The 72089-nt window shown below is 43.5% G+C and overlaps 1 protein-coding gene and 1 long non-coding RNA gene across 7 annotated transcripts; one reads left to right on the top strand and one right to left on the bottom strand.

Annotated features, from left to right (window-relative positions):
* The first annotated feature begins 48958 nt into the window (after positions 1-48958).
* Positions 48959-54403, top strand: LOC117198360 (uncharacterized). Its single transcript, XR_007470232.1, has 5 exons — positions 48959-49072; positions 49206-49394; positions 52438-52543; positions 53074-53357; positions 54024-54403. It is a non-coding gene; the product is annotated as an uncharacterized LOC117198360 (long non-coding RNA).
* Positions 54404-55251: 848 nt separating this feature from the next.
* LOC105748826 (SLAM family member 9-like) lies at positions 55252-71761 on the bottom strand. 6 transcript variants are annotated; one of them, XM_049694567.1, is made up of 6 exons: positions 71482-71754; positions 70188-70301; positions 65913-66293; positions 64460-64756; positions 61530-61958; positions 55252-61247 (listed from the first exon to the last, which is right to left on the bottom strand). In XM_049694567.1, exons 1-5 carry the CDS (start codon positions 71489-71491, stop codon positions 61795-61797), a joined length of 966 nt encoding a protein of 321 aa, XP_049550524.1. In that variant the 5' UTR covers positions 71492-71754; the 3' UTR covers positions 55252-61247; positions 61530-61794. The 6 variants fall into 6 exon arrangements, with proteins under 6 accessions (XP_049550524.1, XP_049550526.1, XP_049550519.1 ...); XM_049694569.1 differs by having other exon boundaries at positions 55252-59339; XM_049694562.1 differs by lacking the exons at positions 55252-61247; positions 61530-61958 and adding an exon at positions 70595-70722 and having other exon boundaries at positions 62524-64756; positions 71482-71758.
* Positions 71762-72089: the final 328 nt, after the last annotated feature.

Genomic DNA, 72089 nt, shown 5'->3' with positions numbered 1-72089 from the left:
CAACTGAAAGCTTTCAGTCTTTCACCATTGAATATGATGTTCACTGTGTGTTTTTCATAAATGCCCTTTGTCATGTTAGGGAAGTTCCCTTCTATTCCTATTTTGCTGAGAGTTTTTGTCATGAAAGAGTGTTAAATTTTATCAAATGCTATTTCTGCATCTATTAAGATGATCATGTATTTTTTTTTCTTCATCCATCAGTATGATGTGTTACACTGGCTGATTTTCTTATGTTAAACCACCATTGCATTCCTGGGATTAATCCCACTTGTAATGGTGTATGTAATCCTTTTAATGTGCTGTTGGATTCTATTTGCTAGTAGTTTGTTGTGGATTTTACATGTATAGCCATCTTCATTGGTCTATATTTTTTGTGGTATCTTTGTCTGGCTTTGGTATCAGGGTACTGCTGGCTTCATAGAATGTGTTGAATGTAATACAACATATAGAATGTAATGTACAACAGGGTAACTATAGTTAACACTATTTTATGGTATATTTAAAAGTTGTTAAGAGAGTAGATCCTAACAGTTCTCATCAAAAGGAAAAACCATTTTTTGTATCTATATGAGATGGTAGATGTTACCTAAACTTATTGTGGTAATCATTTCACAATATATGTAAGTCAAGTCTCTATGTTGTACACCTTAAACTTATACAGTGCTGTATGTCAATTATATCTCAATAAAACTGAAAAAAAAAAAAGAATGCATTGGGAATTTCCTGGCAGTCCAGTGGGACTCCAGGCTTTCACTGCCAAGGGCCTGGGTTCAAACCCTGGTTGGGGAACTAAGAACCCACAAGCCATGTGGCATGGCCAAAAACAAAACCAAAAAGAATGTATTGAGAAGTGTTCCCCCCTCTTTTATCTTTTGAAAGAGTTTAAGTCGGATTGGTTTAATTTTTCTTTAAATGTTTAGTAAAATTCAGCAGTGAAGCCATCCAGTTCTGATCTTGTTGTTTTGGGGAAGTTTTTGATTACTAATTCAATTCCTGTTATATGTCTGTTGAGATTTTCTATTTCTTCTTTAGACAATTTTGATAATTTATGTATTTCTAGGAGTTTGTCCTTTTCACATAGATTATTTAATTGGTTAGCATAAATTCTTCATAAGATTCTCTTATAATCTTTGTAATTTTTAAAAGGTCGTAATACCTCAGCTTTAATATTTGACCTTAGTTAACTGCAATCTTCTCACTTTTTTTCTCAGATTAGGTAGAGGTTTGTCAATTTTGCTGAACTTTTCGAAAAACTAACTTGAGGTTTCACTGATTTCACTGATTCTATTATTTTTCCACTTTCTATTTCATTTATTTCTGCACTAAGCTTTATTATTTCCTTCCTTCTTCTGGTTTTGGGTTTAGTTTGCTCTTCTTTTTATAGTTCCTTAAGGTATAAATTTAGGTTGTTGATTTGAGATCTTTTTTATTTGTTAATGTAGGCATTTATAACCATAAAGTAATCTCTGACCAGTACTTTTAATACTTTTATACATTTTTGTATGTTTTGTTTCAATTTAATTCATCACAAAATATTTTCTAATTTCTTTTGTGATTTCTTCTTTGGTCCATTGATTGTGTAAGAGTATGTTGTTTAATATCCATGTAATTACAGAATTTCCAGCTTTCTTTTGGTTACTGATTTCTACCTTCATTCCTTGTGGTCCAAGAAGATAGTTTCTATAATTCTGAAGTTTTATAATTTGTGGAGAGTTGTTTTATGGCCTAACATGGTTTATCTTAGAGAATGTTCATGTGTAATTGAGAAAAATGTGCATTCTTCTGTTGCTGGGTAGAGTGTTCTGTACATGTATTTTAGATCTAGTTGGTTTATAGTATTGCCCAAGTTCTCTATGACTTACTGATTTTCTGTTTAGATGTTTTATTTGTTATTGAAAATAATGCATTGGAGTCTTCAATTATTATTGTAGGACTGTCTATTTTCCCCTTCAATTCTGTCAATATTTGTTTCAAAATTGCAGACTTTGTTGTTTGACATGTGTATTGCATACTTATTATATCTTCTTGATGAATTGACCCTTTATCAGTATAAAATGTCCCACTTTGTCTCATACCATTTTTCTTAACTTAAAATCTATTTTTCTGATATTAGAATAGTCACCCCAGCTCTCTTTTCTTTTTTTTATAGATATGGTTCCTGTCTTTATGGAATTTATTAATTAATTAATTTATTTTTGCTGCATTGCGTCTTCGTTTCTGTGCAAGGGCTTTCTCTATTTGTGGCAAGCGGGGGCCACTCTTCATCGCGGTGCGTGGGCCTCTCACTATAGCGGCCTCTCTTGTTGCGGAGCACAGGCTCCAGACACGCAGGCTCAGTAGTTGTGGCTCACGGGCCTAGTTGCTCCACGGCATGTGGGATCTTCCCAGACCAGGGCTCAAACCCATGTCCCCTGCATTAGCAGGCAGATTCTCAACCACTGCACCACCAGGGAAGCCCTGCGCCACCAGGGAAACCCCCAGCTCTCTTTTCAATATGACTTATGCGGATCTTTTTCTACTCTTTCCCTTTCAACATATTTGTGTCTTTAGGTCTATAGTGAGTCAGGGCAGTTTATTTTTTTTAACTTTATTAAGCTTTTGAATAGCCAGTAAAGTCACAAGGCTCAAAATTTAAAAGGTATAGAATGATAAACTGTGAAAAGACTCTCATGCTTTTTTCCTTTTCCCTGTACCTTTTCAGAGATATTCTACCCATATGCATCCATATGCATAGAAAACACATACATAATTCCCCTTCTTTTTTACGCAAATGATAACGTACGACGTAATCTTCTCTGAACAGTGCTTGTTTTCTTCCTTGATGATGTAGGTTAGTAATTATTTCATAACAGCACATAAAGAACTGACTTAACCTTTTGCATAGTCACATAGAATTCTCCTGAATCATTATTGATCCTCTTTTTTTTTTCCTAACTGATGAGCATTTAAGTACCTTCCTCTTTTTTTGGCTTTTAATATATGAGTTATACTATTTTTCCTAATTTGTGACATTTTTTCTAATCATGGGTAGTCATTTCTGCCATGAGGAAATGTCAATTTTCATAAGGTTAAATCTATCAACATTTTCTGCTTACAGAGGTTTTTGATTTTGCCCTTGTCTTTGTCATACTTAAACCTTTCTTACTCTTGGTTATTAAATACATCATCCCATGATTTTTTTCATTTTTTATTTAAATCTTTTATGTGATGTATTTTTTATTGTGGTAAAAATATACATAACATAAAATTTACTATTTTAACCATTTTAAGTGTACAGTTCAGTGACTTAAGTATATTCACAATATCACATCTATTTCCAGAGGAAATTTCCAGATGCATTTAAATCTTTGGTCCCTGTGGAATTTATTTTGATATGAGGTATGTGGTATGAATACAACCTTTTCTTTCTCTGATGGCTAGCCAGTTGTCTCAAAATAATTTATTGTGTCTTTTCTGGACTTATCATGTCTATTCATGTGCTGATATTCTGCTGTTTTATGATGAGTTTTAATGTCTGGTAGACCTATTCCCTCGATTATGCTTATTTTTTAGAATGTTTCTGAATGTTCTTGCCTCATAATTTTCCATATAAACAATCTGGATTAAAAAAAAACTTTGTTGGTAATTTTTTCACTAGGATCACATTTAATTTATAAATTAATTTCAGGATAACTGATTTTTTTACAATTTAATTTTCCTATTGGATAATATGCTACATTTTTCTATTTGTTCAGGAATTATTTTGTGTTCTTCAATAGCATTTTATATTTTTGTCACATATCTTTGACACATTTCTTGTTATGTTTATACATAGACGTTTTATTTTTCTGATGTCATGTCTTTCTGGTTACTATGTAACATGTTCATTTATTTCTTTGTATTAATTTTGTTTACAACTCTTTTCCTGAGTTCTCCTATTATTTGTAATAATTTTTCTCTGGATTCTTTTGGATTTTTCAAGTAAAAAAATAAATCATCTCTAAGTAATGATAATAGAACCCTCCTCTTTGAAATTTTATACCTCATTTCTTTCTCTGGTCTGTTGAAATAAATTTCTAGGCCCAAGACTGAGTCACTCCTGTCTGGATTGCCATGTCAGCAAACACAAACTTAGATGACTTTTGTGTTCTTGTAAATGTTCCACTTGACCAGAAACTGCAATATCCAGTCAGCCAATCCCCAAACACTAGGCCAATTCTGGGCTCTGTACCTATTTTCTTATTCCTTATTCGTTTTCTATTTTCCTCTTCCTTATTCCTTATTCTATATCCTATAAAAGCTTCCTGCCATCCACCCCATTTTACAGTCCTCTGGACCCTTGGAAATGGAGGATGCCCACTTCATGAAGTGTTAAATAAAGTTGGTTTGTGTCACCTAAGTTTCCTTTGTTAATCATATTTAACACAGGTGTAACTGTATTAACCAGGATGTCTAACACTGTTAAATTGTAGTGGTGAAGGTAAAATCATCTGTACTATAAACATTCGTTATAAGTAATCTATGAAACTACCTGTGCCAGTTTCTTTTTAAAGAATAGGTCTTAGACAATTTAACCTATTTTTAAAATCAGGTAATGTGTTATTATTATTTATTTTATATATATATATATATATATATATATATATATATATATATATATATATATATATATTTGGTCTTTGTCCACTACTCCTGGGACAGAGCTCCTAAAGCCTTTGCAATTTCCTACATAAGCTCTCCAGGGGCATTACAATATTTAATATTTTTCCCAGGTCCTGAAATAGCTCCAGAGCAATAAATATGAAATGGGTATCTTTTGTTATTCATAACAAGCCCCTTTGTACCACAGATGAAATTTATGTTCATAAGATGACTTTGGAAACCTCCTTAGGATGGGAGCTGGTTGTCAGGGGAACCAACCCTGTTAGCAGGTTGGAACTTTCAGTCCCACACTCTGTCATCCTGACAGTGGAGAAGGGCTAGCAACTGAGTTTAATCACCAGTGGCCAATGATTTAATCAATTCTGCCTGTGTAATGAAGTCTCCATAAAAACCCAAAAGGACGGGGTTAGGAGAGCTTCTGGGTTGGTGGACACAAGTAGGTGCTCGGAGGGTGGCACACCTGGAGAAGGCATGCAAACTCTGCCCCCCTTCCTACATACCTGGCCCTACGCATCTTGCCCATCTGGCTGTTCATGAGTTACATTTTTAAAATAAAAAACCAGTGATCTACTATAAACTGATCTCCCGTTGTTCTGTGAACTGCTCTAGCAAATTAACCAAACCTGACAAGAAGGTCACGGGAACCTCTGATTTATAGCACAGCTAACAACCTGGACTTTTAACTAGTGTCTGAAGTTGGGGGAGAATAAGGGACTGAACCCTTAACCTGTGGGATCTGACATAAGCTGCAGGTAGACAGTGTTATAATTGAGTTAAATTGTAGGACACCCAGCTGGTATCTGGAAAATGACCAAATTGCTTGGCGTGGGGAAAAGAACTCATACATCTAGTGTCAGAAGCAGTGTGGTAGTAGTGGGAGAGTAGGGGAGAAACACCAGAGTCTGTTTCCATAGCAGGTAATTTATCTGTTTAGATTTTCTTTCTCTTTTGGACTCAGTATTGGTAAATTATATTTTTCTAGAAAATGATCCATTGCATCTCAGTTTTCAATATATTTGTATAAAGTTAAGCAAAATAGTTTTTTGTTTAACTTCCTTTGTAGGTGTGGTTATTTCCTGCTTTTAATTTCTTCTTTTGTGTATTTAGATTTTCAAGGGACGGTTTTGAAAGATTGGAGACACTAGATCATGCTTGTGTGCTGGTGGCAGTGATTCAAGTATTTTACTCTCTTTCAGACAAAACACTCTAGAGTAGGAGACAGTTTGTGATCACAAAGCAATGTTTGGTTTTTTGAACAGGGAATTACATTATTAAAGGGAAAGCAACTGGTCAGAGTTCCGGAAAAGGTAGGAATGAGGGAATTTCCAAAGATGAACAATCTAATGAAGAGAGCTGCAAGAGCTCCATACAGCTGTGACTTAGATCTGTGTGTGGTTGCAAGCTTCCTGATTCCTGGGTTTTGGGTTTTGTTTTTTTTTCTTGTTTGTTCTCTCTCTCTTTCATTTTTAAAGAAATTTATTAAGCTATTTCTCTTGGACTACAGAAAAGATTCTTTACTATGAACAGGGAGATAAAGTTTCAATTTACAAGAAAACTGAGAAAAATCGCTAGAGAGAAACTGGTGCCACAATTTTTACAAGATCCCAGTTCCTGATTTCCAATTCTCTTCCTAGTGCACTTCTGGAACCCATTAGAACATACAGAAAAGGGACCAAATCCAAAAATGACTGAAAGGCTGGGTAAGCGCAGTGTAAATAAGGTCATTTCCATTTCTCCTATACCAACACATCCTGTGTGCCCTGCCTTGAGGGCACATGCAAATATACGTCCATAAAATTTTTCCCTTGCAAATTTTTAAGGAACTGAAATTAAATATGATGATATGATACCATCTCCTTTAAATGTTTTAAAATGATTATTTTAAATAAAGGACAAAGCTCACCAGTTCAATCAACTTCAATTCTTAATAGAAATGAGTTAATCATAAACCCAGCACTGCCTGAATCTGCTTTAATCCAAGATGCACTTAGAGGAAAGAGTTCTTGTTTTGTCACTGTTTAAGGAATGAAAAGGACATTGTGGCTAGAGCCACTGGCACCCATCCAGCTCCCTGCTCTCCCCTGTCATGTGGGACTCCATGCAGCCTGGTTATGACTGCTCTCGATCTGCTTATAATTCGGCATGGCTCATGCCTGCTTGGGCAAGGCAGGAACAGCTACATCTTCTATGGGGGACTTCCGGCCCTCAGTGGTTGTTAGGCAACTACAAGTGCACAAACAGAGAGCAGATGGGCAGATAGCTTCCTGTGTACCCCTTGCCACCCTGTCACCTACACAGCTCTCTGAATGTTGACAAGTGCTGTAATGGCAGAAGAGTAGAAGTGCTCTGGGAGCACAGAGGAGCCAACCTAGATGTAACTACATCTCAAGAAAACCCCCAGCAGATCTCCCTGAATTGCTCCCAGTAGACTCTATGATCCTAACCAGGAAATGATAGCACTGTTGCGTAGGAAAAGGAAAAGGAATTCAGATGGGGGAAGGCACCATGGGAGCAGCTGTTTCCTTACGGAGAAATGTAAATGGGACAATTTTCTTAGAGGCTGGGGTACGAAGGGAGGGTCTGAAGTAGCGAGAGAAGAGTGATTTCTTTTAAATAGCAGAGGTTCCCCTATCCCTTAATTAAGAGGTCAGAGTTCTGTGTGTGGGAGTGGTCGGGGGAGGGTTAGGACAGTGAGGGTAGTGCAGCCTGTGTCCACCTCTCTGCAGTCTGAGGCACAAAAAGGTCCTGGAGCTGTTAGATGCCTGGTGATGCTTCTTAGTTCTGAGACCTCGGGCAAGTTAATTAGCCCCTGTGAGCCTTAGTTTCCTCAAATGCAAAACGAAGGTAGTGTCATTTACTTAATGGGGCCAGATTATAAAGCCAGATTCCCGACATATGTCACAGTGCCTGGTGTTTAGCAGGGGGTCTTCCATCATGTTGACCCTTCCTGCCTCATTAGGAAACCCCACAGGAAGCATGTAGTGTGTGAGGCTGAAATGAGGTAATGTATGTAATATTCCTAGTATGGTAAGAATCCTATGGTAGCTGCTCAACACATATTTATTCTTGTCTTTCCTTCTAACCAAGTCCTTTTCATCTTCTCACTGACCCACACAGCTCTGCCTACCTATAGCGGTCATCGTCACCACCTTCGTGTTGTAACTTGCCCATGTTGTAATTTACCCTCTTGTTTGGTTCCAATTTCCTCATTATTATAAGTAAGCCAAAAGGAATGTCTTTGTGCATAAGATTCTTCTGCATGAAGGTGTTTTTCTTTGGGGTAAATCCCAGAAGTGAAATTACCAAGGAAAAGGTATGAACATTTTAAATGTTTAAATGTTTCTGACACATAAGATGGACTACAGAGAAGCTTTATACTTATTTAAAAAGCTGATAATATATGAGAGTGCCTGTCACACTGTTCCATTGTCATCAGAGTAGTCTCATTAAAGAAAAACACCTGTGCTAATTTGATAGGCAAAATATGATACCCAGTCTTCTTAATTTGCATTTGTTTGATTACCTGTGAAGACCGTTATCTTTCATGTTTATTTATCTTATCTATTTTTTCTTTATGCTTCATCTATTCATACTCTCTGCTCACTCATCAACAACGGTGGTAGTATTTCTCTTATTGATTGGTAAGGGGAAACTGACTTTTTTTGCGGTACGCGGCCCTCTCACTGTTGTGGCCTCTCCCGTTGCGGAGCACAGGCTCCAGACGCGCAGGCTCAGCGGCCATGGCTCACGGGCCCAGCCGCTACGCGGCATGTGGGATCTTTCCGGACCGGGGCACGAACCCATGTCCCCTGCATTGGCAGGTGGACTCTCAACCACTGTGCCACCAGGGAGGCCCGAAACTGACTTCTTTTAAAGGTTCTCACAATATTCACCATGTGTAGGAGGTGGAGGTGGATGGGGAGTTTAGGAGAGTGTGCAATCTCTGTGTTGCTGCAATCCCCTTGATTCCCAGAGGAAAACCTTTTCTCTTTTATAAACTGTTGGATCATGATAAAACTGTCAACTATAAAACAAGGAAACAATAATTTTTTGTGTCTTTTACAGTGTCTATTTGCAAATCTTTCATCAAGATAGAGAAGTACCACATTAGGTACATGAGTACTCTGCGTCCCTAGGTCAGATATTGCTCTGACATAGGGATGCATGTGCTCTGTTTCATTTAATCTCCCAAATGACACCTCAAGTTAAGTGTTATTCTATCCATTTTACACGTGAGGAAGTTGAAGCTCAGAAAGGTAAAGACACTTCTCCCAGGGTATATACGTTTGTCCAAGATTTTATGGCCAATATGAGGCAGGACCAGAATTTGTGACCCAGTGGGTCTGACTGCAGAGCTCAGCCCTTCTTTGCAAAGGCAGGGGGCAGCTCACAATCACACACAAGGCAGCACCTGCAGCATTACCCCCGCCCCCCATGAGGAGCTGGAAACAACCGTAACCACACATAAAGGTCACCGGCAGATGAGAGGCCGGGGTCCCACTTCCCCTGCCTCCCCACCTCTGCGAATGGTGCCACAGCTCAGCTGTCCCTGAATGATGGGGCAATGGCAAGCTCTGCCAGCCCCCTCACCCCACATGCCCTCCCCAGCCTGGGAGGAGAGGAAGGAAGCAGGCTGGGGGATGGGTAGGGGCTGGAGAGAAGGGCCTCAGATCGTGGAGGTTTTTCTGCCAAACAGGAAACTGGAAAGTGAGACACCGCTCTATCCATTTCAGCAGCGGCAGCCCAGTAAATCTGGGCAAATATCTGCCTTCTGAGGTAAGGGTTTGACGGTGATTTTCCTGTCCTGAGGAACTTGCAGTCACCTCAGAAAGGCCCTAGTCCCTCTTTCCTCCCCCCTCAACTCTCAAAGAAGCTTGAGGAACAGGATGTTGATAGCATGTGAGCCCCAGCTGCCCACCTGTCTCCCCAGCCTCCTACCACAGCTGTGTCGTTCCAGGAGCAGCCCCGCCTGTCCTGTTACTCACCGAGAACGAGGCTGGTTTGGAGCATTGGGGTCTGGCTGGGGAACCAGCGTCCGCATAAGCAGTCCGTGACTGCCTGGTGACTGCGTTAGACATGGGCTCATCCTCTGCCCTGCTCCCCGCCCCTCCCAGCACCCACTGTCCTCTCAAATCCTCTCAGCACAGCTAGAGTCTCTCCTTGCCCGATGAGTCAAAGGACAAAGTTTTAAAAACAAGAGGTTTTCTTTCTGATGAGAATAATCCATGTTAACTCTATAAAACTGGGAAAACATAGAAAATGGTACAGAAGAATAAAAAATCACTTATCACACCTCACAAATCTAACCACCATAAACATTCTATTTTTCCAGGTTATTGAGATATTATTGACACATAACATATGTAAATTTAAAGTGCATGACATGATGATTTGATACATGTATGTATTGCAAAATGATTACCACAATGAGGATAGTTAACAGCTCCCTCCCCTCACATAGTGACTCTGTGTGTGTGTGTTGGTAGCATTTAGGATCTATTCTCTTGACAAGTTTCGAGTATATAATACAGTATTGTTAATTATAGTCACACTGCTGTGTAACAGGTCCCCAGAATTTATTCATCCTATCACCCAAAGTTTGTACTTTTTGACCAACGTCTCCCCAACTCCCAGCCCTGGAAATGACCATTCTACTCTCTATTTCTATGAGTTCAGCTTTTTCAGATGCTATGTTTAAGTGAGATGATGCAGTACTTGCCTTTCTCTGTCTGACTTATTTCCCCTAATGTGTGGCCCTCACGTTCCATCCGTGTTGTCACAAAAGGCAAAACTTCCTTCTTTTTATGGCAGAATATTTTCTTTATCCATTCATCCACTGATGGACACTTAGGCGTTTCCTTGTCTTGACTGAAATGAACATGGAGTGGGGTGGGGTGCGGGGTCAGATATGTCTTTGAGATCCTGATTTCATTTCCTTCAGATGTATACCCAGAAGTGGAATTGCTGGATCATATAGTAGTTCTATTTTAAATATGTTGAGGAACCGCTATACTTCCATAGCGGCTGTACCAATTTACATCCTCACTAGTGGTGGACAAGGGTTTCCTTTCCCCCACGGCCTCACCAATACATGTCTCTTGTCTTTTTGACAACAGCCATTCTAACAGGTGTGAGATGATATCTCATTGTAATTTTGATTACATTGCCCTGATGATTAAGGATGTTGAGCATCTTTCATGTACCTGTTGGCCATTTGTATGTCTTCTTTAGAAAATGTGTATTCAGTTCCTCTGCCCATTTTTTAATTGATCATAAGCACTTTTTTTTTTTTTTTTTTTTTTTTTGCGGTACGCGGGCCTCTCACTGTTGTGGCCTCTCCCGTTGCGGAGCACAGGCTCTGGACGCGCAGGCTCAGCAGCCATGGCTCATGGGCCCAGCCGCTCCACGGCATGTGGGATCCTCCTGGACAAGGGCACGAACCCGTGTCTCCTGCGTCGGCAGGCGGACTCTCAACCACTGCGCCATGAGGGAAGCCCCAATCATAAGCACTTTTGTATAGTTCCTCTGGGTATGTTTTTCTGTGCATTTTAAAATAAAATGAAAAAAAGGTTAACTTTTTAGATAAAGTAGTGGTCTTCAAAGTGTGCTACATGAGATGATCCACTGAAGTATAAGAAGAATGTCTATTTTTTTTTTAAGATAAGAAAAAATGTCCCACGCATAACGTGTAATAAAATTTCCCTGGCACCCCGTCTTGGTCTGTTTGTCAGTTCCGTGTGAATGAATCACCCCAAGAGAAAGTGTGAAGTCCCAAGGCCAAGGTTGAGAGTGGCACTCTCATTTGTTGGGTCAGTTTCAGATGATCGCTCTCTAGGCAGCATAGGCATCACTGAATTAACCAGCACAGAGTGGTCAAGTTGTTTAAAAAGTTCTCCGGAGAGAACACATATAAGGCAAAGAACAAGGAAAAGACAGAACTGACCCTCTCCTACACCTGATTAAGTTCTTTGTCAGCACATTTATGAGGCAAAACTGATGACCCAATTAAACCGGACAAGAGACTCACCCGAAATTCAAAGTTGTTTAGGTCACCATGATTAGATCTCTCTTACTAGCTGCCCAGTGTATTTCTAACAGACACAAATGTTTGTTGTCACATTGCTTTAAACTAGAAGAATAATGTAAGTAGTCTAAATGTCCCTAGCTTTAATTAAAAATTCAAACTCACAAAAAAATCAAGAATACCCTATGAAATATGGATTTGCCTCCACTACTGTTAATGATAAACCTTACTCTAAATGCGTATTGAGCCTTGAGGTATCAGCTAATGTTGTCTGAACCATCATGAGCAGCCAGTATTAAAATACTGTTTACTTCATGGATATGGATATCTCATATTTTTATAGATTTTAATTTTTCGTGTCTGATTTTAAAAATGCAATTCACAATTAATAAATATACAGGGCTTCCCTGGTGGTGCAGTGGTTGAGAGTCCGCCTGCCGATGCAGGGGACATGGGTTCGTGCCCCGGTCCGGGAAGATCCCACATGCGGTGGAGCGGCTGGGCCTGTGAGCCATGGCCTCTGAGCCTGCGCGTCCGGAGCCTGTGCTCTGCAACGGTGAGAGGCCCACATACTGAAAAAAAAAAAAAAAAAAAATATATATATATATATACACACATATGGTGGGATTGCCTGTTTACAAGCTTTTAACTTATTTTTCACAACCCTACCATAAAGTTTGTAGACCACAATATAGACTCTATTTCTTTTTTCTTTTTTTTGGCCACACCGTGTGGCATGCAGAACTTCCCTGCCCAGGGATTGAACTGTGCTCCCTGCGTGGAAGTGCAGAGTCCTAACCACTGGACCACCAGGGAAGTCCCTAGACTCTATTTCTTTACCTTCTCTGCTTTCTAATGATTTTGATGATAAACATCTTGTTTTCAATTTTGCTAGTGGTTTTCTATAAATGGATAAAAATGAGTTTGAACCTAGTTTTCCTCTTATCATCAATGATATGCATAGAATGTTATTTCCTTTCCCATTTTCAATGAAAATTGAGTATGTTTCCTCTCTTTCTCCCAATTCTTAGTTTTTCTGATATAATTTGGGGTTTTATATACAGTTTATATAGCTATTGAATCTTGTTTACTTTATGTCTTCTTTTCCACAAATTTAAAAATATTTGCATTACAAGTTTCGTTCTCTAGCAGCTTGAAGTGCAGCCAAGCTCAAGTTGCTTTAAGAATAAAAGAGGTTCAGTGTCAGTATTCTCATATACTGAGACTGGAATTCGATCTAGAAAACCAGGAAAGTGGAAGCGAGGGGCATTTCTACTGCTTACATTATTCCCTCTGTTTTAAAACAGTGTTACAGCAAACTTATGTGTTAGAAATACATTTAGCTGCTAGTGAGAGAGATCTAATCATGGTGAATAGTAATGGTAAATAATGGTAAATAAATTGTGGGCTTGTTTTTCTCCTGTGTTCAGGAAAAGTCTGTAGGAAGCAGTGCAGAGCAGCAGTGGTAATTCTATGAAGCATCAAATTCCCAGGCTTCTTATATTTTTCTGTTCCTTGGTGTGTGGCTTCCATCCTTAAGGTCACAGAATGTCTGCTCAACTCTAACCATTATGTCCAAGTTCCAGACACTAGAAAGAAGAAAAGAGGAGAAATCTGAGAAGGTTTTTCCTCAAGTCCCATCCAATTACTTCTGCTTACATTTCATTGCCTTTCTCTGTCTTACAAAGGAGTCTCTGAAGTGTCAATTTTTAGTTAGCACATCACTACCACCGAGTATATAGTTAGAAAGGATAGCGAATAGGTAGGCAGCTAGCTGTTTCATCTGTAACACCCTTAAACATGATGCTTTGAGCACTTATATGGCTTTGCTCCTGTTAAGATTTTCCCCTAGAAGTAGAATTTCGAGATCAAAGTGCACTGTGCATTTACAGTACTCATATACTGTCAAATTTCTTCCCCAAAAGGCTGTGCTTGTTTACATTCCCACAAACAGTGTGTGAGAGTTCCCATTTTCCCATAGCCTTGCCAATACTGGCTATGACTGTCTTGATTGTCAATTTGATATATGAAAAATGGTATCTTGCTTCACTCTTTATTTCCCTGATAACTGGTGAATTTGAGCATCTTTTTACAAGTTAACTTATTGGCTTTTACAAATAGGGGTTTGTCCACAGAAAATACTCTTCCATCCATGCCATCTTTCACCCCCTCCTCGTAACTACCCAAAACAAGACTAGGCTTATAAAGAGTGTTCAGAACTAGGGATGTGTAGAAAGTTAATTGAGCCAGTACAGATAAGTTCTGCCACATGGCATCTGAAGGAGAAATTGAGTTTTCTTTCTGGACACAGTAAAATTCTAACGAGGAAGAAAAGGCCAAGGGAGATGCTTGCTAATCAGAGTCATGAGGTCTGGGTGAGGAGAGAGACAGAGAAGTGGTTGTTTGGGATGTTCTGGGAAGCTGTTGATTCAATTCCCATACTTGGCTCATAATGAGAGTCTCTGTCCGGGGTTACTCCCGTGGCGGGAGGAGTGGCAATGTCTGAGAGGAGGAAGAACATCAGCTCAGTCCATACCAAAGGCTTGGTTGACTCATGGTGTTACAGACTCATCCAGCCTGAATAGGGAGACACTTTTGATCTCCTTTTGATCTTCTACCCAACATAGAAACCCCACATGCACCACTGATTAATGACACCCTTGTCACTGAATAACCCAACGATACAAAGTTCATCTGGTCCAGCATCTCTTGGAATGAACATTTACATAACTCAGATGTCAACTTGATTAAACATGGCCTGAAATTCACTTTTATACCCTTGAACTATCAAAAGCCCTCCTTGGTCTTCAGTAATGTTTGACCTCTACATCCTCATAACCCCCTTCCCAGGGCCTTCTCCATTACTAAATCCCTCCTGAGGTTTCAGATCTGCCCTGTTTGCATTCCGCTGAAACTATCCACTTGAGCTAGTCATCTTATTGGCCTAATAACTTCACTGAACATCTGGAGGTTGTCAACAAGGAGCTACACTCTTGTTGGCACTCCCCTCACTGTCTGTCTCCTTTCAAAGTCAGGTTCTCCTGACAAGTGGCTCTTCCCTCGGAGGGGGTTCCAGCCTCTTCACTCGAATTGCTTGTCTCAAGTCTTCCTCATGCTGCCTTCCTCAACCCCTGGAATTGTGGTGAATAAAATTTTCTCCATCTCATTACAGTTTTTCAGAAAAAACATTCATAGCTCCTTGCAAATTTTCTCCTACAAGGTGGGAAGGAGAAAACAAATCACAACAGGTACTTGTGGGACTGAGCTCTTCCAACCTGTGTAATATCACACTCCTTACTTTTTATAATGGTTGTGGAAGAACTCTTCTGTGGGTGCTTTTAACGATTTGGAAATTTATGGTCTTTTATGGATCTGGCCCTTTCCTTGGGTACATGAGATCATCAAATCTGGCTTTCTCTATCCAACCCAGGCACGGGTCCCACTGCATCATTAGGATGTTTTAGGGGGTTCATACTGGCAAATATGCAACTGTTGTTTGATCAAGTCTGACAACATTCAGGTTTAGAGATGATCTGCCACGTATCCTGCCTGTTCAGAGTCAGGGACCAGCCTGGTATCTACTCACTGGAAGACAGCGTCCTTTGGTGGATGCCCTCCTTCTTACAAGAGGAGCAGAATACTTTATCTACCAAGATGTTTCAGCTGTAGATCTAAAACTACACATCACTCTGATTCCTTTCATTTCTGGATCTTAATTTCTGGACCCCCAGGGTAGGGTTTGCTTCTGGTGCAGTCTGCAACAAAATACCACTTCCTGCCTTAGCTGAAACAAGTGGGCAGGATTTTCTGCCTCCCAGGATCCAGGCAGTGCTTCCATTTACCTGATCTGCACCACATACACTAGGGCTGCTAGGTACTAAGGGCAGGTGGTCATACGTATGATAGTTCCTTGCCACCATACCACACACATGAAAATTAATTAGTGGACACTATATATGACAATGCTTCTTACACATTTGGTCTGAGGTCTCTTGTGTGGCTAGAGGTGGGAGCCTCTTTATTCCCCTACCCAGAAGGTTGCTTTGTAGAAATCTAACTTTAGGGACTCAAGATACTTTCCACCGGTCTCTGGATCCCCTAAAGCTGAACCGATGTCTCCCATCCAACCCAGTCTTTTGGTATATTTGACAATATTGCCACTATCTCTTCTCCCTCCTCAAATTGCTTCTCCCAGAACAATAATTTGGAGGCCCATCTGGTGAAGTCCAGGCCTCATGTGTAAGATTTCATTATAGGTTCTCCGGCAATGCCATGGTCTAGCAATCAACGCCCTCCTCACTTGTGTTGTCTCACTGAATAAATCTCTAACCTCAACACATGTGTAGAGGCCTCTTCTTCCTTTTGAGGGATGTGTGGTCAGAAACCTAACATGCAAGTCTCTCTGACTGCCAGCATTACCAAACACCTGGTGAAAATCCTGTCAGGTATTGATTTCACAGAGAAAGAGACCTTTGCAGCTTTAACCCAGATATGGTATATAATACTAGATATTGCAAACTTTCTCTAATCTCTGTCAGTTCTCTGCCTCCAAAGCCACACTGTGGCATGCCTTCAGTTATAGGCACTGCACTTCTTGCTAATGTTTCTTATTTCTGGTAACAGCCTACCTGATGGCTGTTCCCTTAGCTGCAAGAGTCAGTCTTCAGGAAACTCTGTTCCATCAACTGAAACAGGTAGGAAGCCCATGTTAGCCCAGTGTTGGCCACAAACCTCCTTTCCCTTCCAGGAAAGTTTCTAGTTTCTTAAGGAACTGTGGTTCCATTGGGTTAACATTAACTTCCAGCTTCCAGCTTCCAGAGTAATTTGTTAGAATTTACTCATTCATTTATGCTCACAGGACAATATTTCAAGGTGGGAGAATCAAACATTTCTTATTTAACATTAACCATATGTAGACATATGCTGTGTGCATGTTCACTTATCCTCTTGTCCCAGGTTCCACAAATGCTAGAGATGGTCTTGGCAGCAGGAAGAGGTGCGCTGGGATTGTAAGGGAACTGCTGATGCAATGTAATTTTGTCTTCAGGTTCTGCTTGAGCCTACTCTTGTATATAACTTCCACTTGGTAATGAAATGCTAGTGGACATGCCTGATTGTATGATTACACGGACTGAAAATCCATCCATCCAGTTAGGGATGGTCAGCTCAGGTTGCATGGTCATTTGTGGTGTCCCATGGTCTGGTATTAAGACTATGAGAGTCTTAATATCAAGTCTAAAGCTGTATGAGAGGAGAGTTACTTTCCAAAGAAGATGTGGTTCTGCTTAATATCAGAGGACCCTCCCTTAGCTTTCTGCTGTCATGGTCTTCCACAGGCCCCAAAGAATAATTAGATGACTCAAGATCACTTCATACAGTGGTCAATGGCAGAGTTGCTTACATTGTGGCTTGTACCAGCTAGAGAATCCTCTCTTTCTCTGGGCCCATTCAAAGGTGGTTGCCTTATGGATTACTTGGTCAATGTACTAACATAGCACACCCAGTTGTAATGCATTTGCCTCCAAATACAAAAAGGCCTAGAAAGCATGGTGTCTCTTTCCTCATGACAGGGCATTAAGGTAAAACAAATTTGCTTTTAACTTTGAGGGGATATGCTGATATTCATAAAATTAACCACACACCATGCAAATACTAATCCAGAGAAAGCTATAATGGCTTTCCAAGCAATTATATCAGAGAAAGTGGACTTCAGAGCAAAGCAAATTATCAGGGATGTTACGTAATGATGGAGGGTCAATTCACCAAGAAGAGATAAGAATCTTAAATGTGTATGCACCTAACAACAGAGCACCAAAATAAATGAAGCAGAAACTGACAGAACTGAAAGGAGAAATAGACAAATCCACTATTACAATAAGAGACTGTTAAATTCCTCTCCCAGTAGTGGAACTGGTAGCTAGAAAATCAGCAAGAATGTAGAGGAAATGAATATGATCTTGAAAAAACTTGACCTAATTGATACTTATAGAGCATTCAACCCCAAAATTTAAAAAATTTATTTATTTAATTAATTTATTTTTGGCTGCGTTGGGTCTTCGTTGCCGTGCATGGGCTTTGTCTAGTTGAGGGGAGCAGGGGCTACTCTTCGTTGCGGCGTGCAGGCTTCTCATTGCAGTGGCTTCTCTTGTTGTGGAGCACGGGTTCTAGGCACACGGGCTTCAGTAGATGTGGTGCGTGGACTCAGTAGTTGTGGCACTCGGGCTCTAGATTGCAGGCTCAGTAGTTGTGGCGCAATGGGCTTAGTTACTCTGTGGCACGTGGGATCTTCCTAGACCAGGGCTCAAACCCATGTCCCCTGCATTGGCAGGTGGATTCTTAACCACTGCACCACCAGGGAAGCTCCAGACTACACAGTTTTGAAGTGTACATGGAAAATTTATCAAAATATATCCTATCCTGGGTCATAAAACAAATCTCAACAAATTTAAAAGATTTGAAATAATATAAAGTATATTCTCTGACTATAACAGAATTAGAGTAGAATTTAATAACATAAAGATAACAGAAAAATCTCCTAACAGTTAGAAATTAAACAAAACACTTAATAATTCACAGGTCAAAGAGGAAGTCTTAAGAGAAATTAGAAAATACACAAATCAAATGAAAATGAAAATACAGATATCAACATTTGTTAGAGGAAGCTAAGGCAGCAATATAAAGGCATATATTACAGAAAAATAAATGTTTCAAATTAATAATTTAAGATTTTACCTTATGAATCTAGTAAACCAAGAGCAAAGCAAACCTGGAGCAAGCAGAAGGAAGGAAGGAAGGAAGAAAAATATAGGAGCAGTGATCTGTGAAAGTAAAAGATCTAATAAAGCATATATACAAAAAAACCCAAAACAATGATGCAGTTAATATTCATGTGTAATGGTGGAAAACTGAATATTTTTCCCCTAATACTGGGAATAAGACAAGGATGGCCATTCTCACCACTCCTGTTCAACATTCTATTGTAAGTTCTAGTCAGTGCAATGACAAGAAAAAGAAATAGAATGGTATATACATTCGAAAGTGGGAAAAAGACCTGTCTTTATTATAGACATTGTCTGTAAGTTTTTCTAAATAGAAAATCCCAGGGAATTTACACACACACACACACACACACACACACACACACAGAGAGATTCCTAGAGCTACTGAGCTTACCAAGGTTGCAGATATAAGAGCAATAGGGAGGAACACTTCCTAAAGCCTGATTAATAAATTTGTATACCAGGTTGTGGGAAGTGCATCGAGGTTCTTGAAGGGGATTTTCAGAGATGGAGATTAATCTAGTCAAGCTCTACAAAATGAATTAGAGGGTGGGGCAGGGCACTAGTGCATAGAGCCCCGTTAGGCTTTGTAGGTATTATCATGGCCTGTGTACTCACCTGCAGTACCTGATTCATCCCGCTTAGCATTTGGTCTAAATTGAAAATACGAATCATACTTAATTCAACTTGAGGCATTTCTCCCACAGATTTTGTGTAGTGTAGTTAATAATAATATCACCACCTGCTATAGTTAATACATCTCAGTGTCCCCTGGAATGGTTCTTACCTGCTCCCTGCCTGCCAGCAAGGTTGAGTTTCTAGGACCCTGTAGGGAAAGGATCTTAGCTCAGTACAGTTACTGCACAATTCGGAGAGACAACACTGTTCCCCTTCCCATCTGGAAGATAATGATGTTCTCAAATAAATTAAATTGCAATCTGCATGTTTTTGGAGTAGCCTTTGTTATAATTTACACACAACTGCCTGACTGTATACTGGTGTGTGTGTGTGTGTGTGCATGTGTGCGTGTGTTTCTTTTCAGAAGCTGAGGTTTTAGTAATGATAAGCCTTGCGAGTTTCCTCTGATCTCTGGGAGTCTAACTGCTGCAGGTGGAGCTTGCCAGCCAAGCTGGGCAAATTTAAAGGGAGTGACATATGAGACACAGTTTTGTCCTGCTTGAATTAATGATTTGGGCAAATAGGAGGCTGCTTCGTTTCTATGAGGCTAAAGATGGTAATAGGAAAAAGAAGGAGAGAGAATATGTTGTATGAGAAAAGATAACCTTACAATATTTTTCATAGGCCCAGGTAAACCAGCTGAAATTACTCTAGCTTTTCCCATGAAACAAAACACACATTTATTGCCAGATTACAGAGGTAATGATTGCTTCTGCTTTCATTTCCTGTGGGAGAAGAACAATCCATCCTCTTTCTCACTAAGTTTCATGTTATAAAAAAGGAACTTGGCACACTGCAATATAGAGTGATGAGAGAGCTCTGGAGGACATACAAGGAGCATGTCCTCTGGTCTGAAACCAGAGAGAGGGGTGAGGATGGGGGGGGGATGGGGGGGTGCGGGCACTGTTCCAGATATTCAAAAAATGAGGGGGTGGGGTAGGAAGCTGAGAAAAAGTGTGATGGCTTGGGGAATTCTTCCTTGATTTCCTTAGCAATAAGGACAAGAAACAGTTAATATTTAACGATTGTTTTCTTACCTCTGAAGGTTATAACAGTAAAATAAAATCATTGCATGTGAGGTCCTTAGCATAGGACCTGACATATGGTAGGCACGTGATCAACTACACTAGGGAATGGGAGAGGAAGAAGCCAAGGAAAAGGCCCAGGTTTCTGGAATGGGTCATTGGCTGAGAGTGGGAACCCAGCAATAGGTTGGAAGTTGAAGACAATGAATGGTGCATTGGGCGTGTTGAACATGAGCCCCAGTGGAGATACCTAGTAGAGAGTTGGATGCAGGGTCCGATAGTTGGAAGCAAAGGGTGTGGGGTGGAGATATAGACTTGGGCATTAGCAGCATATGAATGCTATTTGGAGCCCACAGGGTAGCTGTCCTAGAAAGAGAATGAAAATGAGTTGAAGGGAGGCTATGACAAAACCACTGGAAGCACCAACATTTGAGGAAAGCATTAGAGATAGAGGAAGAGCAGCAGGAAAGGAGCCTGAGGAGGATGGCAGAGGGGAATGAGGAGATCTAGGGTGCATAATATCAAGGACACCAAGGGAAAAGAGACTTTAGGAAGTCAACAGTGTCAAACGCTGGAGCAGCCGCTGGTCCCCTCATGACGCTCTAAGGAGTCAGGATGAAGGGAGGCCGAGCGCTGAGTGTCTTGGAGCAAGTGTAGTAGTGGCTGTGATGTGGGAGAGGGAGAAATAGGACAACAGTTGGAGATCTGAGTTTAAGGGGATGTTAAGAAGGGAGAGTACCAAGAATGATTAAGGGCTACAGGAAAGGAGGGAGCAGGTTCAGCGAAATATGCCAGAGAAAGAGAAAGTACATTAGACAGTAAAGTTCCTGAAAAGGGGGGAGAAGGAGGGGTTAAAGCACAGGTGAAAGCACCAACTTTAGACTCTAGGAGCTCAGTGTCTTTTGTGGGGACAGAAGAGAAAGTTAGAACAGATGTAAATAAATGCAGGTCAGTTAAAAGTTAAGCGACAGGAACTTGAAGGCATCGCTTTTTTTCTTTCTTTCTGTTTTTCTTTTTGAAAAGAAATTTGGGGGAAATGTTATTTACAAGAGTATAAAACATTAATTGAAACTTCTGAGTGGAGGTTTTGGGAAGTGGCACCTTATCCGGCCCTTCTATCATTCAATGGAGAGATCAAGCATATATCTTTCACATCCTAAGCCAACAGAACAAAGTTTCATCCTTTGTTGCTTCAAATACATGGTTGCAGAAGGCATCACTTTCTGACTTCTCTTTTTGTTTCCTGAGAAAGAGGAGGCTCTTTTATTTCCCAAGGGTGATAAGGTGGAACGGAGGTTTGGAAGGCTCGGAGAGAAAGTCCGCAGTGTGACAAAAAGGTGGGTTCTGGAGCTCAAATACCTGGGTTTGAATCCTGGCTCTGATGCTTCCCAGCTATGCGACTTGATCACATGATTTAGTCTTTCTGTGTCTCCTTTTACTAATCTGTGAAATGAGGATAATGATGTCTAGCTCACAGAGTGTTTATGAGGATTAAGCGAATTTAAAGCGTGGAGAACTGTAATAGAGCGGGCGCTCGGGAGGCCCTGAGGCACCCCGCCCCCGCCACGGGGAGACCGGAGCCCCTGAGCCTGCCTGGGATCCTGGGGTGGAGCTGGGCAGTGCGCAACCCTTTGCACGTGGCCCGTTGCTGTGAGCCATTACCAGGCAACCATTATCAGCAGATGAGAGCCAGAAGGTTAGAGCGGTGGTGGGAGGGCCCCCTCGGCTAAGGGCGGGGTGGTGGTCCTCCAGCGGAGAGTGAGGTAAGAGGCAGATGTGGCCTTCTCCCGGGGGCCCTCCAGGGACAGGAGGGCTGGCAGGTGAGCTGGGCGCCCAGTGACAGGCTTAAGGCTGTGTCCTGCAGAGCTCACACCCTCTCCATGGCCGCCCACTGGCTGGGCCCAGGCCTTGAGGCAACAGTGAACCTCTCTCCCAACCCCGCCTCTTTGAACCTAATGGCAATGGCAGTCTGCATGGGTCGTTGTCTTCGAGACCCGGCCCCGCCGTTGGGGTGGCCTGAGGAGCTTGAAGTCCAGTTGGGTCCTGGGCCCCTGGTTCCCTCAGTGATGACGGCTGGGCAGGGTCTGGGGACCTGGCCCTGAGGGTGCTGCCAGCTGAGATCTGCCCCTTCAGCCGGGCCTGGGCACTGGCGGTAAGACCCAGACTGGGTGCTTCACCAACACTCCCGGCAGGGTAACCGACCCCCGCAGGGACCCCCTCCTCTTAGCCAGGACCTGGACTTTGGAGGGTGAAAGTTGTGCCTTTGGGACCTTGCCCTTTCTTGTCAGAACGGAGAATAACATTTGTCTGGTGGAGATTTATAGGAACATCGTGACCTGACCTCAGGAACAAAGGATCTTTGGTCAGTTGCTTCATTCCAAAATTTACAAGCAGCTCATGAAGCTCAAAATCAAAAAAAACCCCAACCCAATCCAAAAATGAGAAGAAGACCTAAATAGACATTTCTCCAAAGAAGATATACAGATTGCCAACAAACACATGAAAGGATGCTCAGCATCACTAATCATTAGAGAAAAGCAAATCAAAACTACAATGAGGTATCCCCTCACACCAGTCAGAATGGCCATAATCAAAAATCTACAAACAATAAATGCTGGAGAGGGTGTGGAGAAAAGGGAACACTCTTGTACTGTTGGTGGGAATATAAACTGATACAGCCACTATGGAGAACAGTATGGAGGTTCCTTAAAATATTAAAAATAGAACTACCATACGACCCAGCAATCCCATCACTGGGCATATACCCTGAGAAAACCATAATTCAAAAAGAGTCATGGGGCTTCCCTGGTGGTGCAGTGGTTGAGAGTCCACCTGCCGATGCAGGGGACATGGGTTCGTGCCCGGGTCTGGGAAGAACCCACATGCCGTGGAGCGGCTAGGCCTGTGAGCCATGGCCACTGAGCCTGCGCGTCCGGAATCTGTGCTCCACAACGGGAGAGGCCACAACAGTGAGAGGCCTGCGTACCGCAAAAAAAAAAAAAAAAGAGTCATGGACCACAATGTTCATTGCAGCTCTATTTATAAGAGCCAGGACATGAAAGCAACCTAAATGTCCATCGACAGATGAATGGATAAAGATGTGGCACATATATACAATGGAATATTACTCAGCCATAAAAGGAAACGAAATTGAACTATTTGTAGTGAGGTGGATGGACCTAGAGTCTGTCATACAGAGTGAAGTCAGAAAGAGAAAAACAAATACCATTTGCTAACACATATATATGGAATCTAAAAAAAAAAGAAAAAAAAGGTTCTGAAGAACTTTGGGACAGGACAGGAATAATGACGCAGACATAGAGAATGGACTTGAGGACACAGGGAGGGGGAAGGGTAAGCCGGGACGAAGTGAGAGAGTGGCATGTACATATATACACTATCAAATGTAAAATAGATAGCTAGTGGGAAGCAGCCACACAGCACTGGGAGATCAGCTCCGTGCTTCGTGTCCACCTAGAGGGGTGAGATAGGGAGGGTGGGAGGGAGACGCAAGAGGGAGGAGATATGGGGATATATGTATATGTATAGCTGATTCACTTTGTTATATAGCAGAAACTAACACACCATTGTAAAGCAATTATACTCCAATAAAGATGTTAAAAAAAAACTTGGACTTCTGGCCGGCTGAGAGGGTTAGACAGCAGCCTAACCAGACTCCCCACTTGCTGGAAAGGAGGGAACCAGGGAGAGAAGAGGCTCAGCCCTCAGGCTGCAGGGAGGACCCACCCAGAAGGAGCTGGTGAGCCCAGCTGTGAGAAAGTTAAAAGAAGACAGGGAAAGAGAAGGAAAGCAAAGTGCTCAGATCTACAAAAGATGCTAATCTTCAAAGAGAAAAAAAATGTACTAGGGGTGGATGTGGTAGTAAACAAGATTGAGTTTAAAATGTATCTAAATAACATAAAACTAAAAACTTTCATACATGTTAACACAAAATTTTGTTCATTTTTCTTAACCTATCACCACATTGTGCAATCAGCAGTAGTTCCCTCTGAACTTGTCCTGGGTCACACAGGACATCAGAGGGCATCAAATCCAGCCTCCATTTCTTTTTGCTGTTTCCACTGTCTGGAGCCCATAATAGCAGGGACCCTTCCCCCACTCCTTGCCAACAGACACAGGGACACTGCAGATTCTAGTGGTTTCTCTGCTAATGCAACAGAAATAGCCTCGCCTCCCTGGTAAATGATTCCCTCAATGCAGCCCACCATGCCTGAGCTCAGGGTTCTCAGGCTTGTCACCACCGAAAGGCCATTTTGTTTTTTCTGTTCATCCCAGAGCTCTAAACAAAATACACAATTACCGCATTTACAGATTACAAGACTGTGTTTTTCTCCTTTTGTTCACCAAGGATACCAGAACCTGAACCTAAGGAGCCCTGCTAGTGGTCAACTACTCCCCTCCTTGCCTCACCGCAGCTCCACACAATTCCCTCCCTTCCCAGGAGCCCGGCCACTCACTGAGGAGGAGGCTGTTATATCCCAGAGCCAAGGAGGCCCAGCAGAGGTGGGGGTCTTCTGAGTAGGGCCCCACTCCCTTGCAGCCTGTTCTGCTGCAGAGGAAACATCAGAATGGGCAGAGGCAAGGGAAAAGTAAAAGCTTGAGTTCTAGGGGCATTTTATACAATTCTTCCAGGGTGGAGCTGTAAGGCCAGTTCTTAGCTGATCTCTGGCCATCAAGTTAGTTCTAAGGAGACAGCCCCACCATGCTAGAGAAACGTCTTTCATCTCATCTCCAGCACCTGTAGTATGGACTGAGTAAATAATTGTAGAATAAATGCGTAAAGAGCCCTGGTCTATGATTTGCCTGGCACTATGTTGGACAGGCCCCATTCCTTACGGTTATGACTGCCTTGGTGTTTTCACACTCCCCAACCTCATATCCACCTCTTACTCTTAGCGGCTTCCTCGGGTTAACAGCTCTGCTCGAGGCAGCCCTGACCACAAGTGGCAACCTGTGGTCAGGCACAGAAGTCATGCTTTACAGAAAGGCTGAATTAGGCTCCTCCTGGATTCTGTCTCTACCCCATTTAATGAGTCAAGTTTCCTTTCTGACTTTCCACAAACTTCAACTGGTTGATTGCCTACATAAGAAGCTGTGAGCAAAGAATAAATTTCTTGTTCAAAGTGTAAACTCCCCACATCCTCAGTGCAAATATTGGCATTTACCTTAGGCTGGGAACCAGTATTCATGGCCCTATGGCCTCCAGGTTTGACAATATTTACTATTCTCTATGGGTTTACATGCATTATTTTAATTAATCCGTAATATACATTGAACTGAAGCCTCAGACTAACCATATTATCTAAGAATTACACACACTTTACTGATAAGCATCTCAGAGGTCCATAGGATTAAGTAACTTGTCCAAGTTTACACCTTGCCCAGGAAGGGAAGGAGAGTGTTGATTCTGAGAAACTCAAGTCAGGACTGTGAGAGGCCTGGGGAGAAAGAGGATGGCTGTTTCCTGATGTGTGTGTGTGTGGGCAGGGGGGGAATTGCAACCCAGGAGGATAAGGGGTAGAATAAGGGAAAGACTTGGAGTAGATGCTCTGAGTTACTGTCTTTTTCATGACCCGTGTGCCCTCAGCAGCCCCGGTCTGGGTTAGAAGAACAAACAGCTATAGGAGCAGGCTGACAGTAGGCTGATCTCTGAATGTCAGTTCCTCTTTCCCTCAACCTCTAGACCCAACTATTTGCTGTTAAAAACATTTTTAACTTAAAAACTTAGAACAAAATTTCATAAAATAATAATAGTATGATGGGTGGTTTCAATGGGTCATTAAGGGGGGAATATATAAACACTGAACAACTTTAGCTTTAATAAGAAAAAAGAAGATAGTTCGACATGTATGCTAAAATGTAAAGTGTAGAAAGTGGTGGGGTAAAAGCCTTCAGAAATTCTCTCCTCCATAAAAGCAATGAGAAAATCTGTTAACTTTAGAGTACTTTTTCAGAACTCTGAAAATTAACCTTGCAGCAACCCAAGGAGAATTTATTCAAGAGAAACAGCTTAATCTCAATAAGAACAGAGAACTTTGTGGTGTTTTAACTTGCCTCAGTCTCACCCCCTACTCTTTACCTCATTGTAGTTTTGAAGAATAGTCTGAATTCATGGTGAAGCTAGCAGTCTAGCAGCCACTTGCAAGAGCAGAACAGGGCTGGACTTCTTTTTAAAGGTTCATGTGCAAAGAACTGTCATTGTTTGCCTCTCTGGTGGCTTCCTGGAAGACCCCATTTGCAACGATGCCTGTATTTTACCTAACTCAGTGCTCTCCCTTTACTTAAAGGGAGGTATTTGTTGAAAGCAACTGCAAGCAAGTGTTTAACTTTGTGGCTATATGCAGTAGTGGATAATAGTTGAAGAAAACAATAGGCTCATCAAAAAGCTTTAAAGGAAAAACTGGGGAATGAGATGTCCATAGGGGCTTTTGAAAGCTCTGACGTATTCCCTGGAATCTAGAAGGCCCTTGCATTCATAGGGCTGTGTGTATCCCCAGTACCATATTGATGTTTGTGAAAGGTCTGAGAAAACCCTAAGCGCTCATCTCTTGCTGACGCTGAGGATCTGCACAGGCAAGCCTTCCTGGCTGACGTACTGTGCGTATTTACACATCGATGCCAGGAAGGTAAGGCTATCCTGACTCCATGGTGAGGTGGTACATTTTCTGAACTTTGCCCTGTGTATTTTTCCTTTGGCTAATTTTACTCTGTATCTTTCCCTGTAATAAACTGTAACCTTGAATATAAGAGATTTCAGTGAGTCTGTAAGTCCTGCTGATGAAAAAAATTTAATCAAAGAGAGAAATAGAATTTTTTTTATTTTATTAAAGTATAATTGATTTACAATGCTATGTTAATTTCTGCTGTACAGCAAAATGATTCAGTTATACATAGGTATACATTCTTTTTCATATTCTTTTCCATTAAGGTTTGTCACAAGATACTGAAAATAGTTCCCTGTGTAGAAAATTTTATTCAAGCCAAATTGAGGATTATAACCTGGGAACAGCTTCTCATAAAGCTCTGAGAACAGTTCTGCCCATTAGAGCTCAAAACACAGTTACACAGGTTTTTGAGACAGAGAGCTGTACATTAAATGATGTCAATAATTTGCAAAATCCAGATATGTAAGTACAAAGTGATGGGTCATCATGACCTCTTACAATATCAAGAAGGAATGTCATCTTTTAAGGAGTTGTCTTGGTGTTAGGAGAATGTTGCTCCTTATGGCTGAGCAGGTATTTCTGCCAATGGGGAGGTTTGGTCAATGCATAATGCAGATACACAACGCATAGTAGAGGGAAAAGAGGAAGCCAAAGGGCAGATAAAATTTTTTATGTTTAAATTTTTCTTATCTTGCCATAAAATATGGATTTTATTTCACAGTCCTTATAACAAAGGAGTTCTGTGATTACCACAATTTAAAATAAAAAAAAAAATTTAAGGAAAAAAACAGTTCTGTGAGTCCTTCTAACAAAGTTATCAAAACTTGAGGGGGGCTGGACTTGCAGTTAGTGTCAGAAGTGTGAGTGTGTAACAGGGAAGAGCAAAATCTGACTCCATGTTGGATCGTTTCTTTGACTTCAACCTTTGCTTTTCATTGCTTTTCTTACTATAATCATACAAAATTGTCTGCCTCAGGGAACCCTGCCCCTCTGCCTGAACGTTAAACTAAAGTGCCTTTGTTCAGCTCACAGGGAGACAATCTGACCCTGTCCACAGGTGAATGGCTGTAGAAAAGAAGAAATTACCACATCTTCTCCCCGAAGCTGGCCAAGCCAGGCAAAGCTAATGGCCTTTTTTTTTTTTTTTTTTTTTTTTTTTTGCGGTATGCGAGCCTCTCACCGTTGTGGCCTCTCCCGTTGTGGAGCACAGGCTCCGGACGCGCAGGCCCAGCGGCCACGGCTCACGGGCCCAGCCGCTCCACGGCATGTGGGATCCTCCCGGACCGGGGCATGAACCCGTGTCCCCTGCATCGGCAGACGGACTCTCAACCACTGCACCACCAGGGAAGCCCGATAATGGCCTTTTTACTTTACTTCCTCACCTCCTCCCCCTCTCTGCTCTATAAAAGAAACTGGCATCCAGACCCCAATAAGATGTTTTTGGGGGGACACTAGTCCATCATCTTCTTGGTCTGCTGGCTTTCTGAATAAAGTTGCTATTCCTTGCCTCAGCCCCTCATGTCCTGATTTATTTGCCTGTCATGTAGCGAGCAGAGCAAGCTTGCACTCGGTAACAAGTGGTCTTGTGTGCACAGTGTCTCCTAACTTTATAGTGAGCCCAGCTCTTACATTTTGTATCAGAAGAGGGATTCCCTGCAACAATCCCTGCTCACTGAAACATGTGGTTTGAGAAAAATAAGAACAAGAGGCAGAGGATGAGAAATCTTTGATTCCTGTATGTATTCAAGGTCACCCATAGTATGGAATTACAGCTGTGTTGCAGTCAGTTATTAGAGGTTGAAGTTATCAATTAAATTTAGAAATGATGGATCCAATTCCTGAAGAGTTGGTTTGTTACATGCATAAGAAAATTCAGAGTAACAAGAAAGAAGCTAGATACGCAATCCATTGGTAATTGTTATCTGTAATGCCTAAAATAAAAGTTATAGAGAATGTTAGGGTGGATACTGATGCTGGGCCAAGCTTGAATTCCAACAACTTCAAACCACAGCTGCTAGCCTCAGGATTGCTACCTAAGAGAAAAGAACAGATAATGAACAGAATTAGACTGATTTACAAGAGATTGGGGAATGGGAAAGGGGAGAATCAAGGGAGTCATCCTAGGAGGTAGAAATCTATAAATGGTTTATAAGAAGTGAGATAAATAAAGCAGACATTAATAGTGTCAAAAATGTCTTAATGCAGCTCTCTTGGAAGTTAGGTGGACCAATGGGAACCCCTGCTGGTCCCACAACAATCAGGGGTCTCCAAAAATCTGCTTTACTCACTCTAGTTTGGAGAAATTTAAAAATCTAGAGGGCAAAGTTGAGAATGAGAATTTTTTTTTTTTTTTTTTGGTACGCGGGCCTCTCACTGTTGTGGCCTCTCCCGTTGCAGAGCACAGGCTCTGGATGCGCAGGCTCAGCGGCCATGGCTCACGGGCCCAGCCACTCCGCGGCATGTGGGATTTTCCCAGACCGGGGCACAAACCCGTGTCCCCTGCATTGGCAGGCGGACTCTCAACCACTGCGCCACCAGGGAAGCCCGAGAATGAGAAATTTAACCTCAAATCACCTGGGGCAATAATCCTACAGTCTAGTTAAGAGAAGAACTGACCAAAGGAGACCCATGGGCATGTGCACAGGCATTGGTAAAATGGTCAGGAAGCAGAGGAGAGCTGTTTCTGGGACTCTGACTGGAATTCTCATGAACTGTCTTCCAAAACCTGTTGATAAAGTCCTAACAGGGGCTACAGTTAGATTGGGAGGATATAGGGATGTAACAGGTGATGAGATGAAGGTGAAAGTTTGGATGAAAATTGAAATATTTGAACAGATTTAATGAAAAGAGGTTTTATCTCCTTTACTTGAATGTATTATGGGGATGAATATTGTGTCTGAGCTGGGAATGATTCCCCTATTAATATTGTAAAATAGAAGACGTGTAAATATACCATTCAGTCAATATTGATAGAACATGCTAACTGAGAAGCAATAAGATTGCCTGAGCCCACAAGTCATTAATTTGAAACAGTATAGAATATCTGGTTGGCAAAAAGAGATTAGCACTTTAATTAACACTATATCGGTATCTAGCTGGGGTGATAGTACAGACGTATTTTATGTACAATAGCCCTATATTGAGGTAAGACTGGGGGCTTATGGAAAAAGTCAGTGGGTACTACCTAGCAGTGACTGCTGATTGCTGGCATTTTGGACCAGAAGTTTGAGAGGAAACTATTTGGGAGACAACAAACTTGCTATTGGACGCTAATTAAGATTAGTCTTATGACTGGAGGATGTAAAATTATACTGAAATACTCAAAATGTCTTGAGTGATGTCAGAGAAATGTTCTAATGTTGGAGGACAGTGCCAAGAAGAGTTCCATAATAAAATGGAAATGATTTATATAGGAATATGCTACTGGGGCAGTGCAAGGAGAATTCAGGAGCAGGGGTGCTCTTTTCCCCAGGAGTCAACTTTGGAAATACCTTAGGCGTTGCTAAATCCTACAGCCACTTGGGCCACTTGGGAAGTGGCTTATGAACAACTCTCTATTGACCAATAAAGATTTCTTCACTTTATGGAAGGCAGCTGCACAATGAATAAATGACATCTTGCTTGAAAAGGCTACAGCTTGATTAAGGAAAGTAAAAATAAAATGGTTCATGCTGATTAATGTGAATTGCATGCTGTTTGCCCCATGTTTGAATTTTTATTGACTCATGGGCAGTGGCCATTGGTCTAGCCATATAATCAAGCAGAAGTGTAACGGAAACGGTCCTAATGTGACATCTTTACGGAACGTGACCCCAAGGAAATGACTATGGGAATATAAGGAGTGAATTAAGGAAGGATATTTTTTTTCATGTACATCAAAAGAACCCCTTTCCAGCAAGGGTGATTGGAACCAGCAAGTATATATCTTGGTGCAACTTACTTGAGGTGGCCACCTGGGTCCATGAAACTAGTGGATATGGAGTTACTACAGCAATGCAGAGATGAGCTGAATCTAAGCATGTTCTCTTATACCCTCTGAGGCACAGAATGCCAACAAGAACTTTTCCATCTACAAACAAGAAGGATATTCCCCAGGGAGTAGGCCCTTATTTTTCAGGTTGTATATACCACTATACTGAGATATGGTGTAACACTGGTTATTAGTCTGCTAGGACAGTCATAAAAAGATACCACAGGGCTTCCCTGGTGGCGCAGTGGTTGAGAGTCCGCCTGCCGATGCAGGAGACACGGGTTCGTGCCCCAGTCCGGGAAGATCCCGCGGAGCGGCTGGGCCCGTGAGCCATGGCCGCTGAGCCTGCGCGTCCAGAACCTGTGCTCCGCAGCAGGAGAGGCCACAGCGGTGAGAGGCCTGCGTACCGCAAAAACAACAACAACAACAACAACAAAAAAGATACCACAGAATGGGTCACTTAAACAACAGAAATTTTATTTCTCACAGTATTGGAGGCTGAAAGTCCAAGATCAAAGTGTTGGCAGGTTTTGTTTCTCCTGAGACCTCTATTCTTGGCTTTCAGAAGACCACCTTCATGCTGTGTCCTCACATGGTCCTTCTCCTGTACATGCATACATCACTAGTGTCCCTTCCTCTTCTTATAAGGATGCCAGTCATATTGGATTAGGGCCCCATCTTTATCACCTCATTTAACCTTAATTACCTCTTTAAAGGCTCTGTCTCCAAATACAGTCACATTGGAGTGGCTTCAACATATGAATTTTGGGAAGACACAGTTAAATCCATAACAGCTGACATTGTTGGTAAGATTATAATACTGATATTGATGGTCAAGTATATTGTCAATATGAGTTAAAGCCTCCTCAGAATAATACTAATGGAAAGTGACCATTATGAGGAAGAACTGGATTTATCTAACTATCAGCTAATTTCTGTGCTAAAACATTCTGCACAAATTTATCATAAGACACAAATAGTGGTAGGCCAAGGGGGAAATGAGTAAGTAAATTAGAACACAAATATGTTCCAGTACTATTTAGTCTCACCTACTTGGCAACCCTATATTGGTCCAACTCGCCCCCACCTTTGTACCACACTCAAACTGCCTGGCAGAATCATCAACCTTCCTTGACAAAGCCATTATAAATTCACAATATCTAGCCTCAGCCAATCTTTAACACCACCCAGCAATCAGCTGTTGTGCATGATAGCTATTTAAAGATAATAACATAAATTAATAATAGCTAACACTTATTGAGTGCTTGCCATGTGCCATGTACTGTCTTAATCATTCTGTTACCAAAGGCAAGTCCGTGTGCCCAATGCACAGTGAGGCCAAACAATACCAAAATGGAGTTTGGAACAGAGAAAGGTTTATTGCAGGGCCATGCAAGGAGACAGGTGGCTCATGCCTTAAAAACCCCAAACATCCTGAAAACTTTCAGCAAAGGAAAATTTTATAGGAAAGGTGAGGGAGGGGAGTGGTTAGTTGTTGCAAATTCTTGGTGTCAGATCCTTTGTTCTTTTTTTTTTTAACATCTTGTCCTGCTAAACCTCTCTAAGTACTTGCTTCCCCTTTCCTAGGAGAGGAAAGTTGGAGGATGAGCCTCCAGGAACTGCTCTGATCCTGGTGATGAGAGAGCAGTGCTGGCAGGGGAGCTCCTGGGGAGGACAGGGACAGGGTGGGGGAGGTGATGGGCGGCTCCTGCAGTGGAGAAGCACTGGGCTGGGAGACAGGAGCCCTGGCTCCAGGTGTGGCTCTGCCCTGTGTGACCCAGGACAAGTTCACCCCCTGGGGAGGCTCCTCCTCTGTGGAAGGAGGGGTCTGGGCAGGTCTCCTCAAAGGCCCCTCCCAGTTGTGACATTCTGGGATTCGGTGCCTCGACACAGACTGGACTCTCCTGTGGGGACTTCAAGGCCTCTGCTCTGTCTCTTCATCCTGTTCTGTCCTATTCCTGTGTCCTGACAGGGACTGACAGCTTTTGAGCCTGTTTAGGGAACCTTCAAAGAGAAGACCCCTGGCAGTTCTTGTGGTCACTTCTCAGCCCTTCAAGGAGGGAGGAGATGTTCCTCTTCAAGCCTCCCCTTGGGAATCCAACCTGGACCTCTGTTTTCTCTGCCTCTGCTCTGGGGAGGGGTCTTGGGACTCAGTGTTCTCAGACCACCTGCTGAAGGACATCATCTCCTTCCCCACAGTGTGTGGAAATTTGGTCTGCAAACCACACTCTGGAAAGCATGTTATGGCTGTGCCATGTAGAAGCAGCTAATAATTCCAGCCAAAGTGTTTCAGTTTCTGTTTGTTTAGCAGAAAATTTAGCTTCCTCCTTGCTGATCCCAAGTGGCGAGCTCTCATACCAATGCTTAAGGGGAGTGACACAAACATTGTTTTGCCCAGAATTACCTGTGAAAATCTCTTAGGAAGGTACCACGTTGGAGACTGAAATACTGTTCCTCAGTAAGACCAACTGCCACATTTCCCTTATTGGAACAAGGGCTGTTTCTTGAGCCCAGATTAAATGGAGCACTTATGGCTAGTGTCCATTATTATACTAAGAATTTTTTATTTAAACATGAGATCAAAAATTTTAACATTAGATTCTCTTTGGTTATTTATAATCTTTTTAATACATTATTAGATTCAGTTTGCTGGTATTTTGTTGATGAGTTTTTGTCTGTATTCATATGATATATTGGTCTATAATTTTCTTTTCTTGTGGTTTCCTTGTCTGGTTTTGGTATCAGTGTAATATTATACTCATAGAATGAGTTAGGAAGTGTTCTCTTACCTACTTTTAATTCTAATTTTAGAAGAATTAAAAATGATTGATACTAACGCTTTAAATGTTTGATAGAATTAATCAGTGAAACGACCTGGTCCTGGACTTTTCTTTGTTGGAATGTTTTTTTTGGTTAGTAACTCAATCTTTTTATTTGCTGTAGGTTTGTTGTGATTTTCTGTTGTTTCTTGAGACAGTTTTGTTAATTTGTATTTCTAGGAATTTGTCCATTTCACCTATGTTACATAATTTGTTGATGTATAATTGTTCATGATATTCTCTTCCAATCCTGTTATTTCTGTGAGGTTGGTATTAATGTTCCCAATTTCATTTCTGTGATTAATGATTTGTGTCGTCTATCTAATTTTCCTTTTTCAGTCTCACTAATGGTTTGTCAATTTTGTTGAGTTTTTTTCAAAAAACCAATTTTGGTTATGTTGATTCTTCCCATTGTTTTTCTATTATCTATTTCATTTATCTCAGCTCTAATCTGTATTATTTCCTTCTATCTGTTAATTTTGGGTTTTGTTTGCACTTCTTTTTAGTTCTTTAAGGTGTAAAGTTAGGTCATTAACTGGAAATGACCAGTTTTTCTTTTTAAATATAGGTATTTACTACCATAAATTTCCCTCTGGGTACTACCTTTGTTGCATCCCATGTTTTGGCAGTTCTGTTTCCATTTTCCTACATCTCAAAGTGTTTTCTTTTCTCTTTTTTTTTTTTAATATATATTTTTATTTTTGGCTGCGTTGGGTCTTTGTTGCTCCGCGCGAGCTTTCTTTAGTTGCCGCGAGTGGGGGCTACTCTCCGTTGCAGAACACGGGCTCTAGGCGTGCAGACGCAGGCTCAGTACTTGTGGCACACGGGTTTAGCTGCTCTGTGACATGTGGGATCTTCCCCGACGAGGGCTTGAACCCATATCCCCTGCATTGACAGGCGGATTCTTAACCACTGTGCCACCAGGGAAGTCCCTCTTTTCTCTTTTTAATTTAAGTATAATTGACTTAAAATATCATATTAGTTGCAGGTGTACAACATAGTGATTTGATACATTATATTATAGTAATTTTATATATTATGAACTGATCACCACAATAACCCTAGTTATCATCTGTCACCATACAATGTTATTACAATATTATTCGCTATATTCCCTATGGTGTATATTACATACTTGTGATTTAATTATTTTATAACTGGAAGTATGTAGCTTTTAATCCCCTTCACCTATATCATCCATCGCCCCACCAACACTGCCTCTGGCAACCACCAGTTTGTTCTGTGTATCTATGAGTCTGTTTCTGTTTTGTTATGTTTGTTCATTTGTTTTGTTTTTTAGATGCCACATATAAGTGAAATCAGAAAGTATTTGTCTGTCTTTGTTTGATTTATTTAACTTAGCATAATACCCTCTAGGTCCATTCATGTTGTTGCAAATGGCAAGATTTTATTTATTTTTTATGCTGAGTAATATTCCATTATATATATAAGCTACATCTCCCATTATCCATTTATCTATTGATGGACATTTAAGGTGCTTCCATATCTTGGCTATTGTAAATAATGCTGCAACAATACTGCTCATATCTTTTCAAATTAGTGTTTTCATATTCTTCAGCTAAATACAGAGAAGTGGAATTGTTGGATCATATGGTAGTTCTATTTTTACGTTTTTGAGGAAATTCCATACTGTTCTCCATAGTGACTGCATCAATTTACATTCCCACCAACAGTGCAAAAGTGTTCCCTTTTCCCACATACTTGCCAACACTTGTTATTTGTCTTCTGATAATAGTCATTCTGGCAGGAATGAGGCAATATTTCATATGGGTTTTGATTTAGTTTTCCCTAATGATTAGTGACTTGAAAATCTTCTCATGTGTCTGTTGGCCTTCTATATGTCTTCTTCAGAAAAATTTCTGTTCGGGTCCTTCCCATTTTTTGATTGCATTGTTTGGGTTTTTTATTTGATATTGACATGTATGAGTTCTTTACAAATTTTGGATATTAATCCCTTATCAAATACGTCATTTGCAAATATTTTTTCTCATTCAGGAGATTGCCTTTTCACTTTGTTGACAGTTTTCTTCACTGTGCAGAAGCTGTTTAGTTTCATGTAGTAACATTTGTTTATTTTTTATTTTATTGCTATTGCCTGAGGAGATAGATACAAAAAAATATTGCTAAGAATAATGTTAAAGAGCATACTGCCTATGTTTTCTTCTAGGAATTTCATGGTTTCAGGTCTTATGTTTAACTGTTTTACCCATTTTGAGTTTATTTTTGTAGATGGTATAAGGAAGTGGTCTAGTTTCATTCTTTTGCATGCAGCTGTCCAGTTTTTTCAGAATCATTTACTGAAGAGGCTCTCTTTTCACATTGTATATTCTTGCCTCTTATGTTATAGATTAATTGACTTTATGAATGGGAGTTTATTTCTGGGCTCTATTCTGTTCCATTGATCTATGTGTCTGTTTTTATGCCAGTACCATATTGTTTTGATTGCTATAGCATGGTAGTATTGTTTGAAATCAGAGAGTGTGATGTCTCCAGCTTTGTTCTTCTTTCTCAAAATTGCCCTTGGATATCTGTTTTGTGTGTGTGTGTGTGCATGTGTGTGATTTCCATAAAAATTTTAGGATTATTTGTTCTATTTCTTTGAAAATTACCATTGGAATTTCAGTTGAGATTGCAATGAATCTGTAGATTATTTTGGGTAGTATGGACATTTTAACAATATTGATTCTTGCAATCCATGAGAACAGAATTCTCTTTCCATTTATTTGTTCATTGTCAATTTATTTCATAAGTGTCCTATAGTTTTCAGTGTATAGGTCTTTTCCTTCCTTGGTTAAATTTATTCTTAGGTATTTTATTCTTTTTGATGTAATTTCAAATGGGATTGCTTTCTAATTTCTCTTTCTGATAGTTTGTTATTATTGTATAGAAATGCAATAGATGTCTGTATATGAACTTTTTATACTGCAGCTTTACTGAATTCATTTATTAGTTCTAATACTTTTTGGTGTAGTCTTTAGGGTTTCTTATATATAGTATCATGTAATCTACAAATAATGACATTTTATTTATTTCCTTCCAATTTGGATTTTTAAATTTCCTTTTATGATTGTCATGGCTAGGACTTCAAATCCTATGTTGAATAAAAGTGGCTAGATTGAGTATCCTTGTCTTGTTTCTGATCTTAGAGGAATGCCTTCCTTTATCTTTTGCTACAGTCTTTTTTTAAACGTCTATTTTGTCTGATACAAGTATTGCTAACCCAGCTTTCTTTTCATTTTCATTTGTCTCTTGTAGGCAGCATATAGATAGGTCTTGTTTTTCTGTTGTTGCTGTCTTTTCTTTAATCCATTCAGCCACCCTATGTCTTTTGATTGGTGCATTTAGTCCATTTACATTAAAAATGATTATTGATAAGTATATAATTATTGACATTTTGTTCCTTGTTTTCTGGTTGTTTAGCTGGTCTTCTCTGTTCCTTTCTTCTCTTGGTTCTTCCCTTCTGGTTTGATGATTTTTTTTTAGTGTTATGTTTGGGCTTCTTTCTCTTTATTTTTTTGTATCTTCTGTAGGTTTTGGTTTGTGGTTACAATAAGGTTCATACATACATATATATATATATATATATATATATATATATCAGTTTATTTAAAGCTGATAGTCACTTAAGTTCAGATGCATTCTAAAAGCACTACATTTTTCCTCTTCTTCCTCCACATTTTATGTCTTTGATGGCATATTTTACATGTTTTAATTTTGTGTAAACATATTAAATACTTCTTGAAGTTACAGTTGATTTTAGTACTTTTGTCTTTTAACTTTCATACGAGTTTTTAAGTGGCTGATCTGCTGTCTTTACTACATATTTGCCTTTACCAGTGAGATTTTCTTCTTTTATATATTTTCTTATTTCTAGTTATGGCCTTTTCTTTTCTGCTTAAAGAAGACCCTTTAACATTTCTTTAAGGCCAGTTTAGTGGTGACAAACTCCTTTAGTTTTTGCTTGTCTGAGAAACTGTTTATCTCTCCTTCAATTCTGATTGATAACCTTGCCAAGCAAAGTATTCCTGGTTGCAAGTTGTTGTTGTTTTCCTTTCAGCACTTTAAATATATCATTCCACTCCCTTCTGGCCTACAAAGTTTCTACTGAAAATCATCTGATTGTCTTATGGGGGGGTGTCCGCTTGTATGCGACTAGTTGTTTTTCTCTTACAGCCTTTAAAATTCTTTCTTTATCTTTCACATTTTTCATTTTAATTATGATATGTCTTGCTGTGGATCTCTTTGAGTTCATCTTGTTTGAAATTCACTGTGATTCCTAGACCTGGATATGTGTTTCCTTCCCCAGGTTAGGGAAGTTTTTAGCCATTATTTCTTCAAATAATTTTTCTGTCCCTTTCTCTCTCTCTTCTCCTTCTGGAACCCCTGTAATACAAATGTTAGTATACTTGATATTATCCCAGAAGTCCCTTAAACTATCTTCATTTTTAAAAATTATTTTTTTTTCTTGCTGTTTGATTAGGTCATTCCTACTACTCTGTCTTCCAGATCACTCATCCATTCTTCTGTTTTTGATTGCCTCTAGTGTATTTTTCATTTCAGTTATTGCATTCTTCAGCTCTGATTGTTTTTTTCTTATGTTTTCTAACTCTCTGTGAAGTTCTACTGTATTCCTACATTCTTCTACTAAGTTCAGTTAGCCTCTTTACAACCATTATTTTGAAACTCTTCATTAGGTAAATTACTCATCTCTATTGTATTAGGGCTTTTTCCCTGGGGTTTTATCTTGTTTTTTCATTTAAAACATATTTTTCTTTCTCTTCACATAGTATGACTTCTGTGTTTGTGTCTATGAATTAGGCCAAGCAGCTACCTATCCTGGTCTTGAAGGCATGTCCCATGTGTAGACTGTGTAGTCTACATGTACAGTACACATGTCCCATGTGTAGACTGTCCCATGTGACGGTCTTGAAGGCATGTCGCATGTGTAGACTGTGTGTGCTTGGAGGCTTTGGCAGGCTGCCTGGAGCTGGAGTGGGTACCAGCAGGAATATCCTGGGTTGTACCACATTGGGGTTGTCCTGGCAGGATGACTGGGGCTGGAGGGGGCACAGGCTGGGTGGTTCTTTAGGTGTGCCATGCCAGTACTGTCCTTGCAGGATGGCTGGAATTGGAGCAGGCATGGATCAGGGGGTGGGGTCCCAGAGTGTACCACACCAGGATGGCTGTAACAGGAGTGAGCACAGGCCAGAGATCCCAGGGTGCACTGAGCTGGGGCCATCCCAGTGGAACTGCTAGAGCTGGAACAGGTGAAGGCCTGAGGGGAGGGGATGGTCTTGGGGAACACTACACTGGGGCCACCTTGGAAGGATGGCTGATGTTGCGGCAGACACAGATGGGGGAACCCAGAGTACATGGTGCTGGGCCAACTTTGGGGGAAGTTGTACATGGTGGGGGCCAAGTGTCTGGGGTGTGCTGGGGTGGCCTTGGCAGGCCAGCTAGAGTGCCTAGACCATGTTCCCACCTGTGCTATCAAGGGGAAGGGAAATGCAAAAATGGCACTCTCTCATGCCTCCAACTCTGGAGAAAATTACAGCAGTGACCCACTCATTTGGAAGATTTGCTACAGTTAGTAAATGGATTTCCTTAATGTATAGTCTAGGTGACTTTTAAACCACTGTTTTATCATTGTGCCCCCCAGGTTGGGCTAGTCTGTGCATGGAGTCCTCAGTGATATCCCTCCCTACTGCAGTTTGCCACATCATGGGTGGGGTTCCTGTCTGCAACACGTCTTCATATTTCCTACCCACTGTTAGGTGGTCCCTCTATCATTTGTTGTACAGAAGCTGTTCAAGCAGCCCTTAGTTCTTTAGGAGGAGTTGTTCTATATGTGTGTAGATCCAATGTGTCTATGAGAGGAGGTGAGTTCAGGGTCTTCCTACACAGCCATCTTAGGCTGAAAGCCTCTCATATTCTTTTCTGATTTCCCTGTGAGTTCACCTCTGACCCACAGGTTGTTTTATTGTGTGTTATTTAAATTCCACAAATTGGTGAAGTTTCTAGTCTTCCTTCTGTTATTGATTTCTAGCTTCATCCAATGGTGGTCAGAGAAGATGCTTCATATGATTTTATGCTACTTAAATTTATTGAGACTTATTTTGTGGCCTAATACAAGGTCCTGGAGAATGGTCCATGCACACTTGGGAATAAGCATATCCTGTTGTTGTTGGGTAAAGTAGTCTATGTGCTTCTGTTTAGAGTATTGCTCACATCTTCTATTTCCATACTGATGGTGATGGTTAATTTTATATGTCAAATTGGCTGGGCCACGGCACCCAACTATTTGGTCAAACATTATTCCTGATGTCTCTGTGAAGGTATTTTTTGGATAAGATTAACATTTAAATCTGTGGAGTTTGAGTAAAGCTTATTACCCTTTATAATGTGGATGGGCCTCTTCTACTCAGTTGAAAGTCTTACTAGAACAAGGACTGACTTCCCCTCAGCAAGAAGAAATTCTTCCAACAGACTGCTTTTGGACTCAAGCTGCAAGTCTTCCCTGAGTCTTCAGACCTCTGGCCTACCCCATGAGCTTTTGGATGCACCCATCTTCCACAATCACAGGAGCCAATTCCTTAAAGTAAATATATATATTTACTTTGCTTTAAGTAGGTAAGTAAATAAATATATACATTTATAATAGGAATGTATAATTGGAATAGACATACTCAGAAACTGGCAGAATCCCCGCATTGGTTTCCTGACTTGTGAAGTGAGAGCTATTCTGATAGGAAAGGCAAAGTGAAAGCCACTAGAACCACTTCTACCTAAAAAAATAGTAAACCATGAGTAATTCTGCTTTCACAGAGGAACTACATAGATCAGTGCCAAGAACTTGAAAGATGCCGGGGTGGTGATTCCCATTCCCAGTCAACTCACCTATTTGACCTGTGCAGAAGACAGATGGGTCTTGGAGAATGACAGTGGATTCTCAGAGTTAGGCTTGCTTACAGTGGACAGTAAGCTTAGCCAGGTGGTGACTCGAATTGCAGCTGGTGTACCAGATGTGGTTTCATTGCTTGAGCAGATTAACTCATCCCCTGCTAGTGATCTGGCAAATCCTTGTTTCTCCATCCCTTTTAAGAAAGATCACTGGAAGCAGTTTTCTTTCAGCTGGCAAGACCAGTAATACACTTTCATTGTCCTATTTGAGGGGTATGCCAACTCTCACCTGTATGCCATAACTTAATTTGCAGGGACCTTGGTCACTTTTTCTGTCTACAAGATACCACGTTGATTCATTATATTGATGACATTGTGCTGATTGGACCTACTGAGCGAGTAGTTGCAACTATTCTAGACTTACTGGTTAAGACATATGTATGTTAGAGGGTGGGAAATAAATCCAACAAAAATTCAGGGACCTTCTACCTCAGTGAAATCTCTAGGGGTTTGATGGTGTGGGGCATGGTGAAATATCCTTTCTAAGGTGGATGATATGTTGCTGCATCTGCTCCCTCCTACAACCAAAGCCAAAAACCCAAAAAACCTAGGCATAATGCCTGGGGGGGGGGGGTCTCTTTGGATTTTCGAAATAGCATGTTCCTGATCTGGGTATGTTACTCTAGCCCATTTACCAGATGACCCAAAAAGCTATGAGTTTTGAGTAGGGCCCAGAGCAAGGGAAGGCTGTGCGATAGGTCCAGGCTGCTGCACAAGCTTCTTTGCTGCTTGAATCATGTGATCCAACAGATCCAGTGGTGCCTGAAGTGTTAGTGGCAAATAGTGATGCTGACTGGAGACTTGGAAGCTCCCTATATGTGAATCACAGTGAAGGTTCTTAGGATTTTGGAGCACAGCCCTGTCATTGGGGATAATTACTCTCCTTCGGAGAAACAGCATTTGACCCACTACTAGGCCTTGGTAAAGACGGACACTTAACAATGGGCCACCAAACTACCATGCTGTAAGCAAAGGAAAAACAAAATGGGTTATTGAAGGAAGTAGTTATAAATACCAGCTATGACCATATACCAGTTACAGAAACGAGAAGCAAAGACTGTAATTGTCAAGAGTATTTTTTTCTCATTTTGTTATGAGTGCATTTGTGTGTGTTGTGTGTATGTGTGTGTAGTGTGTGTGTGTGTATATATTTATATTACATATATAATATCTCCAATATCTTTGTTTTCTTCCATCTCGTATCCCCTTATTATATAACATAAGACATACTGACTGTGACATTAAACTAAAAAGCTTCTGCTCAGCAAAAGAAATGATCAATAAAATGAATAGGCAAACTATGGAATGGGAGAGAATATTTGCAAATCATATATCAGATAAGGGGTTAATATCCAAAATATATACAAGGAACTCATACAACTCAATAGCAAAAATACACAAATAATACAATTTGAAAATGTGCAAAGGGGGCTTCCCTGGTGGCGCAGTGGTTGAGAGTCCGCCTGCCAATGCAGGGGACTCGGGTTCGTGCCCCGGTCCGGGAAGATCCCACATGCTGCGGAGCCGCTGGGCCGGTGAGCCATGGCCGCTGAGCCTGCGCGTCCGGAGCCTGTTGCTCCACAACGGGAGAGGCCACAAGAGTGAGAGGCCCGCGTACTGCAAAAAAAAAAAAAAAAAAAAAAAAAAAATGTGCAAAGGACCTGAATAGATATTTTTCCAAAGAAGATATTCAAATGACTAATAGGTACATGAAAAGTTGCTCAAATCACTAATCATCAGGGAAATTCAAATCAAAACCAGAATGAGATATCACCTCACACTTGTTGGAATGGCTGTTATCAAAAGACAAGAGATAAGTGCTGGTGTAGATGTGGAGAAAAGATAACCTTTGTGCACTGTTGGTGGGAATGTAAATTGGTGCAGCCACTATGAAAAACAGAAAAGAGGTTTCTCCAAAAATTAAAAATAGAACTACCATATTATTCATCAAGTCCACTTCTGGGTATATATCCTAAGGAAATGAAATAATCATTTCAAAGAGATATCTGCACCCCCATCCTTACTGCAGCATTACTTACAATAGCCAAGATGTGGAAACAACCTAAGTGTCCATTGACAGATGAATGGATAAAGATGTGATATATATTTATATCACAATGAAATATATGCAGCCATAAAAAAAGGAGGAAATCCTGTCATTTGGAACAATATGGATGAAACATGAGGGCTTATACTAAGCGAAATAAGTCAGACAAAGACAAATATTGTAGGATTTCACTCATATGTGGAATCTAAAAAAAAACAACAACTCGTAGAAAGAGAAAAAACATTGGAGGTGGCCAGAGATGGGGGTGGGGGGTAGGGGAAATGGTCAAATAAAATAGGTATCATTGCATCCCAAGTGCTATAGAGATCCAGAGACTCTCCTACAATTTCTGTGAATTCCCAGGGGCTTACAGCTCAGATCTCTTGTTCTTCCTGAACTCCCCATCTCACTGAACTCTATATTTCTCTCCTATATGGCACCTGCCCCCACTCATCCCACTCCCTACACACATGCATGATCTGCTGCTGCAGATCAAAGTCTGCTTTCCTTTAATTCCACAAATATTATCGGCATAAGACCATTGTGTGTAGCAAACTCTTACCAAAAGTTCTGTGGTTGGTACACATGTGCTTGTTTATATGTTATGCCTTCACACAGGATGGATGGGACATTAAGATGAGACTTCTTTAAAAAGTCCTTGGCATATAATAAGTCGGCCTTGAACGTGTATTGGCTGACTCCTTCCCAATGTCCCTGGCCTCCAGCTGCATTACTGGTTCCCCTCTCCAGGCCCCTCTTCCTCACTTTCCCGCACGGAAATCATTTTCATAATCAAATAATTCCCAAAGAAGGAGTCCTTTCAGGAGAGGTATAGGGACATGAGAGGGAGTGGTGGCAGATGGGACTTGCTCTCCGTTACCATGCAGGAGACCAGGGGATGAACTGCTTAGATTTTGACTCCCCGTAAGAAGAGTGTCTGACCACAGGCTGCACAGATTGCCTTTGCAAGTTATTTCCTCATTACTATGTGGAGCAGAGGGGAAATGAAGCCAATGCTGGATATTCTCTTGCCTGGGGTGCTTCAGAGCAGTTCTGGGGAGAGAAGAGACCGGACTGCAGGTGACTTGCTTGAGGCCACACAGTGGGTTGGGAGAGGGGCTGTGATGTTGGGGGATAATTCCTGAGTTCATTTCATGAGTCCAGACTCTGTCCCTTAATTAGCTGCGTGACCTTTTATAGGTCACATAATCCCTCTAGGACTCATGTTTCACATCCGTAATATGGTTTTGTATGCAGTGACCTGACTTTCTTGAGTGTGTGGGAGTGAAGTCAAACCTGCAGGCTATAAGGCCTTGAATACTGGTTCCCAGGACAAGGTAAATACCAATATTTGCATTGGGGATGTGGGGAGTTGACACTTTTCACTCAGAGCTTTGTTCTTTGCCCGCAGCTTCTTAGTTAGGCAACTGACAGTTGACATTTATTGAAAATGAGAAAGGAAATTTGAGTCACTGAAGAGGGTAGGAAGAGGAGACAACCAGTATATCCAGGAAGGCCTAGCCCAGCCTTGCTATACAAGCACGACTTCTGTGCCTGACCACAGGCTGGCATCGACGAGCAAAGCTATTTGGGGCAGAGCTGTTGATCCAGGAAAGCGGCAAAGCGTGGGTGGATGATGTGTGTGAAAACACAGAGTGGGGACTGCCCAACGCGATGCCAGGCGGGTCCTAAAGTGATGCTGTTTGTTCATTTAGTCTATAATTATTATTGAGTGCCTACTGTGGTGCTGGGAGCTCAGTGCTTATTATGATTCAGCAAAGAAGATAGTGGAACACAGAGATGATAAAGTTCAATTCCGACCCTCAAGGGGCTGACAGTTTTCAGGGAGAAACTCAAACGACCCTATTAGAAAAAGGAAATTGCAGTTGTGAGCGTAGAAGCAACCTCCATTGGCCTGAACACTCAGAGAAGTTTTCAGAAGTAAAAAATGTGAAGGCAGTTGACAGGTCACCACAAGTTTGCTAGTAGGAAACAGTTTGAAGAATGTGCTCTTGGCAGGAAAATAGCACGCAGAGACACAGAAGGGCAAACAGCTCAGAATGTTCAGGAAGGCAGAGGAAGTCTCTGTTACCAGAAGTGACAAAGAGCCTTGACATGCTTTGGAAAGAGTTTTGGTTTTGTTTTGGCCTGTCAGCCTGGCTCTCTGCCAGGGTCATTTCTCCAGAACTAACCTCTTAGCCAATGATCAGCAAATGTGGTCACAGTTTCCTTATTTCCAGGCCTGTCTGGATAGCATTTTTCTTCTCTGTGTCATCTGCAGCTGAGCAGGTAGCCAGACATGAGGCCCCTGCTCAGGGGCTTAGGCCTCTGCTGGGCCTCCCAGCTTCTGGGCTGCATTTGCCTCCTGCAGGGTAAGTGGTTCAGGATCCCTGGGAATGCATGGCAACTGAGTGGAGCCAGGATACAGGGTCCTGACCATCCGGAAGGCTGTTTAAGCTGCCAGGGCCTAGGAAGCTGAGCCACAGTGGACAGCTGAGACAATCCCTCACTATCGCACCCACCATGTTTCATCTCAGTCACTCTGATTCCCACCCTGTCTTCCAAAAGACTCTCTTCCCAGCAGCAATCTTCTCAGAAGGCTGGCAAATGGAAGGGTGCCTCCCTTTCCTTCCTGCCTTTGAGGAATAACAATTGCTCTGTACACAGAATTCTGAATCCACTCTGTTATTCAGCCTTTCTGAAAAAACTGCCCAAATAGCTATAGTGGGGTTCTGGACCCCCTTCAGATCTAGGATTTAAGGAAGAAATGAGCTTCCACCTTAGAACAGAAATCTGCCATCAGGCTGCCACAAAATTGGAGAAATACTTATAAATCATATATCTCATAAAGCATGTTTAGGACACCAAATTTTTTTGTTTTGGAAAATAGCTATTTTTTCATTAAAAAGTGTTATTTACTTAAACATGTAGTGGTTTCCTAACAAATTACCACAAACTGTGTGAATTAAAATAGCCACCCCCCCCATCTGTTATCTCTCAGTTCTGTAGGTGAGAAGCTTGACACATCTCGGCAAGTTCTCCCAAAGCTGAAATCAATGTTTCAGCAGACAGCATTCTCATCTGGAGCTTCGGGTCCTTCTCTAAGCTCATTCTTACTGTTGGAAGAATTCAGTTCCTTGTGGTTATAGGTCTTGCTACGTGTTAGCCAGAGATGACGTTCAGCTCCTAGAGGTCATGCTCAAGTCCTTCCCCAGGGACCCCTCCATTGGAGAAAATGAAAAACCTCTCATGCTTTTGAGCTCTCTGTTCCTCTTTTTCCACCCTCTGGAGAAAACTCTTGTTTTTGAAGGGCTCATGTGATAAGGTTAGGCCCTCCCAATCATCTCCCTTCCTTAAAGCTACGTAATCTAATCAAGAAGTAAAATCGATCATGTTCACAGTTGTGGGGATTAGAGTGAGAAGTCTTGGGAGCCAATATTTATATTTGTATTTATGTTACATTAAATATTTAATTTTTTTCTACACAAGAACTACAGAAACATATAGAATATCCTTCCCGTCTTCTCTCTGCCACTCTCCCCACAGCTGCACCCATATGCTCAGGTAGCTGGTACCTGACAGTGGCTGGGAAGGTCAGCTGCTCTCAACACAATACAACGAATGTCTTCTTGAAGTCAGTAACTTGTTGAACATAAAGGTTCTGACGGCACCGCAACTCCTTCCTGTGCAACAGGATATGCAGATGCACGGCTCCCTGGATTTGAACCCTCCATCTGATGCTGTCCCCTGGTCTCTGGGGAGGAGCCCCTGAGAGGGGTGCTTGGTGGAGAAGAAAGGGCACTGGCTGGGGAATTGGGAACACCGGTTATATCTATGGTCTTTGTCAAGTAATAATAACAGTAATAGCTTTATTGAATATTGTTTGGACCAGACTCTGTGCTCAAAGATTTATAAAGAGTTTTATTTTAGAAAAGAGGCTTTGGCAGCCATGCCAAACATGCAGGTGCTGTTTACATGACATAAGAACTGATGAATAGCTAGGTGTGAAGAGTTATGGGCCTGGGGCCTGTGAGAGTCTCTAGTTCCAGGAGAGCCTGGGGATGCAACCAGCAATTGCTCTATGTTGCTCTAATGGTGTATAGAATGGGGCCAGTGGAGGATAATTTGCATCAGAAATTCGTAGGCAACTTTTGGCTGCATGGAAGGTCCAGAGACTCTTAGAGGTCTTAGGGAAGTTTGCTAAAGTGTCTACAGTGAAGGAGAGTCTGGGGGCACTAATAGGATTGCCTGTTGTATCGCAATTTGGACAGACTCTAGAGCAGTTTCTTGTAAGAGGCCACATTCAAGGTGGGCTGATTTGTGAGTAACAGCAGAAATGGGCTTAAGTAAAATGTGTAAAGACATTATACATCACTTCTAGAACCCCAAAAGGCCTAAAAGATTCTGGGCTTGTTTTAATGTCATGAGTACTGAAAGGGTAAATAGTTGTTTCTTGATAGTGCCAAGGATGGAGCTACCCTTGACTCCCCAAATAATTTTTAGAAACTTAACCAAAGTGGAAGGGTCTTGTAATGTGTGTGGGGCAATGGTCCACCTCTTTGTGAGCTCCTTTGTGAGGATCTGTAGGTCCTGAATGAGTGTGTCAAATGATTTAGCAATCTCACTTCTGGGTATATATCCAAAAGCATTGGTATCAGGACCTTGAATAGATATCTGCACTCCTGTGTTCATCGCAGCATTTTCCACAATAACCAAAATATGGAGACAACCCAAGTGTCCATCAACAGGTAAATGGATAAAGGAAATGTGGTATATGCATACACCGGACTATTATTCAGCCTTAAAAAAGGACGAAATCCTACTATTTGTGATAACATGGATGCACCTGTAAGACATTATACTTAGTGAAATAAGCCAGTCACAGAATGACAAACACTGCATGATTTCACTTATAAGGTACCTAAAACAGTCACAAAGTATAGAAGAAGACAATAGAATGTTGGTTTTCGGGGGTTGGGGGTAGGAGAATATGAGGAGTTGTTACTCAGTGGGTGTAAAGTTAGACTTACACAAGATGAGTATGTTCCAGAGACCTGCTGTAGAACAGAGTGCCTATAGATAACAAGAAGGTATTGTGTACTGAGAGGATAGATCTCATCTTTCTTACTTTGCATACACACACGCGCACACACACACACACACACACACACACACTAAAAGGGCCCAAGAAAACTTTTAGAGGTGATGTTTGGTAATAAACATTACCTAGATTGTGGTGAAAGTAACACAAGTGTGTACATATGTTCAAACTCATCTATTTGTATTTATTAATTATGTACAGTTTTTAATATCAATTATACCTTAGTAAAGCTGGAGGGGGCAAGTCAAACATCAAAAATGGAGTCAGACTCTCTATTACAGGGAAGGTTAAAACCCCCTGCCCTTTCTTAGCCCAAAGAAGGCTCTGGCTGCTCCTTGGTATGAGCTCTGACAGAAAATCTTCAGCTAAAAGTCATGTATGTAGCCTTCCTGAGTCATGTAAATGCAGCTAAATGCAGCGTCAACAGGGTCCTTCAAGGCTTAGAAAGACTAATCAGAAAGGTACTTTACTCCTGCTTGAGAAAAGGCAAAAGTTAGTTGCTGAGAGGTGGGACAAAGTCTTGGTCTATGGTGGTGGGCACACGAGTGGGTCCTGCTCAGCCTCCATGGTTGTGCCACGCCCGGGGAAGTGGCCCTGCGTGGACCAGAAAGTGATTTCTCAGAGCTCTGGTAATAGCTGTAGTAGTGACTTCTTAGGGAGTTGCCAGTGAGCGTGTCCAAGGAGTTGGCTTTTTCCCGCTGTAGGGAAGGGCTCTGGAGCAGCTGCACGGGGACCTCAGCTTTCACCGCCATGCCCAGGCCTTGGCCTTCAGGGATAGCCTTGTCACCCTTACCCTCCACCATAGACTGCAAGAAATTCATGAGCACCTTCAGACCACCTTTGCTGCTTCACCTCCCTACTCTTTGTCCTTAGAAGAGAGACCTAGACTCCTAAACCACGTGACTCCGTGGGGTTGCTGTAACACTGCCCACCACAGCCAGAACCTCTTCTGCCTCAAGCCTACTGCTCTCCCACGTCTGCCATGGGCCAAGGGCTGGGGAGCAGTGAGGGCAGAAAGAGCTCTCACTTGGAGGGCGCTGGCCAGACTTACGTGGGAGAGAGGGCACTTCCTGGGTGTGACTCTTGGAAAGGGCAACTGCTACTCATGACTCAAGAGTCACTCATGGCTGCAACAGAACTTGTAACCTAATCTGGCTTCTGCACGCCAGAAAGATTCCCTCAGCAGACAGAACATCCCACCTCAGTCAACACATACAACTGGGACAGGCTAGCTTTAATTCCTCTTCCTCGAGACAGTAGTGACCTTAATATACTCAGGATCCCGTGGATACATAATGGAGGGAGCTGGAGCTCAGAGAGGGTAAGTGTGGACTTCTGTGCCCTCCTGTTACTGATATGTGAGCGCCGGGGCCTTGGACCAGCTGAGCCATTTGTGTCATGACTAGTTTGGAGGGACCATTCCCATTCAGCTAATCTCATCCATTTCTTCTCAGTCTATCTCCATGGACCCATGTCAGGGTGTACAGCTTTTACTGAGGGCATGCTCTGCCTGGCAGCATGATGAAAGTACTGATAAAACTGTCTCCTGGACTGGACAAGCAGCAGGAAGTTGTGGGATGTGGACAAGAACAGACATAAGGAAGAGCCTTGAATTTGGAAGGAGGCTGACCTGGATAGCTCAGGTACAAATGGGCACTATGCTGACCCCACTGATGTAGGTCCTGAAGGTGACCCCTTCAGATCATATCGAGGGGAGCTGAAGGGACGGGGATGCTTCAGTCTGAGGAAGCAGTCCACAAGACACCTCCCTCATGAAGTCTTTCCTGATTGCACCAGCCAGAAGTGACCTCTCCCTCCTCTGAACTTCATTTTATCTTTTTTTTCTACATAAAGTTTTCGGGCATTTTAGCCTCGTGATGACACAGCTCCATATTGGGTCTCTACCCATCAATGTGAATGTGATTCCCTAGGGCATGGTTCCCTAGAATCTTTTGAACTTTAGGTCTAGAGACGTTTCAGCTCTAAATTTTTAAACCCAACTGTACTGACAGTTCCCTTTGTGTATCTCAAGTCATCTCACGCTCAATAGGTTCAACATTGAGCACCTAAGCCTGGTCTTCCTTGAGTGTCTCCCACCCTATAGTCAATGATGCATCCATGCTATCATCCTTGACATCTTTTTCTACCTCAAGTCCATAGCCAACCCATCAGTGAGTCTTGCCAATTTTATTTTTTAAATATCTCTTAATGACATTAGATTTACAAATATCTTTTACCTATTTATTTGCTCAAGATTTCTTCTTTTTCCCACTCCCTTATGTCTGTTATTTCTTCAAAGTGTTTATTTTTGCATTATAGGCTTGATTCCTTCCTTAATCCTTTTGAGCAGTTAGTCCACACATGTACCCTGATGTGGAAGTCTCCCCATGAATCAGTTTAGTATTTGCCCCAGCTTGGGTCTTTATAAGCGCCACCTGTTTTTAAGATAGCTTCTGGGCTCTGATTTCTAGCATGTAGTTAGAATTCACATCCACACCCACACACAATGAAGGCTTGGATTCCAATTTCTCACATCCCTCTCATGGAACAGGGCAGGTTGCAACCTCCATGCTGGTTTCCCATGACAGAAGACAGACATTTTCTTACCCTAATTCACCCAGCCTCTTATCTTTTTGCAGCATCCCTACAAGCTCAAGGCCACGCTTACACTTCACCCCCACTTACAGACGTGTAACATTGGCCTCTAAGGTATATTTCTGGTTCTGATAACCCACTGGGACACCAGAACTTCAAATTCCACTCAGCTCTTCAACACTGAGTTCCCTTTTGTTTCTGAACTTAAGTGGCATAATTAAAACATTTTAATTACATTTAATCAAGTTTTGTGTGTGGTTAGACTGTAAGGAGGAACTCCTGAGTCAGTTCATGTGCCTTCTCCTCTGGAGGATTCCAAAGTATTTTTTCCACTCCTGTAATCATTGCTCCCACACCCTCCAACACTTGGGGCTGAGACAGCCATGCTCAAGGCAGAGGCCAGAACCCCGCTGAGAATGTGCAAATCCGTGTTCATCTTTTGACTTCCAAAATAGGCAAGAGCCATATTTTATTGACAGAACAAAAGAGATTTGTGTGCTCCCAAACCAAGATTGTAGACTAAGAGAAGCGAGTTCATTTGGCAAGTCACAAACTAAAAAGATGCCAGGTAGGACATGAGGGCGGTTTTATATATCTTTCTGAAATTAAGTAATCATTAAAAATGCATAAAGGGGGCTTCCCTGGTGGTACAGTGGTTAAGAATCCGTCTGCCAATGCAGGGGACACAGGTTTGAGCCCTGGTCCGGGAAGATCCCACATGCCATGGAGCAACTAAGCCCCTGCACCACAACTCCTGAGTCTGTGCTCTAGAGCCCACGAGCCACAACTACTGAGCCCGCGAGCCACAACTGCTGAAGCCTGCATGCCTAGAGCCCGTGCTCCACAACAAGAGAAGCCACCGTGATGAGAAGCCCACGCACCGCAACGAAGAGTAGCCCCTGCTCGCCGCAACTAGAGATAGCCTGCATGCAGCAATGAAGACCCAATGCAGCCAAAAATAAAATAAATAAATTTATTTAAAACAAAATGCATAAAGGATGAGACTGTAATTAAAACGTAAACAGAATGTGACATGCCATTCCCTCGGGGCTCAACAGAAGAGGCTATGTGGCAGGGGTGAGGAACCAGCCAGGTGATAGGAATTCCAGATAAGATGAGCCGGAATGCAAAAGCAGAAGCAGCTTCGGTCCTACTTCCTTCTTCTTTGGGAGGGTAGTACCGCCTCCTAGGGAGTCATGTTTAGTAAACTGGGCCATGTGTGTTTGTGTGTTTGGGCTTTAAAGGGCCTCGAGAAGTGCTACAAGTTCCCCTTAGCTTGTGTTCCATGTTGGGGAGGTTCAGACGTTCTCGTGGGCTCCTATAGGGGACATGAGGTGCTGAGAGGGGCCATGGGCCAGAAGGTGCCTGAGTTCAGAAATAAGAAAGGTCAGAGTGCAGCGACCTCACTACAGAGGAGGCCGTGGCAGGGACCAAGGACGTCACCAGTGTCGCCCACACTAGCCCAAGACAAGCAGGAACAGACACATCAGCAGCAGATGCAGCAGAAGGTAGAGAGTGAGACCAAAAGACCAGGGCAGATTTCCTTGGCAAAGGCCCACAAGGATCACAGAGAACAGCAAAATAAACTGAGCTCTCTTCCCCACTCTACAGGGACAGGGAGTGAAGAAGGAGCAGTAGGGAAGATGGAAGTTGGAGGCAACAGGAAGGACCTTCCTTGACTCATCCTGTTGTGGAGATCTAGCACTTGGGTTCTCTGGGTATGGTAGCATTTAGGCTACTGGTTCTTTTTCTCACGGGGCATTTTCATAGTTTCCTTGGATACCTCTCCTCTCCCATGCTGGGGATCTCACCCACCCTGTCACAGGTGACACTCTCAGAATGACCACCTATATTTTTCTCTATGGTTGCTGGTTTTGGCTGGTCCATTTCCACATGGACCAGCCAAGATTCTCTTTGTTGGGAATCTGTTGCCTCTCCAGATGCCCTTCTTGTCAAAGTTCTTTTAAGGCCCTACTTCTAGTTGATAAAAATCATGTTCATTTCACTCATCAATGCCTTTGCAATGTCTTCCCTATTGGCAGCCAATATTTTACTACTATAGGCTGTTTCTGAAGCATTTTATCCCTTCAGTTTCTCAGGTATAAGTCAGACACTTGTCCAGTGCATCCCCAAGCTGCAGAGGACACACATCAAGTTCTCAGAATCGTCTCACTGAAGCCCATATCACCATGTTGAGGTGAGAGGTAGGCACCCATCAGGTTAGAAAGGGACTCAAAGCCACACAGCTCTCTCCAAATAAAATCTCTTTCTGCTTATCTCCAAATCCTAAACTTTGTATGTCTTCAGTTTGGGTGAGAGAGGGTTAAGACTCTCAAACCAGTTTTCAGAACCTTCTTTAAAAATTCTACCCATGGGAAGTATTTGCCCAAGAAGTTTCATTATACCCTCTGTGCTATGGAGATTGTGAAGGTTCTGGTAATGCATGTGGAGGGCAAGCAGGTGTGATTTCAGCCGTGTGTGGTGACAGTTGGGGGTACGGGTAGTGAAGAGAGTTGATAGACTGGCTGCCTTCCCTTCTCTAAAACTGAGATTCAGTATCACTTTCTCATTATATAATTTTGCAAACTATTTCACGTCTCTAGGCCTTAGTTTCTTTGGCTGTGAAATGCCCTGCCTTCCCAGCTGACTGCTCAGAAACTACATGATAGTGGGTGAGTAACATGCTCTACAAATACAATAATAAGCTTTTGTTCCCTCCTGCCCCAGAGCCTGTGCCCCTTTCCTAGATCCTGGCCGACTAAGTATCCATCACACCAGGATGGTGCAATGTCACCCTGGAGTGCAGGGCCACAGAGGACCTGAAGGTGACCTGGGTAAGCAAGGGCCTCCCCAGGGAGCTAGAACAGAGGAACACTGGGACCAAGCTCTGAGCCTGCCCCTAAGCCAGACTGACTCCAGCCTCACCTGTGTGGTCAACAACCATGTGGACCAGAAAACTACCACCTTAGACCTTGGGGAACTCTCTTGGGATTAAGAGCGTGCCTGGCAAAGTGAGTGTGCCCACCTCTGCGGACATTCATTTCCCAGGAGATTGGGGGTATGGTAGGTTGGTGCTCATCATTGTCAAGAAGTATGATTCCAACCTCCCCAGCCCTTGGGACAGTACCAGATGAGATGGGAATCAGAGATAATAAAGGTTGGCATATGACCCAGGAAATTATGGGAGGAGGTACGACGGCTGTACCAGGCACTGATGTTTGTCTCTGCTCTGCTCTAAATCCCACTTGAAGGGCCACTGAGTAGACAAGGAATCATATTTGTAATGAGCAAATAAGGAGAGGCAGGTTTTGACTCATGATATTAGAGGAGAGTTTTCTATAGTCAGTCATCCAAAACTGGAATAGATGCTTTGGGGCACAGTGACCTCATGTCACTGGTGGAGTGTAACTACAGGTAAAATCACTTGGTGGGTAGTTATAAAGCTCAGAATGGGGTCAGACTCCCTAATGAGTTTTCTTCCAACATGGACATTCTTAGATTCTAGGAAAACTTCTTGGCAAAATCAGATTATTTTGAGCCCTAAAGTCCCAGTTTCTCCAGAACCATCAGCTGGAGTAGAGTGCCTTCTGTTGAGGTGATACACCACAGGGAGCATGGCCAGCCCAGGATCCATCACCCCGAAGCTTCTCACGCCCTCTCTGTTTCTGACCCAACAGAGACTACAACTCTATTCTTATTTCCATTATTGTGGACGATACTGGCAAAAGCTCTTCTGTTCCTCAGCCTCCTTGGGAAGCTGGAAATGGAGCTCACCAAGGAAAATCTCCAGCAGAAGAAGGGAAATTACAAGTGTCCAAGCAGGCTGGACAACTAGGTTGGGACTTTATTTCCTTTTTCATGCTTTGTCAAGTTTTCTGAATCATAAATGAATGCTTTCTATCTTCTGCCAAGTTAAAAAAAAATTTGCTAGCACAAAAATTATCTATTCTTTAAAGATGTGAGGAATTCACATTAGGCTTTGTGAATAGGCTTTGCCTTTTATGTCATCAAAGGAGAAAACACTTATGTAAGTTTTATAATATTTTCTATGTTCATTTTTAAAGTTTATATACACATGTAGATCAATTTTATCAAATCATATTTTTCTAGAAATTGTCCATTTCATAAAGATTTAAAATGGAATAGACATTAATTATGCACTATATTCTCTTAAGTGTTTTTCTTGTTATTATTGTTGTTTGGCTGTTTTAAATATGAGAGGATCTTGCTGAAAGGGTAAGTGATAAATTAGGTGATGTTTCCAGCCCTGAGAGCCACAGAATTCCATTAACCAGTTTATAGCTTTTCTTTTTTAGTCTATTTGCAAAAGCTATTTGGTGGCTCACCTGGTGGCAGGTGGTGTATTGAGGGAGTGTCTTCACCCTCCACATCCTCTACTACAATTTGGAAATGACAGAAATAAGGGTAGATGTTTTGGAGGGATTTTTTTTTTACTTTTGGAGATTAAATAAAACACTATATATCTGGATCACGGGAGAGATATAGTAATTCCAGTTGAGATCAAGGCAAGTCTTAATCTCACATATGCACGTGACCAAAGAAAGAATGTCAATCAGAAGGATGGTTAATAAGAAATGCGGCGTAAAGGGAGATGAGTGACAGAGGCAAAGGAAGTGCTCCAACAGGCTGGCAGGAGAATCCCATGCCCCGGGCAGGTAAGTCCTACCACGGATATGGAGAGCTCAGATGAGAAGGCCACTGGGATCCATTCCGGCAGCATCTGCTTACCTGCCCTGACTCAGGGCTTCCCATGTGGTCCAGTGGTAACTCGGCTTCCAATGTGGCCTATCTTTGGGAAGAGGATGCCCTGGTCAAGCTAACAGGGATATCTAGCCCAGTTAGCAAGTGTACTTCTCACTGTAAATTAATAAATAAGCATTCTGGTTTTGTTTACCAGTGTCTTTTAACATTTATTATCAAGATTTTGCATCCCCAGGCAAAAGGGCAATGGATGAAATGGAGATTCTGGGTTTTGGCTAAGAATCTACATGTCAGACTCTGAACACATGGTGAACACATCAAAGTACAGTTGACCCTTGAACCAGATGAGTTTGAACTGCGCAGGTCCACATATATGCTGATTTTCTTCAACAGACGTGTACAACAGTACTGTATGATCCATGGATGTTTGAACCCGTGGAGGTGGAACTATGAATACAGGGGGCTGATTGTAAAGTTATATGTGAATTTTTGACTGCTCAGGGGGTGGGAACCCCCTACGTTGTTCAAGAGTCAACTGTAATGCCAAACTGTAGGGCTTTGCCATTCACTCATTCCTTCACTCAATCAACATTTACTGGACTACATAACATACTAGCACACACTGAGAAACAACTTGGAAGACAAATTCGCAGCCTTTCTTTGCCATGTGCGTTCCCATTTGGATTTTATGAAGAGTTCATGTAGGCCCAAGGTTTCAGTTCTCAAGCCTGATCATGAATCAGAATCATCTATTGAGTTTTAAAAAAATATAGATGGTGCCCAGTTTCAGGATAGAGTCCAAGTATCTGTTCCTGAAAGCTCTCCAGTTGATCTAATAAACAGCCCAGATTGTAAGCCATTCACGGGGAGTATCCATTTGGATCAATCAGACCAATTTGCCTGTACTATATAGACAGATCTACACATATTTGGGGTTATTTCAATAAAGATCCTGAAGGCATCAATCAATACAAAAGAAAGTGAAAAATAAGCATAAGTACGTTAACTGGTTTAGATGATAAACTTCCTGTTGGTGTATATGTGGCTTTATCTATCTGAAGCACAGCTCTGATCATGTCACTGTCCTGCTAAAAATTTTTAATAGGTAATTTTTTTGATTAGTGTTATAAAGAAACTGATGATACAGAAAAAGAGACCGCAGAAGATAACCATTGTTAACTTCTTAACCTACTAGCTTTTAGACTATTTTATGCCCACATAAACATATTTATATATATTTACAATATAGGATAACACTATGCATGTTCCATAACTCATTTAATATTTCATGGGCAACTTTCCATTCAAATATATAAAGATGTAATTTGTAACTTATTCTCCTTATTACACAAATAAGGAGAGAGTATACTTTATTTAATTGGTATACAGTGGTCAAGAACTTTAGAATCCAACTCCAAGATTTCAATTCCAGCTCTGCCACCTATTAGTTATGTGACCTTGAGTAAGTTCATTAATTTATCAGTGTTGCAGTTTCCTGGGAATAATAATGGTATTTGCATAATAGGAATGCAGTTTATACTTTGAGGCCTCAATACCCACCTGTCTTTAAACTACAGCCCAGAATAAATGTACCCTGTCACACAGCCTTGTGAAAGTACTATGGAGAAAAATAGACCATGGAGGAGAGAGGAGAGTACCAGGAAGTGTTTGCGGTTTTATATAGGGAGGTCAGGGTGGGTCTTACTGAAGAGTTAACATCTGTACAGAGACCTGAAGGAGGTGAGGGGATGAGACATGTGGATATCTAGAGGGAGAGAATTCTAGAGAGCAAAGGCCTTGAGGAAGGAGCATGCATGTAGTATTGAAGGAATGGCAAGGAGCCCAGTGTCCTAGAGGGGATTAGGAAGGAGGGGAGCATGGGAGATGAGGTCAGCTGATACAGGGCCTTCCAGATAAAGTGGGCCCATGGGGTAGTTCTGAGCTAACGAGTAATGTGACGCAACTAAGGTTCTGAAAAGATAAATCTGGGTGATATTATGAAAATAGACATTAAAGGATTAAAGACAAAAGTAGGAGACTCGGAGGCTACTGCAGTAATCCAGGTGAGAAATGATGACCCTATTGGACTAGGGAGGTGGTGAGAAGTATTTTATTATAAGTATAATTTTTTCATATAGGTATATGAAAATAAGTATTTGAATATATATAGAATGAAAAGATATCAGTATTTTCTAAGAGAGATAGAGGGTGGGGTGTGAGAAAAATAATGAAGTCAAGGATGACACCAAGGTTTTGTGGCCAGAAAAAAATGGAAGGATTGAGGTGACATTTGGAGGGATCAGAAATTGTATAGGAAGCATGTTTGGGGAGTTTGAATTTAGATATGTCAAGATGGAGATGCTTGTTATACACGCAAGTGGAGATGTCAAGTAAACAGTTGGATATTTACAATGTGCAGTCCAGGGGAGGGATCATATCTTTAAGTCCCTTTTGCCACATAAGGTCATGTAGTCATGGGATTACTGCATGGCCATAACATCAAAAAGAAATGAGTGTAGACAGTGAAGAGATGTGGTCTGGGTGGTCTGGGTATGAACCCTGGGTTATTCCAAAATTTAGAAGCTGGAGATATCGGAAAGATACTGATAAAGGAAATTAAGGAGCAACCACCCAGTAGGAGGAAAATAATGTGAATAATGAATGCAAAGTGAAAACAGTGTTTCCAGAAAATATAGGTCCACTGCGGCTGAGAAGTTATGGGAAATGAGGATTGAGAATTGACCACTGGATTTAACAACATGAAGTTCCCTGGTGACTGGACAAAAGCAGACTCAACAAAGAGGTAGGGGCAATGGATGACAAGAGACAATTCAAGAGAGAAAGAAATTTCTTCAAATAAAGTATACAAATGGTCAATATGCTCATGAAAACATGTTCATCATGAATCATTTGAGACATGCAATTCATAACCACAATGAGATACCACTTCACCAGCACTAGGATGGCAACAATCAAAAAATAACAAGAGTTGGAGATGAAGTGGAGAAATTCTCATACATTGCTGGTGGAAATGTAAAAATGGTGCAGCTGCAGGTGTAAGATGGGAATGAAAGAATAAGAGGAGAATGGAGTACAAGAAGCTTTATGAAGGATAACCCAATGGAAGACGGTAACTTGTTGGATGTCTGGGATGATAGAGAGAAAGGAATCACAGTGTGTGAAATTATTATCCCCTGATATGCCTACATCACTTACACTTGGGAGAACTTCTGTAGGGTACTTAACATCTCTGGATTTTAATTTTCCATTTGTACATTGAGAATACCTGCCTCACATAATTGTTGAATGAAGTTATGAATAACAATGGAAAAGGAAGTTGGCTTGAGAATAGGGATGCTGAAATCCACAATACACATTGAATGAGAGGAAGTAACTCCCACAAGACCCAAGAGGAAGAAGCATCTCTGCTTTTTTTTGCAATACGTGGGCCTCTCTTGTGGCCTCTTCCGTTGCGGAGCACAGGTTCCGGACGCGCAGGCTCAGTGGCCATGGCTCACAGACCCAGCTGCTCTGCAGCATGTGGGATCCTTCTGGACCGGGGCACGAACACGTGTCCCCTGCATCAGCAGGTGGACTCTCAACCACTGTGCCACCAGGGAAGCCCCAAAGCATCTCTGCTTTGAATGTCTCATCTGAGCCAGAGGGCAGGGTCTCTCAGTCCATGTCTCCCACCCATATCTCCTACCCCACTGTCCACTTAAGGGACAATTCCTCTTTCAACCACCAACTGCTCCATCCATCATCAGGATGAACTCATTCCAAGTTGGGGCACCTGAGTCAGAAGACCGGGATCCTTGGAAGAGGAACAAATGGAGGATATTCTCCTCTGAATACTCCAGGATTACAAGGTCTTCAGTGACCATGTGGCAAAGGATAAGATATGAATGCTGGAATTGTCCAGTGTTGGATTTAAGGCTTTGCTCTGCCACCAACTATTTTGGGACATTGGTTACTTGTCCTGCAAAATGGGGATAAGTAATACCTACCCTAGAGAGTTCTTATAAGAGTAAGAAGAAATGATATTTATAAAATGCCTGGGACAAAACCTGGTTCATGATAGGCTTGGAAAGTCAAGTTCCCTTCCTCTTTCATTTTTTTTCCTCTTCTGCTTTAGGTGGGGGGGAGGGGTCAATGGGTGGTCACATCTTACAGTGCTTCTGGACTGATGGGCACTGATACCCAGCCATGACCGGTCACCTGGGATGCCAGTGAGAGATGTCATCTTTTTCCTTCTCAGCCTTCTGTTCAGCCTGAGCAGAAAGAGGTTAGAAAGAGCCTTATTATGGCAACTCTGCTCCTCTCTTATTCATGCACCATCTAGCAGGATCCTAGATTAACGCTCAGTCCTTTAGCTCAGAACTTGGCTTTCTGAGGTCAGAAGTGAAGCAGCTGAGCTTACTGAGCTGGGAGGGGAACCAAGAGACCCAGGAATCTAGGCCAGCAGACAAAGAACCACAGATCATAGTATCAGAGTGAATCCATCTCTGATTCAAGAGCTGGGACTCAAGGCAGAAGGCGGAGGCTTTGAGGAGGTGAGGACCCCCAGGGAGAGGAGAAGCTTCCCACAATACAGTGCAGGCTACATTAGGTCCTCAGGCAACGTGAAGCTGGATGTGGGTTGGGGAAACCAGGCAGTGTCATTGGAGTTCATCATGTCCTCTTTGCTTCCTTGTGGAGTCACTACCAGAAAGACCTTCAGCAGCCTCTGTGCTCTGGGTCTTGTCTGCTCCCAACTCTCTGTGGGAGTTGGGAGTAAGGGTAGCTCAGACACTTCACAGAGAGTGGTGCTTGTCTCCTTGGCACCGGCCCCCTAAAGCCCCAACGCCCTCCTGAGGGAGCCCCAGGTGAGGCTAGCAGGGAAGACTCATGACCAACCCAAAGCAAACCTACGGCAGGGGCCTTGATTATGTCCAAGTTGTCTGAAAAGGACAGATGTGGGAGAAGAGACTATTTTCAAACCTATGGGAACATGTAGAACATGTGACTTGGAAGGGGGTTTTGGGCTGGAATGGTAGGATTCCAACACACAGGGATGGGAGGAAGGGATAGGGAAAGGGAGCCGCCATTTCAGGCAGAGGGATGTGAGTGAGCAAAGAGGAGGCTGACCTAGGATCTGAGGCCAGTGGGGCCGTGGGGTCCTGAGGGTCAGTAGAAGAGGCAGGAGAGGGTTGGCTCAGACCTTCCTACAAGCCTCACCCCTCACCCCTCATAGCAGCCTCATCAAGGGGAGGTGGGAGAGGCACACTGCACTTCCATTCTAATGACCAAGTTCCCCTACCCCAGACAAGGAAGGGCTGAGGCTGCTTTCCTAAGAACACAAGTCCCAACTTGGGTCCCTCTCTGAGAAACAGAAGTCTCAGAAGGTCCAGAAACAGTACAAATTCCTTTTCCCACTCTGCAAGAGGTGGATTTGAGGTCTACGAGCTGAAGCTGAGGTTAGTACTAGTGGTCAGAGAAAAGGGCTGTGGACCAATGTATAATATACACTGGATACTCCCCCAACATACACACAGACACACACACAAACACACCGCTCGACACAAACCTTTTGCCCTATACAGGGTGCAAAGGAAGCCTCAGGCCAGCCCTCTGTGGGATCCCACCTACCCATGCTGCCTCCACGGACCCCCAACTCAGTTTCCAGCATCAAGGTCCTAACCCCTTCCTCTGTGGCGTGGTCAATATCTTCTATGCAGTCCCCATGCCTGGGCTGTGTTCTCAGAAAGACATATACCAGCCACACAGCAGAGGCTGTGGGAATTATCATGTGCAGGAAGGTTCTCTTTGGGAAGCTTCAGGAGGGGAGTGGTCAGGATATGAGTTAATGATGGAAAAAGAGCCCTCATCTTGCAGGGTGAGGATCCTGAGTGGGAAGGCAGCTTGGAGAGGTGACAGGGGATACGACAAGGCCATGTATGCCCAGGGAGTTGAGGGCAGGAGGGTCAGAGTAACACAGACCAGGGCAGCTGGAGCTGGACCAGAGCTGAGAGATGCAGGTGTCTGCAAGGATCAAGCTCCGAGTGGAGGTGCCCTAGGAGTTCCAGTTCTCCTACCTCCTCCAATTAAATTATCTTCATGGCTTCACTTTCTGGCTTATGGACCTCACTGTAGACAGTATTAACAGGCTCCTTTTCTTCTAAATGTTGCTCACCAATACCCTAGGAATGCAAGACAGAGAGTTCCTAGAACAGCTGAGAGAGGCCCCAGAGGGACCCACATGGAACCAATGCTGCTGACATGAGTTGCATGTGAATTCCCCCAAAGCGCCCAGCACTGCACTGGCCCCAGTTATAAATTTTCTCAGTAAATACCACTGACCACCTGGAAAGAGTTAAAGAGATAGCGGGGCCAGGAAAGGCAGATGACTGGGTTGACAGGCCCAGACCCAGGTGAGGACGGACCCAGGAGAGCCCAGACTGGGCACAGCTCCCAGCTCTCACCTTGCGTGTGCCCTTTCGAGACTCCTGCTGGCTCAGCTCTGCGTACTGGATGCCACTATCATTGTCCCTCTGGTCCTCCTGCAGTTCTGTACCTGAGTCATACACAGAGTGGAGCTTGAACCTGGGCCTTGAAAACCCTTACGCTCCCCCGCTGTTATGAACCCCAAGGCCAAGGCCACACCCACCATTCCCTCTGCAGAGAGATTCCTTGAGCAGCAACATGCAGAAGGAAAGGAGCCAAGGGTCCAGTGGGGGAGGGTAGGTATCAGGGCAGGAGGGAGAAGTGCAACCTGCCTCTTCCAGTCTCCATTTTCTTCTTCTTCCCACGTGTCTTCCAAAGGTACAGTCCTCCTCCAAGGATCAACAGCACAGCCACGACAGCCCCTAGGATGCCTGGCAGGGGGTCAGCAATGACCTGTCCTTGTGAATCTGTTTCCCTCACACAGAGAGAATGAAGAAAGTTAAGGCAAGACAGAACCTAAAATACCCATTGCCAAGGGGAGATAGAGAGAGAGCAGGTGAAGAGCTCTGAAGGATCCAGGTTCAGAAGCTGAAGAGGGTGGAGCATGTCAGGTTCATCCATTCAACCAGGTCCTGAGCTCCTGCTTGGTGCCAGGGGTACTGCGATGAGCAAGATGGGGTCACCCAGGGGGGAAGACTGAGAAAATACCAAAGTCTGCCAGCCAGAGGGACTGCAGTGCAATAGAGGTTTACACCTTGTACACATGTCTTCAGGGAGGGCCTCCCAGAGGAGGTGATGCGTAAACTGAGTCTTGAGGGAGGAATAGGAGTTAACTAGATATTCAGCATGGGCACAGAATTCCAGGAAGGAGGGGCACCACATTTGAGGAATGACTGTGCCAAATCGCCAGCCCTGGGAGCTGCCATCATCCCACTGCAGCAGGGAGGAGCCAGGTGAGGAGGATCAGAGGGAGAAGAGTCTCTTTCCAGAGGTGTTTTTTTTTTTTGCGGTACGCGGGCCTCTCACTGTTGTGGCCTCTCCCGTTGTGGAGCACAGGCTCCGGACGTGCAGGCTCAGTGGCCACGGCTCACGGGCCCAGCCGCTCCGTGGCACGTGGGATCTTCCCGGACTGGGGCACGAACCCGTGTCCCCTGCATCGGCAGGCGGACTCCCAACAGCTGCGCCACCAGGGAAGCCCTCCAGAGGGTTTTGTGGGTCATGCTGAGCACTGAACTTTATCTGAGACTCCAGGATGGGGCTGAGGGGAGGGTAATGTGGGATTTTAAGTGATGCTGACACATCAGTTCCTCCCAGCAGCTCATGGGGGATGGGTGAGAGGGGCAAGACTACACTCAGGATACCGGCTCACTCATTCATTCAATGAAATCCTGAACTGTGAGCAAACAGTGCCAGGAGCTTTGCTTGGTACATGAATTCAAAGGAGAACAAGACATGACCTCTGCCCTCAAGGTGTTCCAGGCTACAGCGGAGACAAACCCATAAACAGCATTGCTATTTAGTGTGGGGTGGCTACGGACTGCTCCTTAAAGGGGATGATGCTTGAGGGCAGGACAGTTATAGCACCTGCAGGGCCCTGTGCCACATGAGATTGAGACACCCTTGTTCAAACTTTATTAATATCAGAACTATAACCAACCACAGGATCCTGTGTTACTGTGCTGGTCGCCTGCCCATGACCTGAGGGAAATCCTTGAACAGGAATAAGCAAGGAAGTGAAGGACTCTTTTTTTTTTTTCTTTTTTGCAGTACGCGGGCCTCTCACTGCTGTGGCCTCTCCCGTTGAGGAGCACAGGCTCCAGACGCGCAGGCTCAGCGGCCATGGCTCACGGGCCCAGCCGCTCTGCGGCATGTGGGATCTTCCCGGACCGGGGCACAAACCCGTGTCCCCTGCATCGGCAGGCGGACTCTCAACCACTGCGCCACCAGGGAAGCCCGGAAGTGAAGGACTCTTGACTTGGGATGGCTGATGGTAGAGGAAACAGCATTTCCAGAGGCTCAGAAGCTTATAATAGCAGAACACATTCAGGAGCTCCAAGCAAACAATTCCGTGCGAAGTGTATGAGGTAAGAAACATGGGCAGAGGAGCATCTGAGCCCTGAATCCTACAGGGAGCCAGTGGGTCATACTCCTACAGATGACACAGATCAATTTCAAAACCCAATTTCTTTTCAAAAGATTACAGTGGACGCACTATGGATAATGGATGAGGTGGGGGAAGCACTGGAAAGCTATTGCCCTGGACCAGCTCTGACACTGCACTACAGCGTATGGGAAGGAAAGAGATGCCCAGCAGGCAGGCAGATAGGCACAGGCAGCAGGGAGTACGGGTCAGGGGAGGTGTGGGCCCTCAGGGAAATACATCTCTAGGGAACACCTCTGCGGGCTGCAGCCCTAGTTCTCCTCACCTCCCCCATCCCACCCCTGCTTTCCCTCCAGGACCAGCTGGGACTGGGAGCTGCTCATCTGGAGCTGGGTGGACAAGATTTGCATCAAAAACAAATCCCTGAGCTTCCCTGGTGGCGCGGTGGTTGAGAGTCCGCCTGCCGACGCAGGGGACACGGGTTCGTGCCCCGGTCCGGGAAGATCTCACATGCCGCAGAGCGGCTGGGCCCGTGAGCCATGGCCGCTGAGCCTGCACGTCCGGAGCCTGTGCTCCGCAACGGGAGAGGCCGCAACAGTGAGAGGCCCGCGTACCACACACAAAAAAACCCCCAAAACACAGAAAAACAAATCCCTTGTTTCTTAGGGGAAAAAAGAGGGGGTGGAGAGGCGGGCATGGATGTGACAATTAAAAGCAGAGATGAGTTTTCTGTACCTCCCAGACTCCTGTATGGGGTGACCCGATGGAAAGTGGTGCTCATAACATAGTGGGGAGAAAAGCCCAGAACCCTCACGCCAGTGCAGCTGAGCTCCGAGAATGCCCCTCCCCTCTGGCAGGTACACTCACCATGGACACAGACTTCCCCAAGGTCTAAGGTGGCAGTTTTCTGGTCCACCTGGTTGCTGACCACACAGGTGAAGCTGGCACTGGGCTGCCTCAGGGGCAGGTTCACAGGCAGGGTCCAGGAGTTGGGGGCTGGTCCCAGTGTCACGCTCTGCTCCAGCTCCCTGGGGAGGCCCTTGCTCTGCCAGGTCACCTTCAGGTCCTCTGTGGCACCTGAGGCTCTGCACTCCAGGGTGACATTGCACCAGCCTGGTGTGATGGACAGTAACTTGAACAGGATCTGGGGAAGGGGCACCGGCTCTAGGGTAAGACGGACAAAAGAATGGAGCCTCACATGAGTGGAGAACAATACAGTCTGCACATTCTCATCCATCATCTCATTGAAACCCTGGCATCCTCCCTTTAATGATGGTGAATGCATTTTACAAGTAAAACACAATTTGCTCAATACTTACTACATAGCAAGTGACAATAAAGAAGGGAGACACTGAGTTAAGCCCTATGATATTTCACTAGATTGAGCAAGCCTTAAAAATCTCCAACAAGAAAATAAAACCTGGATACCACCTACCCAAGGCACATTATTTCTAAGAAAATGGGGTTTCCTGTGGAAGGGGAAGAAGTCTGGGACAGAAAGGCTAGTCCCAGATCAGGACTTGCCCTCTTCTGCTCAGATAATGCCTGGGTTTGCATAGCCCGTAGAGAAGGAGGACATCTGGCCAGCAATGGGAGCCCAGAGAAAGGCCCTGTGCTCCCAACAGTGGAGACATTTGCGGGAGATGCGGTGGTAGCAACTAGAATTAAGGTTGCTTATCAGTTGACTTTAAAATAAGGAGATTGTTCTGATTACCTGGATAGGACCAATGTAATCACAAGCGTCCCTGAACGTGGAAGAAGGAAGAAGAGGAAGGAGGTTAGAGGGGTAAGAATGTGAGAAGAATTGGTCCCACTATGGCCAGGTAATGTAAGCAACCACTAGAAGGTAGAAAAGACAAATAAATGAATCTCCTGGAAACTCTAGAAAGGAACACAGCCCTGCCAGCACCTCGACATGGGCCCAGTGAGACCCGTATTTGACTTCTGACCTACAGCACAGTGAGATCTTAAATTTGTGTTTTATGAAGCATCTAAATTATAGCAATTTGTTCTAGCAGCAGGAGACAACCAATACACAAATGAAGTAAATCTAGACCTATAAAGTACAACAATTGTTTCGGCAATATCATTTCCCCAAATTTCCATTCTCCTCTCCCAAAATACTGAAGTGGTTTATCCCTGCTGTGAATCTCAGCTCTGCTCACCATTTGCAGTAAACCCACTTACCCTCATTGCAGAGGAGAAAATAGAATCTGAAGGCTGGTGTCTGGAAGGAATCTTGAAAAATGGGACCTGTGTGAAACTCGTAGCACAAAAGAAGGAGGTAAGCCATGGCATGGGGTCAGATGCTCTCACTTACCATAGACGGTAAGGGGGAAAACTTGGTTACGTTCTATTCCTCCAGTGAAGCTGGCTCGAGCCCGGTACAGTCCACTGTCCTCAGAGGTCAGGTTCTCAATCTTCAGGGACAAGATGCTGGGCACATGGACCCTCTGCTGATACTTGTCCTGGAGGCTGACCCAAGTGGGAGCGTCTGCTTCAGCACCGACTCGCAGCAGGACTCTGTAATTTGAGTCAGGGCCAAAGCCCCATGTGACCTCCTCCAGGTGAGCTTCTTGCTTCCTGGTCACGTTAAACGATACAGAACCTCCTCGGACCCTGTGCAGAGGAACATGGACTCCAGAATCCTGAACTCCAGAGCCATGTGTCCCAGAACTCTTGACCCCAGGCCAGCAGACGCCTAGGGCATTGGAAACAGGAAATGTATTTTTTTTTTCAGTAACAATAAAGGAGAAAACCACAAAACCCATCTTTTAAATGAAATTCATCCAATATACTCCCTTGATTCTTAGGAGGAAGCCTAGTAAAATGAATCTGAAGCAATTCTAGAATTAAGTCCTGGCTCTAGTGAATTGTAACCTTGAACAGGTTACTTAAACTTGCTAACCTGCAGTTTCCTCACCTGCTTCATAATGACAGTATAAACTGAATGAGATCATGGATCAAAAGCACCTGGCAGGGGCTTCCCTGGTGGTGCAGTTGTTAAGAATCTGCCTGCCAATGCAGGGGACATGGGTTCGAGCCCTGGTCTGGGAAGATCTCACATGCCGCGGAGCAACTAAGCCCGTGTGCCGCAACTACTGAGCCTGCGCTCTAGAGCCCGTGAGCCACAACTACTGAGTCTGTGTGCCACAACTACTGAAGCCCGCATGCCTAGAGCCCGGGCTCCGCAACAAGAGAAGCCACCGCAATGAGAAGCCCGCGCACCACAAGGAAGAGTAGCCCCCCCTCGCTGCAACTAGAGAAAGCCCACGCGCAGCAACGAAGACCCAACACAGCCAAAAATAAAATAAATAAATTTATTAAAAAAAAAAAGCACCTAGCAGAGTTTCTGTCAAACCAAATTCATAACTGTAGGAGGAGCTTCTTAAGTGTCTCCTCACATTCACATCCTTGTGTAATGCCCTCCCCTAGAGTGTGGGCTGCACCTAGTGACTGGCTTCTAAGGAATGGACCACAGCAGACTTGATGAATGTCACTCAGTGATACTAGGTTATAGGAGACTGTGACTTCCCTCTTGCTCTCTCTCTCCTTCACTCCCTCTCTTGCTCGCTCTGAGAAACCCAGCTGCCGTGTTGTCAGCTGTCCTAAGGAGAGGCCCACATGACAAGGAACCGAGGGAGCCTCTGGCCAACATCCAGGGAGGAACAGGGACCCTCAGTCCAGCAGCCACAGGAACTGCCTCCCATCGGCAATCACATGAGTAGGCTTGGAAGCACATTCTGCCCAGCTGACCCTGAGCTGATGCAGCCCCAGCCAAGACCTTGATTTCAGTCTGGGAGACCCTGAGCCAGAGGACCCAGCTGAACAGCTCCTCCGTTTTGACCCACAGAAACTGTGAGACTGTGCCTGGTGGTGTTTTAGGTACTGAGTTGTGGGGTGACAGGTTACACAGCAGTAGATAGCTAATACAGATATGAAGGCTGCTCTCTTCCCTGTTCCTTCTAGGCAGTGTAGTAGGCAGGACAGGCTAGGCTGTGCTGCATAACAAACAGTTACAATACCTCAGGGTCTTAGAACAAGGGGAGTTTATATCCCCCACCACGGGTTCCATGAGAGAGTGAGAAGGGTGTCCTGTCACACGTGGCAGAGGTTCCACCTCCTTGTGGCTGCACCCGTGGAACCCACAGCATCCTCACAGGCTCCCAGCCCCGCAGCAGGGAGGGGAGACAGGAGAATCACACAGGGGGTTTCACTGCATCTGTCCAGAAGCAGCATGATCCCTGCTCTTGCTTTGTGGCCAGCATTTGTCACAAGGCTCTGGCTAACTGCTAGGGACTAGAACATGAGGGGAAGCATGATCATTTAGTGAGCTCTGCTGTCCCCGCCACCAAGACAGCACTTCCCTAGCCAGGCCCCAAGAGGCCGCATTAGGCCTTCCTTGGTCATTTTCCTGCAGAACTGTGACCAGTAGGCACATTCGCCTCAGGTCCACCTCCTCCAGAGCCCACCCTCCCGCTTCAGACACAGACCGCAGGGACCCAATACCCTCTTTCCTTCCTGGGGACCAAGGTAGGACAGAACAGGACCAGGGAAAGTGTCTTATCCTGAAAAGATGATCAATCTGCTTCTTCCACCAGGTCAGGATCCATCTGCCTGGGTTGGCCTCTGGTTTCCAAGGTCCCAATCCTCTCTCCAATTCAATAAATCCTCATTATTTCAGGCCTGCCTCCCTCCTGCTGTACTTATTCCCATTCCTGGCTCTCAATGGAAGCAGAGAATAGCTCGTGCCAGCGTTCATATGCACAAGTATTTCAGATATTTCTTTGTATTTATTTAATCACTAAGTCACTTAACCAGGCATCTCCTCCAGGTCAGGTCTTAGGGGGGATCTCCCCAGGCCCCTCCTGTCACAGAGAAGGAGGCGCCCCAGGGGGTGAACTTGTCCTGGGTCACACAGGGCGGAGCCACACCTGGAGCCAGGGCTCCTGTCTCCCAGCCCAGTGCTTCTCCCCTGCAGGAGCTGCCCATCACCTCCCCCACTCTGTCCCTGTCCTCCCCAGGAGCTCCCCTGCCAGCACTGCTCTCTCATCACCAGGATCAGAGCAGTTCCTGGAGGGTCATCCTCCAACTTGCCTCTCCTAGGAAAGGGGAAGCAAGTACTTAGAGGGGTTTAGCAGGGCAAGGACTTCTGGCCGGCTGAGAGGGTTAGACAGCAGCCTAACCAGACTCCCCACTTGCTGGAAAGGAGGGAACCAGGGAGAGAAGGGGCTCAGCCTTCAGGCTGCAGGGAGGACCCACCCAGAAGGGAATGGTGAGCCCAGCTGCGAGGAAGATGGAAGAAGATGTAGAAAGAGGAAGGCGGCAAGAGCTGTGATCTACAAAAGATCTAATCCTGAAGAAGAAAATAAAGCCGGGGGGTGTGGTTACAAACAAGACAGAATAAAAGTTTATGTAAATAATATAAAATTTAACACTTACAAATCAACTTAAAATTTTGTCCATTTCCCTCCTCTCTCTCTCCCTCTCTCTCTCTCTCTTATGTAATCTTCCAACCCCAGAGCCTACGGAGAAAACTCTAAATAACAGAACATATTTTCCAGTTATGTAAAATTGAAGAGGAGGCCTACATTTTACTGTAGACATAAATTTAACTTGCTAAAAAAGAGGTCATGTTTTACAAAGCTCATTCTTATTTCAAGACATCTGTTTATAAAAGTTCTCTAATTCATTAAATTTCATATAACTCCTGCAAGTTTATTTAGTGGCTGGGTTACTAAAACAAAAAATTAAAACAATAAAAGCTTTCCAACTTTCTCCAGAATTCATAATTCACTGGGTATTAGTATTTCCTCATTCGTTTTTACTTAATTTCCTTCTACATAATCATATAATCTCCCAGGAAGTCCTGTATGTGATTACGGTGTTGTCCAGTCTTCATTTCATTTTCACTTAACTCCCTATTGTTTCTACTTCCATTTCTCTTCTCCCGAAGTCCACTCCCTTCTGGAGCCCGCATTACCAGTCTACTGTTCCTTCTGTAGTTTCTCCATGTTCTTTCTACAAGTGGGTATACAGAAACCCTTAAATTTTAGAGGCTGCTGTTCCTTTTATCAAAGCAGAATTGCACTGTATTCAACATCTTTCATCTTGCTCAAGAAACCCAGACTAGAGTTGCTTCCTCCATCTCAGACGCAGGGTTCTGGTTGCCCCCCTCCCCCATAGGACAACTGTACAGGCTGCCAGTTCCCCTCTGAGTCCAGACCAGGGGAGCTTCATGCCCCAGCCCTTCCACGCCAAGGAGCGGGTTTCTTTGTCTCCCTCCCTCTTCCCAGGCAGCTCCATGCTCTCCCAGCCTCTCTGTTATTGCACAGAAGCAGCCTCACCTCCCTGGAAATGTTTCCCGTAATGCAGCCAAGGCTGCCTGAGCACAGGGGTCCCAGGCTCGCCACAACCAAAAGGCCATTTTGTTTTTCTGTTCACCCCAGGGCTCTAAACCAAATGCACTGTATTTGCTAAATAATTACAGAGCTGTTTTGTCTTTTTGTTCACCAAAGACTTTAGACGTGGACAGGGGACATTGCCTCCCTGCTCCCCCCAAAGGCCCTCCCTCCCAGCAGCCCGGGCCACTCACTGAGGAGTAGGCTGGTGAATCCCAGGAGCCGGGAGGCCCAGCAGAGATGGGGGTCTTCTGAGCAGGGCCCCATCACAGGCTGCCTGCCCGCCTGTGCAGCTGTGGAAGAAAGGTCTAGGAGGAGGGGCAGGAGAGAAGGGAAGCGTCACTCAGAGGGACACTTAGGCTCTTCCCCACCCCTAGGGCGGGGCTAGCATGATTATGCTCTGGGTTGACAGCCCACCAGCCTGTAGTAAGCCACTCAGATGTTTCCTATTACTATCCCCAGCACTTACAGTAGGACCTCAATAAACAAGTGCAGAATAAATGCATAAACAACTTCACTACTGGAGACGCCCCATCCCTGTGGTCACACCAGCTTGTTCATCTCACACTCCCCACACTAGCACTCACTATAACTCCCTTACCTGTTTCCCTGGGGTTAGGCTGAGCCGCTCATCAGTGTCCGCCTATGGTTGAGCACAGAAGTCATGCTATTTCAGCCAGGGTAGGCTGGGCCTCTGCTGCCTTGGGTGCTGTCTCCTCCGTCTTTACACTGTTTAATGAGTTTGGTTTTCCATAAACTTCAAATGTCAGTTGCTTAAGTAAGAAGCAAAGCTCTTAAGTAAGAACAAAGCTCTTTGGGGGAAGTGTCAACTCCCCATATCACAAATGCAAATATTGGCATTTACTGCTTGCACCCTTCTGGCTTTCCAGCTGCCCCTAGTGTTACTTATTCTCCCTACACACAGGGCAAAGCCAGACCTCACGGTATCTGATAGGCTCTTGTCTGCCTCCTTCCTACCATTTCCCTTTAAGCCTCTGCCAGGCCTGCTCCTGCTATCACAGAGGGGCAGGGATAGATATCTACACACCCCTCCTGGCCACAGCCTCAGCTGCCTCAGACCCACTCCCACCTACTGAGGCTCGGGCTCTGGCCTCTTCTCACCAGACTGAATACCCCACAACATCGGAGAACTCTTGGGCCCACACCGTAGGGGACCAGCACCATGGACCTAACTCCTGGGCAGTGCCTCCTTCTCATCCCCACTGAGACTTCCCCCTCCGCTGCCCCAAGGCTGAGAAGCCCCATGCAGGACTGGCCCCATGACCATGCACTCAACATAGTCATGGCACTGTATATTAAACCCATTTTATGGATGTGAAAACTGAGACCAAGCGAGGCAGTGTAATCTGCAAAAGGTCATACAGTGAATCAAGCATAGGGTCTGGGCTCTCGACAACAAACTCTAGAAAAAAAACCCCAACAACACAGCCACTGTCCCATCCCACTGTGTGGCCTTAAGCAAGTCACCTGAGTCCATTCTGTGCTCCTTAAATTGCTCTGCTGAATCCCAGACAAGAGAATATCCAACGCTGGCTTATTCCCTCCAACCTCCTCTAGTAATGGGGAAATTACTGCAAAAGGTAATGAGTCCTGTGGTCAGAAACTTCTTGTCTGGGCTCAAAATCCAGACAACTCACCCACTGGTCACTCTCAGAGTGATGGGGAACAAGTTTCATATTTTCGCTCTCCCATGTCCTATAAGTCCTCTTGTGTTAGTCCTCTTGTGTTTGGGTCTGTAAACCATCTGCTCAGGATTTGGGGAGGGAGGAGGAGCCTAGAGAGAGGGAAACAGCAATGCAGCTACAGGCCAGGGGCACTGGAAGACAGACAATAAACATTCCATGCCGGTAGGACACCAGGGACGTTTTGGTTTTTTTTTTTTTTGGCTATGCTGTTACATTTTATTTATTTATTTATTTTTTACATCTTTATTAGAGTATAATTGCTTTACAATGGTTTGTTAGTTTCTGCTTTATAACAAAGTGAATCAGTTATACATATACATATGTTCCCATATCCCTTCCTTCTTGCCTCTCCCTCCCTCCCACCCTCCCTATCCCACCCCTCCAGGCGGT

The sequence above is a fragment of the Orcinus orca genome, chromosome 1 (assembly GCF_937001465.1).
Source record: "Orcinus orca chromosome 1, mOrcOrc1.1, whole genome shotgun sequence".
Classification (NCBI taxonomy): domain Eukaryota; kingdom Metazoa; phylum Chordata; class Mammalia; order Artiodactyla; family Delphinidae; genus Orcinus; species Orcinus orca.
Note: the sequence above shows the minus strand (reverse complement) of the source record. Positions and strands in the feature narration are given on the sequence as shown.

What these genes read in the sequence shown, in the direction of transcription:
- LOC105748826 (XM_049694558.1), bottom strand. An exon ending in ATTCACCAGCCTACTCCTCA is followed by an intron (nt 66,294 to 70,187) that starts GTGAGTGGCCCG and finishes CCAATGCCCTAG; the next exon opens with GCGTCTGCTGGCCTGGGGTC. An exon ending in TTTCCCCCTTACCGTCTATG is followed by an intron (nt 64,757 to 65,912) that starts GTAAGTGAGAGC and finishes GTCTTACCCTAG; the next exon opens with AGCCGGTGCCCCTTCCCCAG.